A 60,948-nucleotide genomic window follows, 5' to 3' on the forward strand; every position below is an offset into this window, starting at 1 on the left:
AGGGGGGCCGGGCCCACGCAAGCGTTGCCTAGAAACGCTTATTGTCTTGGGATTCTTAGGCTCGCGCAGGCAGGGGTTCTGGGACACTTGGCGGGGTAGTCCGACTGCACTGGACGCTTTTTCACAGCGGACCAGGACAGTTTTATGACCCGCAGAGATGTTGCCTTGGGTTGGTGGCCTGGGCTCTGGCCTAGACCATTCCCCAGGGGAAGTGGATGGCAGAGAGCCTTGCTTCCCCAGCCACATTGATTTCACCGGGCACGTGGGAAAGGGAACTTCCACTGGCGAGGAGATGGACTTCGCCGACCTCATCACATCACAGGCACAAATCAACAGACTCCTGAAGGACATCGAAACACTGGAGGCTGAGGTTAGTCACTGGAGGCGTTTGTCTCAGTCGTCATCAAAGATACTAGACTCCAGTGAAATTTGGAAACTGAAGACCACCATCAGGGACCTAGAACAACAACGGATGAAGAAGCTAGACGAACACCAACTTGAAGTATCGGTATTACAGAGTCTCCACAAGAAGCAACTGGCCGACGTCATTGAGAGGCACCGCCAACAACTACGTGAGTATGAGCAAAGGGAAAGTGAGCTTGGACGGGTGGAGCAACAACTTGCAGAGATGGAGCGGCTGAACGACAATCTGAACAATGTTGCTTCTGATGTCAGAGCAGAAAACCAGAAGTTGGTTTTGGCACTCCAAGATGTAAGACACCAGCTGGAAGAATCGATTCTCCGTAACAACGAGGAGTGTCTGGAAAACAACATTGCTGTGAGGGCTTTAAAGATCGAAAAAGGGCGGTTAGTAGCGAAATTGTATCGGACTGAGAAGAAGGCGTTGGAAGAGAAGAGGAAGTACAAGCAAACCATCAAGAAATTGTTACCTTTAGAGCATGCACGTTTGATCCAACTCATGCAAGAGAAAGACCTGGAAATATTCCACCTCCAAAAGAAGATCGAGCAGATGGACGCCGACCACAGAGAAACCAAGGACATGCTGTCCTCTGCTTTGGAGGAGCAGAAGCAATTGACACAGGTCATTAAAGGAAAAGCCTCAAGAAGCAATGACCTTTTAGAGCAAACCGTGGAGGACAAAGACATGCGTCTCACCTCCGTGACCGCCGAAAATCATCATCTGAAAGAAGAACTGGAGCGCCTGAGACAACAGAGTCGCCCTGTACCTGACCCTAAAATCCTCGAACTGGAGTGTGAAGTCTTCCAACTGAACGAGTTAAAAGATGACCTCGAGGAGGAAGTAAAGGAACAACAGAAGATCATTCACAACCAGCAGCAGGGGAAGATAAGACTGCTTCAGTCTCTACAGGAGCAGAAGCAGAAAGTGGACCATCTTCAATCCCAGCAGGAGCAGCTGCATATTGAACGCGCTCAGCTCCTTGCAGCGAAAGACCAGGAGATTCAGAATTTGCAAGACACATTAGGCCAAATGAAAGCCCAGCTGCCTGACAAAAGCCAGCACATTGCAGCAGAGCACTGTGACGACGTTCAAGTCACAAGCAGTCAGCCTCTTCCTAGAGAGAACGGAAGTGAGAAGCTTGATCCATCTAAAGGCGAAACTCAAAGATCAGTCCAAGGAATAAAAGAGCAAGAAGTGGAGATGAAGCTTCTAACTGAACAGAACATCCGATTGACCGAACACATCGATCGGGTGTCCAAAGAGGAGATTGGTAAACTAACTCAGATTATCCAGCAGAAGGATTTGGAGATCGAGGGTCTTTCCAGCAGAATCTCTGCAGCTTCTCAGCGCCAGCGCGTGGACGTGGAGCGACTTCAGCAGCAATTGCAAGAGTGTGCTTCGAAAAGCGACCAAGTGTTGGCTGTCTTAAATGAGAAAACGAGGGAGAATAGCCATCTGACAAGGGAGTATCAGAAAATGACAGAGAGACTTGCTGCCAAAGAAGCAGAGCTCCAGAGGATGCAAGAGGAAAATCGGAAACTGTCCCCGAGAATTGAATGTAGTGGTCAGGAGATGTTTAGAGAAACGATTCAGAATTTATCACACATTATTCGAGAAAAAGACCTCGAAGTGGATGCCTTAAGTCAGAAATGTCAGACTTTATTGACCATCCTGCAGACCTCCAGCACTGGTGATGAGGTTCGCGGCGTTCACATCGATCAGTTCAAGGAGCTTCTGCGGGAACGGGACACGTTCAAACAGCGAGTGAAGATCATGGAAGAGTGGAAAGAGCAGGTGATGACCACGGTCCAAAACATGAAGCAGGAGTCACCCCAGCTTCAGAGCGATCTTCGCCAGCTCCAGGCGCAGGCTTGCACTGGCAGCGAGGAGGATTCCAAACTGCAGGCGACCTCTATGGACCTGATCCAGACTTACGGAGGCAAGGAAATAACCTTAGAACACTTAGAGAAGGACCTGGCACGAATTCAGCTCAGCATCGGGGAGAATTGCCACGCCAAGGATCTCCTTTTAGGGAAACTGGATGCGATTTTCCTGCAGCCCTCCCCCGACTCCTCAGAGCCAGCTGACTCTCTGAAGGCCGTGACATCTGACGTAGTGAGCCAGTCTTCTCAGTTGCGCCAAGAGGAGGTAGAAGAGCTAAGAAAATCAATGCAAGAAAAAGATACAATGATTCGAACCCTCCAGGAAGAGAAGCAGAGATGGATGGATTCCGTGTCGGCCGCGTCCCCAGGAGAAGGCAAACAACAGGAACACGGGGATTCCGACATGGAGCCGCTGAAGGAGAAACAGGCCGTTCTGCAAAACTTCATTCCGGATCAAGAGCTCCGACTGCAAGCGAAAAGTGAGGAATTGCTTTCTTTGCAGGAGAAGTTCAGTAGCCAAGTGAGTGAAAATGACCTTTTGAGGCAGGCAGTCACCGATTTGAAGGAGAGACTAGCAGATTTTGAAACGGATGTGTGTCAACTGAAAGAGGAAAATGCAAAGCTCGTGGAAACGTGTAGAGAAAAGGAAATGGAAAATCAGGCCTTGCAAGAGACCAACAGGCGGCTTTCCATGCTGCCGAGAGAGGAGGAATCCCAGTCCGCTGCGGTGGAAGAGAAGGCACTTGCTTTGGAGCAAGTATTGCGAGGGAAAGAAGAGGGCGAGACCGGGGAAGCGAAGCGGCTCGTCGATGCAGTTGCATCCGTGCAGGACCAGACAGTTGTGTGTCCACAGGAGAGAGAGGAAGTCCTGCTGGCACTGACACAGAAACAAATGGAAACCTGTGCCCTCCAGAAGGAGGTGCACCATTTACGGGAGAGAGAATCACGCCTCACCCAGGAGCTGGAGAGACGGCGTCACGTCGCTTCAGAAGCCGAAGATTCTCGTCGCCGCGAAGCTTTGGTCTCAGAAGGCAAAGTGGCTCAGCTCAGAGAGGAAGTGACGGTCTTGCAGGGAAAGCTCGTTTTGTCTTCCACGGCCTTGGAAAACGCGAGCCATCGAGCCAGTGTGCAGGTGCAGTCGCTGCGGGAGCAATTGCACATGGTCACCCAGCAGAAAGAGGAAGCCGCCTTCCAGCTTGCAGCCTCCCAGGAGGAAGGGAGGCAGTACGGTCACGTTCTAGCCGCCCTCAAGCTGGAACTCGCCGAGTGGATGGAAAAGGCAGACAGCCTAGAAGGGAAACTGAAGTCATTGCAGGGACGCTTCCAGAAAGCAAAGGCTGACTTGGGTCTGAAGGAAGACCAGCTCCAAGAAGTCAAGAAACAGAACGAGGTCCAGCAGGAAGTCCTGGAGGACACCCAGAAGAAACTGATGGACTTAGTAAGTAAGTCCGAAGGCATGGTGGACAAAACCCTCCTGAGGAGACTCTTCGTGGGCTCTTTGCAAGCACCTGATGCCGACCGGCAGGAAGCCTTAAGGTTGATGGCAGGCACGCTGGGGATCCAAGAAGACCAGATGCGCCAGCTGTTCAGTGAAAGGCCAGGTGGGGTTACCAGCTGGGTGACTGGGGGGCCTGGATCCAGAAGCGCCCCCAACACACCTGGGAAACCAAGTCACCGAGCTATGGCCAACAATTCTTTTTCAGGACTTTTCGTCCAGTTTCTAGAAGCGGAATCACATTCAGCTTCTCCACCACCTAAACCCTCTGCTCATGACGTGAAGCCCCCAGATTCAGGAGGAAGGGGAAAAGTGGCTAAGAAACAAGGCCCCCAACATCTGAACACTGCCCTAGGATCCACACCCCGAAAAAAAGATGTGAAGCCCCGCACCACAGCTGTGTCTCTCATTACCCCCCCAGGACCAGAAACGGATGGATCGGAGCACCTTCTTCTAAATGCTGTCACTGATGCTTTCCCCACATACACGCCCCAAATACTGTCACCTGCCACGAAGGTTGGAATGGCGGCCACAGGCCCCTCAAAGAAATAGACGATTCTCAAGCCGGAGAGGAGACGGCGCTTTGAAGAACGCAAGTCACTCTGTGTGTCTACCTTAGCCCAAAATGGCCTTTTGCAAAACGTAATGTATTTGCAGTTTTGCTTTCAGCTTAATAAAAATATTCTTTTATGACTTAACAAGAACAGAGGTCTTTTAATGACTGCAGAGGTATTCCCCAAACTGAAAACAGTGGTGACTTCTTATGAGAGTAGACATTGGTGGGGTTGGAGGCTGTGGTCCAAGGATACTTCCAATATTGTTTGTAATGCTGTAATGTTTTCACAAGGAGCAGGTATCTACATATACCCTGGGTAAGGAACACATCAACTGGTTTTAATGTTCCGAACTTACCAAATACACGAACACACACACCTTGTATGAGAAACAAGGTGAACAGCATGAAAGTACAAGATGCGTACGATTTAAAAAAAAATGTAAATTTGCTTGACCCCCGCTAAGTCCCATTTCTCTCTCTTTTTTTTTTCATTTTTAATTTTTGTTCCATTTGTTTTTCTGTTGCCTAGGAAATCACTCTATGGGTAACCTGATTTCTCTCCGGCCTTTTAGAAATATATGTGTATTTGCCTATTTGGGAGTATAGTATTTTCTGACTTTTTTTTTTTTTTTAAATCACTCTGCCTTAGAGATCTTCCAAAATGTGAATGAATTCCAATTTGTTCTTTAAAAGAAAACCCAGCATTTTATGGATATACCCTAAATTATTTAACTAGCTCCTATCATCAGGATTTAAGCGATTTTTATTCCAAATGTCCATGATGGACTGCCTAGTCCATTTTCTCAAAAGCCACTCCAAATCTTCATTTGCAGTTCAAGGCTAATTGCTCCATTGTATGCAGGAAACCATCCATTCAGACCTCTTTGCATTTTTACTTTAAGGTTTTACTTGTTTATTTGCCACAGAAAGTAGGGGAAGAGCACAGGCTGCAGGAGCTGCAGAGGGAGAGGGAGAAATAGGCCCGCAGCTGAGCAGGGAGCCCTATGTGGGGCTCAATCCTGGGACCCTAGGATCGTGACCCGAGCCAAAGGCAAACACGCAACCAACTGAGCCACCCAGGTGCCCCAATACTGAGTCTTAATCTGAGGTTTTCCGTCACAGTGGATTCTGCTGTCTCCATGTCAATTTCAACCCGCACTGAGACTTTTAAGGTGTAGGACAGGTGCTTCCCTAGGAAGTGAAGTTGGCACCCGAGCAAGAGTGAGAGGCGGTCGTCAAAACCAAATGTATCAATTCCATTGATGTTCACTCAGTTGATCCCATGGGAATCTCTAGGTGTCCAAGGGTAGAAGGAAGGGCTGACGTCCTCCAGCACCATGGAGTCTGGCAATGGACTGTGGACAGAGGCACCACCCCCAGCCTCAGGTAGGATAAGCAGACTTTGGCTTCAGCCTGTAGCAAGAAGGCCTTGCTAACTATATTGAGCTGGTGGGCGGTACCATGACCCACGGAATAACAGACAGCTGGATATGAAGGCTCAGAATCCGTGAGAGTCTCTATTTCCAGGAGAGCCCAGTGCCTGGCCAGCAATTGTTGCTTTCATGGTCTATAACCCAGGGCCAAGGAGGGCCGTTTCTTGCATTGGGAACCCATGGACAATTTACAGATACCATGGGTGGTCCAGGGACTCCAGAAAGTGGGAGAGGAGGTTGCTAAAGCCTTTTCACTAGGGCACTAGCAGGGGATTTTTTAAAAAGTTTATTTATGTGTTTGAGAGAGAACTTGAGCTGGCAGAGGAATCCAAAGGAGAGGGAGAAACAGGCTCCCCACTTAGTAGGGAGCCGAATGTGGGGTTCTATCTCAGGACCCCGAGATCATGACCTGAGTCAAAGGCAGACGCTTCACCAACTGAGCCACCCAGTCCCCCCTAACAGGGGATTTTAACTTGGACCGATCCTAGAGCCTTTTGTTGAGGGGAGCCCCACCCAACGTGGGCTCATTTACAAGTAACAGCATAAATGGGTTTCAGTAAAATTTATAAACAAGAAATAAGTTGTGTCCAGAACCCAAAAAATACTGAGCGATGTTTGACTCGTATGTCCTTTTTTCTTTTTAAAGATTTTACTTAGTTACCAGAGAGAAAGCGCAGAAGAGTGAGTGCACAAAGGGTGGGTGGGGCAGAGGGAGAGGGAGAAGCTGGCTTCCCAGTGAGCAGGGAGCCCTATGTGGGGCTTGTTCCCAGGATCCTGGGATCACGACCTGAACCAAGGCAGACACTTAACCCACAGAGCCACCCCAGCGCCCCTGCACTTGTATGTCCTTAACAAGTGTGTCAAACAAATGTCCTCACAGTAGGATGTCACAAAAGTGATGTCATACCTATGTTCCTGGAGAAAGATGGGTGCAGTAAGTTCCTGCCCTCAAGGATTGTGTGTGATAACAGTGTGGTTTGGGTGCCCTGTGCATAACAAGGTAAAACATGTCGCCTTCAAATTCAAGATGTTGAAATAGGCACTGAACAGAACATATTGGCCAAATATATAATAGCAAAATATTTACCACTTTTAAATTTGTTGGTCTCCCTTGTGAGTTTTATTTTTAAAAGATCTTATTTATTTTAGAGATTGAGAGAGAGAGAGAGAGAGAGAGAGAGAGTAAAACAGGGGGGAGGTGAGGGGCAGGGGGAGAGAGAATCCCAGGTTGATTCCACCCTGAGCACAGAGTCCAGCAAGAGGCTCAATCCTATGACTCTGATATCATGACCTGTGCCAAAAGTTTAACTGACTGTGCCACCCAGCTGCCCCTAGGCAGTCTCAGAGTTGTAATGGGACCAGGGTATATTCTAATCAGGTATGGTAAGAAAGGAAGATATAGAAATAACTGTCACAATGGAAGAAGCTCTTTAGAAACACAGATCCCAAGAAAGGAGGTCATGAGAGCCATGAAGGGCCATCCAGGGAAGCACCAGGGTCAGTCAGGAGAAAGAGGGAGTGAAGGGAAAATGTGGGCAAGAGCCTTCACTGTGGTTTCCACGGGAAGGGACAGGTGAGGCAGGGTGAGCACGTTTAAGACTGGTTAGTTGGAATAATTTCAGTGGGCCTGGGCCACAGTGGTGTCTGGAGTTGTCTGTCCCTGCCCTGGGGTGATCAGGGCAGGGGATGGTGGCCCAGAGTGTAAGAGCTTCTTAGAGGGAGTGGTTGGGGGCAAAGGCCCTGAATTGGTTGGTTTACATGTGAAAGGTGTGCTCAGAGGCAAGCTGTGGACCATCTCCAAAAATTAACTATGCCTGTCAGGGACAGTCCCTCCAAAGTCACCAAGGCCTGAGATGTCAAAGCATTAACTACAGAAGCTAGAGAATGCAGTTATTTTACTAGTATAACCATCGTTTGAACCCTCGTATTAAGTCCATGAAGGTTAGCCAACCCGCATGTCTTAGCAGACATTAAGTTAATTCAGATTGCATGGTGCACTGGGTGTTATATGCAAGTAATGAATCATGGAACTTTACATCAAAAACTGGGGATGTACTGTATGGTGACTAACATAATAAAAATATTATTATTAAAAAAATAAAGTTAATTCAGAATTATGTTGTAGGGACAATAGCCAATTGGCCTCCTTTTATCTTTTGCCATACAAATAATTTTAGTAAATTTGGATTTTTTTTTAAGATTTTATTTATTCATTTGAGAGAGAGCAAGAAGTGTGACAGAGCAGGAGCTAGGGGGCGTGGCAGGGAGAGGCAGAGGGAGAAGCAGACTGACTCCCTGTCCAGCAGGGAGCCTGACATGGGGCTCAATCCCAGAATCCGGGGATCAGGACCCTAGGAGAAGGCGGGCACCTAATCGTCTGAGCCACCCAGACGTCCCTGTAAATTTTGGATTTCCAATTGGGTCAAATTGTGACACTATGTTGAATTAATTTGGGGTGGGGGGGAGGGTTCCATTCCTCCTTATTGTCAGTTTATTTATTCCTGGATTTACGTGGGGGGCGGGGGAGTGTCTTTTTACGCTGCTCATCTTTCCTGTTTTTTCTTCCGGAGAGTCTCCAATCAGCATCATCAGGGTTGGAGCCTCTGTCATGGCAATAGCTGTATGGTTTCAAGTCTCTTGACTTAAGTCAGGGTGTGAATTGATACCTTCACTGTGCCACAGGGGTGCCGTGGATCTTTCCCCCATAACCCTGAGGATCCGGATCTTGTGCTAAACAGGTTTGGGCAGCGAGTGGTCAGTGAAAGAGCACAGGACCCACAGCCCAGACGCTGATGAAGCAAAACCATCTTCTGCTACAGCCTTTCTCTCCCGTGGACTGCTTCCCCTCCCCACTGTTCCTGCTCTGCAGATTGCCTCAGGATAGTTTTTCATTTCTAGCCACATAAAGTCATGAGTTTTGGGTTCTGTCTCCAATCACACATGGTGCACATGTTCTGGGTGTTTATGGGGAAAGGGAGCTGGGGGGTAGCGCCATGGCTGACTGTCCTCTTCCTGTGGGAATGCCAGTCCATCTCCCCAGTGTTGGAGTCCACAGCCAGGAAGACCATTTTGTCTGTGGCCGGAGTGGGAGCCTTAAGCCTCTCGATCACATCTAGAGTCCTTCGACAGGCTGGGAAGTAACAACACTAAGAGAAATGCAAGTGTGTGGCTGAGAGGGTTGCACTGGGAGAGAAGTGGAACACCAAACACCCCCCCCCCACTTTTGTGTTTCTCATCAGCTCCTGGGCCCTGGGCTGCCATGGATGTGCACCTCAAAATTCTGAGGGCTCAGGAGGACACAGGGTAACAGGGAAAGGAGTGGTAGCTTGGGAGACAGGCAAGGCCACTCCCTTTGCCTGAACCACAGTGCTCATGAGGCAGCCACGGAGCCATTCTTATGTCTCCCTGGGGTCGTGGTCTCCTTCCTTTCCACCAACACCAGAGAGGGTCATCCCCAGGACTGTGCTTGGGGTGCGCTTTCCCCAACAGGATCTGCATGTCTGCCCCAGCACTGGCCCAGCTCCCAGTCGGTGGAACTCAAGCACACCAGTCAGCATGTGTGGTTGCGGACCTCAGCAGGGAGTCTTGGAGACCCATACAGGCCAGATGCAGGTCACATTCATGGCACCTCACGCCTAGATACAGTCAGTTCACATTGGTTCTCACCTTGGTGGCAAAGATGGGACATTAGTTTGGAAACGGATGGTGACTTCCATTTGAAAAACAGAACAGGAGCTAACACACAAGCTGGCCAGCGATGGCCAGTTCCCTCCCAGATAGTGCTTGTCACCTCTGAGGCTAGTTAGCTAACAAAGGAACAGTTCACGCTGTCCCCATGTCCTCAGTTAAGGTGGGCCTCCTTGTTTGTGATGCCACTTGTTTTATTCACCTTCTCCTCAGTTCCCTGGTGAGAGAGAGCTTCCTGTTGCAAACCTGTGGGGATCACCTGACACCCGACAGCTGTGATTGACAGCAGTTCACTAGTCACATATGCTCACAGTTCAGGGGTAGGATCCCCCACACTGTGCAGGGCTGCACAGGGATTGCTCTTGGGAACACAGAGAATAAGCAGGGGCTTGGAAGGCAAGACTGTGTCCTAAAGGTGGAGGGGGGCTGCAAGTCCTGGTTCTGATGGGAGGGTATGAGTGGCTTGCTTGAAGAATTTAGTGGGCTTCTAGGGAACTGAATGCTGCTCCTCAAAAATCAACAGGCACCATGTCTGGTCCCTGTGGTGAGAAGGGTTTTTGTTTAGGAGACCTTACTTTGCATTTGGCCATGTGAGCCCCTCCTTGATTTTCCCAGGCATCAAGACAGCCCTTAGTATGGAATCTTAATTTCAGGCTTATGCCACAAGAGGGTATGAAAATCTAATTCTTCTTAGAACTAATAACGGAGTTTCACGGTGAAACAGTACACAGAATAAACACATACAGTAAGTTCTACTGCTATATACTAGATATGAACATGTGGGCACCACAATCAAACACACTCACAATTAGTAATAAAACTCTACTTGGGGATAAATCTAACAAGGCATGTCCAGGAGTCACATGCTGAAAGGTATTTAGCACTGATAAAGGAAATCAAAGATACAAATACATGGAGAGATACACAATACTCGTGAATTGTAAGATTAAGCGTAGTAAAGATGTTAACTCTCTCCAGATTTTTTTTTAAGATTTTATTTATTTATTTGACAGAGATAGAGACAGCCGGCGAGAGAGGGAACACAAGCAGGGGGAGTTGGAGAGGAAGAAGCAGGCTTGTAGCGGAGGAGCCTGATGTGGGGCTCGATCCCAGAACGCCGGGATCACGCCCTGAGCCGAAGGCAGACGCTTAACCGCTGTGCCACCCAGGCGCCCCTCTCTCCAGATTTATAGAGAGATTTAATGCAATTGCTGTAAAATCCAGTAAGGTTTTCTTTTTTTTTCCTTTTTTGTCGTGATAGATAAGATTATTCAAAAACGTAATGTGGAAAGACAAAGGGATTAGAGTAGTTTCAAAAACAATTTAATAAAAGAATCATAAAATGGGAACATACAGTGTACCAAGTTTCAAAACTTATTAGATACTTATAATTGGGAAGACAGCGTGTCATCTGCAGGGCACACACACAGATCAATAGAACAGAACAAAGAGCCCAGAAATCGTCCCCACAAATACATCCAACTGATTTTGAAAAAGGTGCTAAAGCAACTCAACTGAGGAAAGATAGCCTTTCAACGGACTGTAGGCATTTAAAGCTGTGATGAGCTCATAGGCCCCAGACTCAGAAAAGAGCACCAGCAGGGAAGGAAGATGGTAGTTTGAGGTCCTACCAGGTGCTGTTGGGAAAGGAGGGATCGTTTGTGCCCAGCTCAGGATGCAAGCTCCAAGCGCTGGGTGTCAGTTACTTTCATCATTCTGAGCCGAGATCCTCCTGATCCATCAATTCCACAGGCTCCTGGGATTGTCCCGTCAGCTCCCACACTGCAAACCGGGGTCACCCCTAACTGAGCATCCAGTGCTCCAGACTCCATTAGCCTTCCCATTAGCATCATTGTCAGCCTATATGAGGTGGCAAGATGGTTCTCAGTAACTCTGTAAGTACATCCTTCCAGTCCAGCAAAAAAGAGAGCTCTTCTAGCCTAGCCACTCCCTCCCGTTCGACCCTGGCATTCATTCTGATTGGACAAACCCACCACCACCCTCCCCAGCTCTAAAGTATGGTGAGGGTGTTTGTGTGTGTGACCGGCCAGGCCTTGGTAAGTTTCACCATGTTTCAGGCGAGGAGCCTCATCTAATCCACACGGATTGAAAGGAGGGTTTAGTTCTTCATCATTAACTCAGGCTGTTGTAGAAGAAAGAATGCTGGATAGACAGAACACCAAATGCCTACTTTAGCCTCTTGCGGAGAAGTTTCATGGTTAATGCCTGCTTTTTGCTCCAATATGAATGTCCACAGGGGTTTTACATTTCAGATTCTCTTTCCTTGACTTTGTCAGAGGATGCAGATGAGCTGGCAGTGAACGTTCTCTGACATTGTCTCAGGACATAGTTGAGGACTACCCCAGTATAGTCTCCTCTTTGGAGGCATCGCACAGCCTGAGTGAGACGCCTGAACTAGCCAGTAACAAACTCCACTCCCGTGTCATAAAGGTCTAGCTCCTTCATCAGCAACTTCTAAAGGAGTTGGGCCTGCCTGCAGGAAGCCTTTGGCGTGGCCCTCAGTGAAAAACGGACCAGTGTCCTCTGAATCAGATTTTTTTTCTGCAGAACAGAGGTGTCCTTTGCTTAGAAAACGACAAGAGGCACATCAATATATCTGCCTCCACCTTCTTCCAATTACTCTCAGCCTCACCATCCACACCTATGGGATTGACACTTTATACTACTTGCCCTTCACACTTACTACTTACTCACACCCATGGAATGTGTCCACTGCCAAGGTAGGAGACTGTGCTCATTCAGTGGTTTGCATTACCCTCTTGGCAGAGGACCACTCAACGAAAGTGGTGTATTTGATCTCACCACTCCCCCTGGCAAGCCTCCCTAAGCTCATCCTTCTCCACTGTCATTTCTACTTTGGGTATCAATGAGTTCTTGTCCCTCCATTAAATACTAAGTAAGCTTTTGATATCTGATCTTGCCCTAAGATATGTACCCTGACATTTTATTGTTAGTGTGTGTGTGTGTGTGTGTGTGTGTGTGTGTGTGAGTTCTTAAAGTTTGAGTAGCTCCATTCAGTGCTCCTGACAGAGAAATGGAACATACAAATGCACTTCTTTATTTTTCTAGGAAATGTTTTCTAAGAAGTCCAGTACAAAATATATATATAAGGAACGTCTTAAATATGCATGAAACACATGTGAACCACCCGAACGTGAGAAATGATTGAAGGGCCTATATAATCCTTCTCCTCCAGTGTTCTACCCTCCCCATTCCCTAAATGTCACAGATGTGGTGATTGTTTCCCCTCCCCTCATTCCTTTCTTCTTCTGTATAGTATTTTATCATTTATGTGCATTTACTCTAAACATTCGTTTTGCTTGGTTTGAACTTTTAAAAAATGTTCTATTCCCTTCTTTCACTGAATATTATGTTTCTTAACTTCAGCCATTGATGCTTGTAACTGGCAGCTCTAGTTCGCTTTCACTACTACATAGTTTCCTATTGTAGCAGTTTTCCGCACATTCCTTCCTCCACATTTGAAAGGCGATTATGTGCGCAAAGCCCTTACTTAGCACAACTCTTGGCGCAGAGTCAGCGCTCCATGAACATTTGTTCAGTGGTTGAGACTGAGCCCCGACTCAATGTAACACTAACACTTGTTTCCTCAGGCTGGATTCTCTGCGCCTCGCCCCAATGCTGAGGATCTTGCAGCTCTTCCCCCTCCTGTGAATGACAGAAAATGTTCTGGTGCTCTCCCCGTGCATCCATGACTACAATTCCCGGAATGCATTGCGGTGGCTCTTTACGTCCGTTTCCCTTTACGTCCCGCCCCCAGAGCGATTCTGCATTTAGTGGGCGGGGCTATATTTTTTTAATCCAATGAACCCTTCCTCAGGGGGCGGAGAAATTGTCCAATCAGCGTCTGGGCAGAGTCGCCAATGAGCGGGAAGGTTGTCAGGGCAGCCGACGTATGCGGCGTCCCTAAGCCGCCTCAGCGGAGCGCGGTGGAACCAACCCCTCCTACCTTCTCCCAGGCTGGCTGGTTCCCCTGGCGCCTGCGGAACCCTCTTCCGTGTTCCCGGTGGGCGCAGCATCCCGGAACCTCCACGGACATGGCCAGTAGCCTGAGGACGCCCTCTTTCACCTCCTGTTCTTCCTCCTCGACAGACACAGACGACGACGACGGTGTGCGCGGCACTTGCAAAGATGCTTCTATGTGCAGAGGTGCCTGCGGAGCGCGGGGTCCCCGGGGGCGTCCCCGGGGGACTGGGGTTTGTGGGGGGGGAGGCGGGCCTGTGTCTCAGGAACACGCTTGTGCACTAGAAGGTAGCCGTCAAGTCGTGCGCCCCGGGTTTCACACGTGTGAAGTGCCCAGAGCGGGGCTTCATTCGTAGAGGTGATAATTACCTCACCTGTGCTGTGCGCCGGGCCTGGGGATGGCGTGAGTGGGACTCCGGCGCTGAACCAGGCAGACGGGGGCTTGGCCTTCTTGGGGCTAAAGTCTGTCTGCAAGACCGAGGAGAAGCAAATAAGTGCGGTGTTGATGGGGGAGGAGGAGTTCAGGTTCTCCCTCTTGAATAGGTTACTTTCCATTGGGGGTTGTCAGGATCCCCACTGCACCTGAGGTCGGGCCAGTCAAGGGGTGTGTGTGTGTGTGTGTGTGTGTGTGTGTGTGTGTGTGTGTGTGTGTGTAGGGGGGGCATGGTCTGCCTAGGAGCACGTAATATTGGTGTGCAGAGCCAGTACTTTTCAGAGCTCTTGCATGTTTGCCGCAAGAGTCTACATTCTTAGGGGTCTAGTGGGGCAGCGTTGTGAGCACAGATATGTGTGAGAAGTCGGAAAGCACGAGGCTGGAGTGTACTTCATTCATTGGTTCACTCAACAGAAATTGTTGAGAGTGTACTTTGTGGTTGACCCTTTCTTTTGGGTGGGTGGTGGGTATTCAGTGACGGGGGAACACATGATAAATAGGACTGGCATGGTGCATGATGTAGTTACCACCTGGCTGGAAAAGACAGGAAGCAAATAATTACCCATGATATACATAATTACCGCTTTGCTTTGAGTGCTGAGAAATACAGTGTGCATTAGAGGTTGTAATTTAGGCGATATCATATAAGCTGAGAACAGAAGGCTAAGAATAAACAGGGATGTGGGGGGGGGGAGTGTTCCCTTAGAATAGGAGAGGAGTGTGAACTGTTAAAGGAATTGAGAGAATGTCCTTGAAGCTGGGGCCATGTAGGGACTGTAGGTTGGGGAAAGCCAATGTTTGGGGTTAAGACTTGCACTTTTTGTAGGTTCTTGGACACTAAGCGTAGTGATTGAAACATGGAGTCCAGAGCCAAGCTGATCCTAGCTCTGCCACTTATGAGCTGTGTTACTAAACCACTCTGCATCTCAGTTTCCTGATTTGAGAAATGGGGATGATGATAATCCCTCTTCACACATGACTGTGAAGATTAAATGATAGTTAACATTAATAAAACACTTAGAGCCATGTCTGGCATGTAGTAGGTGTTAGTGGTGGTTGATTCAAGAAATAGATGAATACATATCTAAGTATTGAAGACTTGGAGGCAGTGTGTGGTGAAATTTGTGAAGGCTAATGGCTTCCACCCAACTTCATTTCTTCTCCAGCATTCAGGTGCTGTTGACCACGTGTGTCACACTGTTGAATTAGAAATAATTTTTCTCATATTGACTGTTATTTGCTAAGAGAATCTGAAGTGCCATCGATGTGATCAGAGAGAGAGAATACTTTTCAGTACGATGTTACAATTAGGTTTATTTAAAATTTATTGGTACTATTGATTATTTAATATTTGTTGGTAACTGTTTTTGCAAAGTTGCTTACTTAAAAAAAAGTAAATTGACCGTAGAGTAATTCAGACACAGAATAAGTACAGAGAAGTAGTATAACTAGAGCTTGCCTTTTCTTGACTCTCCATGGGATAGTTTTGATAATTTCTCTGTTCTTCTCTTAGATTCCAGTGCCCCCCTGTGTCTGCAGACATCTCAACATTGTAAGGGAAGTTTGGGTTTGGAATTGCAGAGACTCTAGGCAGTTGTACCCAGCCCAGAGGGCAGATCAGCAGAGCCTGTGGGGCTTTTTAAAGAAAACACAAATGCTTAGGTCCTCCTCTAGACTGACTGAGTCAGAATCTTCTGGGATAGGCCTCAGGCTCTAAAGACCAGGCATGTGTGCCATCGGGATGCAATCCTTCAAGGTTTTTTTTTTTTTTGCACTGGGCTTTCCTTCATCGGAACAACATGCAACATGATTGGGAGATTACATAAATTAATGTTTGAGGACATTTTCCAGGGCTCTGTCCTTCAAGTTTTGTGATCTGCATCTTCACTGTAGTGTGTTAAACCCTTAAGCCTTGTCAGAAAGTCATGTTATTAATAACGTAGGGATTCCTTGCATTACCTGGGGAAATCACTTTCTGCCTCAGTCCATTCTTTGGAATGGGGATTAGAATGGTAACCCACCTTTGGGATGTAAGGATGAAATGAGAAATAGGTCCAAGGCAGTTAGTACAGGATCCGGCACAGAGTGAAGCCTTCCATAAATTATTATTACTACTTCTGATTTCCCTCCACTATTTATTTATTTTACAGATTTTATTTATTCATTTATTTTAGAGAGAGAGCGTGCATGGGCGGGGGCAGAAGAGGATGGAAGGGGGGGGGGAAGATCTTGAGCAGAATCCCCACTGAGTGTGGAACCCAACTTGGGGCTCAATCTCAGGACTTTCAGATGATGACCTGAGCCGAAATCAGAAGTTGGACACTGAACCGACTGGGCCACCTAGGCACCTCTTGATTTCCCTCTGTTCTGAATATTATTTGGTTGCAGTTATGGAGTCCTAGTTATGTCCTAGCTGTGGGTCAGGCTGGTGCCTGCCGCCCTAGGTTACAGTCATAAAACCCTTAAAAAATAACGTTAAGAAAGCCAGTTGGCCTCCCAGGACACCTAGGAGTCCCTCTAAAAAAGGGAACCATCCTTTCCTACTGTGACAGTGGTCAGCATCCTCCAGAAAGGCCACTGGAAGCACACCTGTCCTTAAACACAGTGGGTTCGTTACTCATCCTGAGGCAAAACCCACATCATGGGGAACTGTGGGGCTGGTGAATAAGAAAGAGGGTGTAAGAAAGAACTTACAGGATTTGGACTTTGGGTGGATGTTTTGGGGAGTGTTCAAAGAAGCAGGTGTGCTTCAAAGAAGCACACAAAGCTGTGCTCTAGACTGCGTGCCGACTGGAGGTGAGACAGTTCTGGGATTGGGTAGCTCCATCAGTCTTTTCTAGAAGGAGGTATGAGTAGTGTGACAACTGGTGTCGTTCAGAAGGAAGGCACTTGCTGGTATCAGCTGGGAGAGAGGAATGATTGGTATTTTCTACCTGGCATGACAACCTGGTTTTTGTCTGTTTGGACAAGAGGAAGTGGTCCTTTTTTGTCTCCCTTCATCACCTTGGCTATGTCACGTTGTGCTGCTATTCTGCGAGATGGTTTGTGTCCAACAGGAGAACCACATGGCCTCCCTGTGAGCCCCAGGCCCGCTTCTACCAGCAGTGCAGCCTGGCTCAAGGTGCCAGGCGACCTCCTCGATGTCACCGCTGCTTTTCCTTCCTTCACAGTAGAGGAGGGAAGTCTTCAAAAGGCAAATAGGTGTTTGCCAGGTAGAAGAAACTAGCCTGGACATTGAAGCACAGGGCTGTGTCAGGGGCACAAGACACTGGGTCGAGGAGTGAGTAGCAACAAGAATTCTGGAGAAGTTGTCAGATAACGAAATGCGGGAGGTAGAAGGGTTTCAAGTGGGGGAGCTGACATGCTCTGCGTTTGCTTTAGACGGATCCCCAGCAGCCTTGTGGGAGATGCATTGGTGACCAAGGGAAAGTCAAGGGAAAGTCTGTTCCCCTTTCCTTTTCTGGCTCAGGGCCCTTCTCCTACCTGCTCTGTTGCAACAAGTCCTTCACGTCCAGCTCCCTGTCCCATCCACGTGCTCCTGCTCTGGCCAGGGTGATTCTTTTGGAATCCCAGATCTTCTGTTACGTGTTCCTGGAAACCTTTTGATTCCCCATGAGCCGCAAGGTGAGAATCTGCACTGTGTGGCATGACTCACTTTGCTTTTCATGATCTTCTCACGGAACCCTGGGTCTCCCGCTGCCAACTGGAAATCTGCATTCCAATGTCTCATAATTATCTCAAACCCATTCTTTCCAAAAGTGTGCTTGAGATCCCCTTCCTGTATTTTCCTCATTGCCACTGCTACTCCCCAACTCCGTGAATGGGGCCACTGTGTCCTCCAGCTCCCACGTGCAAAAGGGAGGAGTCATCTTGGAACTCTGCTTTGACTTCCTCACCCCCTTATGCGATCATTCACCCAGACCTGTGACTTTATCTGCTAAAATATTTCTGGAATTTTGGGGCGCCTGGGTGGTGCAGTCGTTAAGCGTCTGCCTTCGGCTCAGGGTGTGATCCCAGAGTCCTGGGATCGAGCCCCACATCGGGCTCCCTGCTCTGCTGGGAGCCTTCTTCTTCCTCTCCCACTCCCCTGCTTGTGTTCCCTCTCTTCACTGGCTGTCTGTCTCTCTGTCAAATAAATAAAGTAAAATAAAATCTTTAAAAAAAATATTTCTGGAATCTACGTCCTTTTCTCCACCTCTGCTTCTTCCCTCTCAGTCCAAGTTACAGTCGTTTGTGGTCTGAGCCATGCTGCTAGTCTGCTCGCTGAGCTTCCAGGTGCTCCTGCCTCCCCCAAATCCCTGTCTCCCCCTGAAGCCAGAGGTTTGTGGAAGGCCCATTCGATCATGTCACTGCCTAGTTTCCTGGCTTCTTGTTGCTGTTTGAGATAGACCCAGATGTTCCTTCTGTGTCTGCAAGGCTGCTCCGTCCTCCTTCTCCCGTCTTGCTTCCCCCTCGCCTTCCCTGCCCTACCCGATCTGGTCAGTCCTTCCAGTGTGCCCGCCGGCCTTGGGGCGGCTCGGCTGCTCCCGCTGCCCAAGATGCTTTTACCCCCACCCCCCTTGCCTCATGAGCTCTCATCTTCCCTTAGATGAATGCAGTCACTCCACATTCTTTACTGAATGCCTGCTCAGTTGCCGGAGGCTCGGTTCTCATGTGGTTCCAGATGTGACCCAGACAGACCATGGTGGAGCTGTTAGCGAGCCTTTCTTCCAGAGAGAGAAGCGCCAGGGAACACAGAGGCAAGCAGTCCGGCGTGTCAGGGGTGCTGGATGCTGTAGGAGGGCTGGAAGGGTTTATCATCTGAGCTGGGATGGCCGGAGAAGCACCCTGAGGACAGCGTTGGGGAAAGCCTTGCAGGAGGTGAGGGAGTGAGCCCTGTGCATGTCTGTGGGAACAGTGTCCCAGGCAGAGAAGGGGGAGTAGGAAGGCCTCCGTGGAGAGAGCTGGGCTGACTCGTTCCAGGAACGACGAGGCCAGAGTGAGGGAGAAGGAGGAGATAGCAGATGGGGTCTTAGGGACCTGGGGTGGTGGCCACTGGGGGATTTTGAAGTGAAGAGTGAGGTGACCTGACTTGGGTTTTATGGGATCACTTCAGCTTCTCTGTTGAGAACAGTGAGGGTGGAAGCAGGGAGATCAATTAGTAGGCTACTGGAATATTCCAAGACATGATGCTGCCGGCTTGGATCAGGATGGTAGGGGTGGAAGTGATGAACACAGACCAGGTTCTGGGTACATGTTGAAGAAAAAGCTGATGGGATGTGCTGACAGATTGGATGTGGGTGAGGCCGATGAGTGAAAGAAGGTCCCCAGCCTTCTGGCTCATGTTGGATGCGGCTCCCTCCGGCGGCCCCTGACACCTGCAGACAAGGTCCAGCCCATTATCTGTTCTCTATGTATCTTCTTCGTGGCAGTCAGCCCCATCGCAATGGAGACATCTTGTTTAATGTTTGTCTCCCCCGTGAGAATCATGGTGCCAAGAGGGACCGTGTGTGTCTCAGGGCCACGTGCCTTGTAGACCCCTAGGAAGTATTCCTCAGCCAGCAGAGTGACGAGGAACTGAATGTAGATGCTCAAGGTTCTATTTCCTGATGAGGACTCAAAATTGCCATGTTCTGTTTCCCTGGTTTTGAGTGGTCTGTGTGTTTTAGAAAGCAGGCCAGGGGCTGGAAGACTGAGATTCTATTGTGAGAATTCCAGAAGTTAACCTGATTTCAACTGCATCACAAAAAGTGACTCTTGAGGTGCAAGTGGGTCAGAGGATCACCTCTTGGGAGAGGTAGCATTTTCTGGAAGGCTTAGCTAGGCCTTTCCAGCTCACTGATGGCATCTTCCTGGCTCTGCCCAGAGAGCAGGGCTGAACTTTTGATCTGAAATATTCTGATGGTGGGGATTGGTGCTTTCCCTCCCCAGAGACGACATGTCAGTTTAGAATGAAAATATTCTGGTGAGGACAAATTGGCAGCCAAACGTGCTCATCGGGAAAGTCAAATAAATCATGGATTTTCTGGGTTTTTTGTCCCCTCACCCCATTTTTCCCATAAGGAACAAATCAAATTTTGGCAAATATTTGTGAAAAACAGTGGTCTGAGATCTAGAATACTAATTTTTTTTCTTTTAATGGTTAAGTTTTTTTTTTAAGATTTAATGTTTAAGTAATCTCTACACACAGCATGGGGCTGGAAATCACAATTTTTTTTTAAAGATTTTATTTATTTATTTGACAGATAGCCAGTGAGAGAGGGAACACAAGCAGGGGGAGTGGGAGAGGAAGAAGCAGGCTTCCAGAGGAAGAGCCTGATGTGGGGCTCGATCCCACAAGGGAGGGATCAGGCCCTGAGCCGAAGGCAGACGCTTAAGGACTGAGCCACCCAGGCGCCCCTGGAAATCACAATCCTGTCAAGAGTCACATGCTCTCCTGACTGAGCCAACCTGGCCCTCCTTAAGGATTAACTTTTTAAATGACAAAAGTAAATACATTTCTCCCACTCAGCCTAATTTGAATATACTGTGCTTACAGTGTTTTTTGTGTTTTTTAATGGCTGAATTGTATTCCACAGTGTGGTTGTACTTTACGTGATGATTCTTCTGTTTGTCATTTGGGTGGCTATGATTTTGCTATTAAGATCGGGCTGTGATGAACATATTTTTGCATGTGTGTTTGAGTTTTCCAGTGAGATGGATTTCAGGGTAAGAGCTTCTGCAAAATGATCCTCAAGAGTGATTATGTCAGTTTCTGTTTTGACCTATGGTAAATAAGATGCTAATCACAGAGTATTTCTCAGTCTCTTAAATTTTTTGTCAACATGCGGGGGTGGGGGGGAAGATAATGCCTGTTTTAAATTTATATATATATATATATATATATATATATGTTTCTGTTTTATATTTAAATCTCAATATATATTTATTATATATACATATTTATTTTGTATATGTGTTTAAATTTATATATATAAATATATATTTATACATATACAAATATATATTTTAAAGAGTTACTTGTTCACGAGTGAACACAGGGGAGGGCCAGAGGGAGAGGGAGAGAGACAATCTCAAGCAGATTCCACACTGAGCACAGAACCTGACTGGGGCTGGATCCCACAATCCCGAGATCATGACCTGAGTCAAAATCAAGAGTCAGATGCTTAACCGATTGAGCCACCCAAGTGCCCCTTAAATTTATATTTTTATAATCAGTAGTAAGACTGAGCATTTTTAGTTGGTCACTGTCAGTGATACTTTTTTCACATGAGCCGTCTCTCCTTATCATTTTCCTACTGGGTTGTTGTCTTTTTGTTTGGGTATTTATATTTTTATTATTGATTTGTAAGAACTTTTTATATGTAGGATAGTAGTCCTTTGCCTCTGTATTTGTTGCAGTATTTTCTCTCAAACTGTTGCCTTTCAGTTTAGCTTGTACCATACATTTCATGATACATTTCATTCTGAATCTTTATGGTGCCAAATCTCACAGTCTAACTTTATGGCTTGTGGCTTTGGATAATGCTTTAAAAGACCATTTTCAATCACTACATTTTCTTTTAGCACTTTTATGGTTTGGGCTCCTACTGCTTAGACCATTCATCTATTTTTATTATTCTGTATGTTATAAGGTAGCAGTTTTGGTCCCTACAACATCTAGTGATGGTCTATATCCCCCATGGATTTGAAACATCACTTAGATACTGAATTGTTATATATATTTTAACACAGCCATGTGTCTGTCTTCTTCACTTCCAGTTGGAATTTGTTTTTTTCATTTTGATGCATGAACATTTTGACTTGCAAAGTTACTTAGTTGTGAATTGATTGAGAGCTCCCACAGCTTGCTTCTCAGAATAAGAATAGGTTTGTACTAGGGAATAACACCCTTTTCTTAGTTCATTTGAGCAGCTATACTGCAGGAAGGAAGAAAAGAAAGGGACACTGACCAAAATGTGTGTAAGTCTGTGAAAGCAATAGCTTTTCAGGAAGCCTGTGGTGTAGACTTCAACATACATGTCATTGGCCAGAACTAAGCATGTGGCCCTACCTCTAGGTGCAGGAACGTGTGAGAGGGGAGAATTTCTCACAGGGCAGATTGATACCTTGAACAAAATTGGGGTCCTCTTAGTAAGGAAGAAGGGGTAGGTGGATATTGAAAGGGGAATTTGGAGGGTCAGCTACATCTCTCTTGGCTCTTTTTTTTTTTTTTCCTTTATAATTTCCCTAGGTCGGGGTGCCTGGGTGGTTCAGTCGGATTGAATGGCTTAATCTCAGGGTTTGAGTTCAAGCCCCACGTTGGTCTCCATGCTGGGTGTGTAGCCTATTAAAAAAAAAGAGAGAAAAGAAAAAGAAAAAAATTACCTCAAGTATTCTTAAGAGACAGAGGTGAAAGGGAAGAAAGCAAATGGAGGTGGGAGGGCAGGGGAGAAAAGGAGATAATTTGTAAAATGAAATGCTCAGGTCTTATTATTCAGTTTGATGAGCATTTTAAGAAATGTATACAGTTGACTCTTGAACAACATGGGTTTGAATTGCATGGGTCCACTTCTATGCAGATTTTTTGATAAATATAGTACAGTACTGTAAACATATTTTCTTTATGGTTTTCACAATATTTTCTTTAGTGTAGTTTGTTGAAGGAATACAATATATAATACATCTAACATACAAAATATATGTGAATGGACTGTTTATGTTATCAGTAAGGCTTCTGGTCAACAGTAGGCAATTAGTAGTGAAGTTTTTGGGGAGTTGAAAGTTAAATGAAAATTTTTGACTGCACAGGTGTCAGCACCCTTAACCCCTGTGTTGTTCAAGTGTCAACTGTATATCTGTGCCCCACCACCAAAACCAAATATGAACTGTATATGAAACTCCAGAAGTTTCCTTTGTATCTCTTTCTAGTTAGGCTCTTTACCTCCACTGGTCATTTTCTGATTTCAGAATCTGTGGTAGATTAGATTTGCCTTATCTTGTAGGTCGTGTAAATGGAATTGAATGGTATGTATTCTTTTGTCTTCTTCCACTCAGTGTGTTCTTTGAGATTTATCCATGTTGTGTTCACTTATCAAAGATAAACAAAGCCAGATCCTAGTTTAAGTGGTGAGGACAGATTTTAATCAGCAATAACTCCTGCAATCAGGAAAAGAGTCCAGCATGAATTCAACTCAAACTCAGTTTGTACAGAGGGCATTTTAAAGAGAGAATGAGGGAGTAAGGCCAGGTATGAATAAAGTCAGAGAAGTAAAAGATTACAAAAAGTGAGAAAGGCGTTGTTCCATGTGAAACCACCTGCATTTACTCACTGGGAGACAGGAGCCAGACTTTTCAGTGTTGGCTGAGCAAACAGTAGATGCCTTGAGTTTTCTCAGTCATGGACTAAGGGGGACTGGCGTTGTCCTAGGGCTGGGGTCTTGAGCTGTTAGAAACTATGTTAGTGTTTGGCCCAGTCTGCATATGATAAGCCAAGGTTGAGGCCTTGTCGAGAAGGGGGTTCAGAGGAATCTGGCTAGAGTTTGGTCAAGGAGAGAGTCTTTGTCAGTGTAAAATAGTTTGTTCCTTTGTATGTAGTGTGCCTATACCACAATTTGTTCATCTGTTCAACTGATGATTAGACATTTTGTTGTTTCCAATAATTTGGTCATTATGAATAGGCTATAATAAACATTCTTATAGAAGTCTTAGATTTCTCTCAAAATTGCTTCATGGGATTGCTTAGTCACAGGGTGGGGATATATTGAACTGCTAGACTAATTTCCAGAGTGGTTTATCAGTTTACACTTCCCACCAGCAATATAGTAACACCCCAGTTGCTCAGCATCCTCGTTGACATTCTGTGCTGTCAGTGAGGGTGAGATAGCATCTCATTATGGTTTCACATTACATTTCCCTGGTGACAAATGATCTTAGGCACCTTTTTGTGTGTTTATTGGGCATTCGTACATCTTTTGTGAACTGTCAGTTCAAGTCTTTTGCCCATTTTTGCTGTTCCTGTTGTTTTTGGTTTTGACTTATTGGAATTTATGATATATTCTGAATAGGAATTCTTTGTCACGTAGATGTATTGTAAATATACATGTATAAGAAAATGAAAATTTAAAATATTTACAGTAGCATCAAAAAATGTAAAGTGGGGGTGCCTGGGTGGCACAGCGGTTAAGCGTCTGCCTTCGGCTCGGGGCGTGATCCCGGCGTCTGGGATCGAGCCCCACATCAGGCTCCTCCGCTATGAGCCTGCTTCTTCCTCTCCCACTCCCCCTGCTTGTGTTCCCTCTCTCGCTAGCTGTCTCTGTCTCTGTCGAATAAATAAATAAAATCTTTAAAAAAAAATGTAAAGTTTTTGGGGTGACTGGGTGGCTCAGTCGATGAATCATGTGACTTTTGATCTCAGCTCAGGTCTTGAACTCAGGGTTGTGAGTTCAAGGCCTGCATTGGTCTCCATGCTGGGTGTGGAACCTACTTAGAAAACGAAAACAACAGCAGAAAACCAAACTGGCTAGGAATAAGTCTCAAGAAAGACATGAAACACCTTTACACAGAAAAAATAAAACATTGTTGGGAAGAATTCAAGAAGACTGAAATAAATGGGAGATATGCTTTGTTTATGCATCGGAAGATTTGCTGTCATCAGGATTTCTGTTCTCCACCACTTGATTCATGCAAACAATGCAATCCCAGTCAAACTTGTAGCCATCTTTTTTAGAAGAAATGACCAGATTGATTCTAAAATGTATATGGAAAGGCAAAGGGTCTGGAATAGCCAAAATAGTCTTCAAAAGAACACAGTTGAAGAATGCTTATTCCTGCTGAATTTTAAGACTTATAGCAAAGCCACAGTAATCAAAGTCTTCGGCATAAAGATAGATCAATGAACAGAATAGAGAGTCCAAAAATAGACCAAACACAAGTACTGTTGATTGATTTTTGCCCAGAGTGTCAAGTCAGTTCAGTGAGGGAAAGGAAGTCTTTTTAATGAATTATTCTGTTTGAACTGGATATTCAGGTGGAAAGAAAATGGAGCTTGACCCGTACCTTGTTCTGACACACACACATTAATTTGGAATGGATCCTAAACCTAAATATAAAAGCTGAACCAGGGGGCGCCTGGGTGGCTCAGTCACTTGAGTCCAACTCTTGATTTTGGCTCAGGTCATGATCTCAGGGTCATGAGATCAAGCCCCGTGTCGAATCAAGCCCTGTGTCAGCCTCCACGCTCAGTGAGGAGTCTGCTTGAGATTCTTTACTTTTGGCCCTTCCCCTGTGCACACTCTCTCTATCAAATAAATCTTGGAAAACAGAAAAGCTAGAACCATAAAACTTTTGTATGAAAACATGGGAGAGTATCTTGATGACCTTGGGGTAGGCAAATGTTTTGTATACAGAACATAAAAAGCACTAATTACAAAGGAAAAATAGATACACTAAGAACATGAGCAGGCAAGACAGGCTGGGAGAAAATATTCAGAATACATGTTCTTAAGTGTTTTATTTTTTCCAGAAGTATGTTAGCATTATTCAGGTCCATGGTATCCTATTATTCTATTCTGTATTAACTGTTTTTTTTTTATTGTTTGTTTGTTTAAGTCAGGTATGAGACATTGTACCGCGGAACTTTCTGATTGACTTCTCCTTATTTCACCCTCTTGTGAATGTTGGTTCATTTTCCATTAACGTCTTGCCCACTATTCAGGGACTCCTTACAACAGAGAGAGTAGATTTTATATCCTGTTAATCCTTGTGAAGTAATTGGCTGTTAGATGAAGCCAGAAGGCAATCCCAGTAGCTTCCATTGGGAGGAAACGTTAGCCTATGAGTCTTAGTTAATTGAGGCACAGCGTTGTTTTTTCTTTTCAATATTTTATTTATTTATTTATTTATTTGAGAGAGACACAGAGACAGAAAGACAGAGTGGGCGGGAAGGAGAGAGGGAGAGGGACAAGCAGAGTCTGCACTGAGCTTGGAGCCTGAACACTGAGATCATGACCTGAGCTGAAATCAAGAGTCGGACACTCAATTGACTGAGCCATCCAGGCGCCCGTTTTGTTTTTTTTCTTAATTTTTTTTTATTATGTTATGTTAGTCACCATACAGTACATCCCTGGTTTCTGATGTAAAGTTCGATGATTCATTAGTTGCGTATAACACCCAGTGCACCATGCTATACGTGCCCTCCTTACTACCCATCACCAGTCTATCCCATTCCCCCACCCCCTCCCCTCTGAAGCCCTCAGTTTGTTTCTCATAGTCCATAGTCTCTCATGCTTGATTCCCCCTTCTGATTACCCCTCTTTTTTTATCCCTTTCTTCCCCTACCGATCTTCCTAGTTCTTCTATTCCATAGATGAGAGAAATCATGATAATTGTCTTTCTCTGCTTGACTTATTTCACTTAGCATTATCTCCTCCAGTGCCGTCCATGTTGCAGCAAATGTTGAGAACTCGTTCTTTCTGATAGCTGAGTAATATTCCATTGTATATATGGACCACAACTTCTTAATCCAGTCATCTGTTGAAGGACATCTCGGTTCCTTCCATGATTTAGCTATTGTGGACAATGTTGCTGTGAACATTGGGGTGCATATGGCCCTTCTCTTCACTACTTCTGTATCTTTGTGGTAAATACCCAGTAGTGCAATGGCTGGGTCATAGGGTAGCTCAATTTTTAACTTTCTAAGGGACCTCCACACTGTTTTCCAGAGTGGCTGTACCAACTTGCATTCCCACCAGCAATGTAGGAGGGATCCCCTTTCTCCACATCCTCTCCAGCAATTGTTGTTTCTTGCCTTGTCAATTTTTGCTATTCTAACTGGCATAAGGTGGTATCTTACTGTGGTTTTGATTTGAATTTCGCTGATGGCTAATGATTTTGAACATTTTTTCATGTGTCTGTTAGCCATTTGTATGTCATCATTGGAAAAGTGTCTGTTCATATCTTCTGCCCATTTTGTGATTTGTTTATTTGTTTCTCGCGTATTGAGTTTGAGAAGTTCTTTGTAGATCTTGGATACCAGTCTTTTATCTGTAGCGTCATTTGCAAATATATTCTCCCATTCCGTGGGCTGCCTCTTAGTTTTTTTGACTGTTTCCTTGACTGTGCAGAAGCTTTTTATCTTGATGAAGCCCCACAAGTTCATTTTATCTTTTGTTTCTCTTGTCTTCCGAGGTGTGTCATGAAAAAGGTTGCTTTGGCCGATGTCGTAGAGGTTGCTGCCTATGTTCTCCTCTAGGATTTTGATGGATTCCTGTCTCACATCGAGGTCTTTCATCCATTTGGAGTTTATCTTTGTGTATGGTGTGAGAGAGTGGTCAAGTTTCATTCTTTTGCATGTAGCTGTCCAATTTTCCCAGCACCATTTATTGAAGAGACTGTCTTTTTTCCACCGGATGTTTTAAACAGGCCAATTAATTATGAAGAGATTGAGTCAGTGATAAACTCTGACAAAACTCTTTGTTTTTGTTTTGTATTTTCCTTAGGTGATTAACACTTTAGGCCTTGCGGATCCGCTGAGGAAAGCAACGGCGCTCACAAGAAGGAAAACAGACTCAAAGTCTGTGTAGGTACAAAGTTTATTGCCCTTAAGACTTTGCTTCCTGCCTTCCATTTATAACCAAGAACGAAACCAACAAGAAATAGAAACCAAACACTGAGACTAGTCCATGCAAAAGAACAACGATAAAAATGAGAGGTAGAGCAATATCTTACAGGCCAGTATGCAGCCTGCAGTTAACATTCCAAACTTGAAAACCGATGCGAAGAGTATCGGATTGATTTTTGCAATTGCATAAATATACATCGTAGGTACGTATATATGTACGTACCCTGCGTATAAATACACACATCCACACAGACACCGTTTGCGCAACTGAAGTGTTGGGGGAGGGATGGAAGTCCAAGTGGGTAAGTAGGTTTGAAAAGCAATAGAATGAAGTTTCCTGCAAGGTTGCACAGCTTGAGGAAACAGCCTTGACCTCTGTCTGTAAAGCGGTGCCTTCCACATAGGCTGCTTCCGAGGGTTGTACGTGTTCCTGTTTGTCCAGCATGCGGAGTAATGCCTGGCACTGGAGTCAGCACTCAGCGGTGTTGATTAGAAGTGAAATGAAGCAGCCCCAGCCTCGACCCTCACTGGCTGGGAGAGCGGGGAGGGCCCCTTCCCATTCCCTCAGACGAAGAACTGCCCGCTGGAGGGCATGTCACACCTCTCCTGGCAAGTTCCCACTGTTGCAGGTGACACTCCTGCCGATAGGGCAAAGTCAGTCAGTGCTTCTTGAATGAACAGGTGGCTGGACCAGATCCGCGTTTCCCACGGGAGGAATGTGAGGTGACTTTAGGTGGCACCCCGGTAGATGTGTTACATTTTCAAAGGTATTGATTACAGGGTGTGTTAGAAGAAAATATTAGGTAGCACGTCACACCTGGGTGCTAAAAGAAGTGAGTTGATCTAAAGGACTGTTGAGGGGCCCCTGTGTGGCTCAGTGGGTTGAGCATCTGCCTTTGGCTTGGGTCATGATCTCGGGGTCCTGGGATTGAGCTGCATGTCGGGTTCCCCGCACGCTTCTCCCTTTTCCTCTCCCTCTGCCACTCCCCCTGCTTGTGCTGTCGTTCTTGCTTGTTCTCAGTCTCTCAAATAAATAAATAAAATATTTAAAAAATGTAAAATAAAGGAATATTAAATGGAGCAGGTGCATGGTGAATGTCATGAAAATTTCAGGACAATCGTGGATTGAATGAACACTGTTAAAAGGTCTTTCTAAATCTGATATTTTTCATTCTTGGCATTTTATTTCAATATCTATTTATTTATTTAACTTTTTGAGAGAGAGAGAGAGAGAGAGAACACGTGTGAGCAGTGGTGGGGAGGGCAGGGGAGAGAGAAAGATCCCAAGCAGGCTCCACGCCCATTGCAGAGCCAGACATGGGCCTCAATCTCAAGAGTCTGAGATCACAATCTGAGCCACAACCAGGGGTCGGCTGCCCAACAGACTGTGCCACCCAGGCACCCCTGATTTCTTCCTGGTGTGTCCTGCAGTCACTGGAGCATCGTGTTAGAGTTGTCATTACGTGTGCACATGGACGTGCTCAGTCTTCCTCGTGGAGTGGTTGGACCGCTGCACTCACAGCCCCTGGCTGCTTCAGTCCACGTACCATCTAGGGGCCATTTGAAGAAGGGGCACAAATTCTAATTGCTGTTCGAGAACCATCCATCGATACCTTCTGATCAGACCAAGAAAGACTCAGTAACACAGCCTACACCTGGAGGGTCAGGAGCTTGGAAAGAAATCTCAGAGCCGATGATGGCGATCTCTTCAGAAGCGCAGCCTCGCCAGTGTGCTTGGCTGCACGAAGGTCAATGCTGTGTGGAAACTCCCAGATATCCTGAAAGGGAAGACCTAACCAACCCATGTCACTCATCTTTTTCCTTTCATTCTGTTCAAATAAGTCTAAAAGGGCTTTTTCATAAACACAAAATTAGAATTCTAAGCAATAAGAAAAACACTGACTAACTGGCAGTGTTTCTTCTTTTTTCTGTCTTACAATTGATGGTGTCTTAGAATGAAATACGGCATATGGTTAGTGTAGAAACATTCTAAAACAAAGAGAAGTTAAAACACACACATACACATACACACCCATGCACCCCAGAAATCTCTGATGTTTCTCCTGTTTCTCTGCTGTTCTTCAGCCTCCCTGCCTGCCTTCTGCTACTGGAACATTCCAAGGCGCTTCCTGCCCCAGAGCATTTCTATCTGTTGTGTGTCCTGTCTGGAATGCCTTTTGCACAGCTCTCTCCGATTCTGTGGGGCTCCACGTGGCCTTCCCTTTTCAGGGAGGCCTCCCTTTTACCTTCTCTAGTGCAGGTCCTTCCATCCCCCATGCTGTTGTCCTTCATCTGGCATAAGCTCTTATGTCTCTTTGTGTCTGCTCTTCCCGGGCTCCCCACGGTATCCCCAATGCCTGGCACTTAGCAGACACTGGACAGGTATTGCTTGAACTGGATCCATAGTGTTAAACTGAGGGCGAATGCAGCAGCTGCTCCTTGTCATCCAGGAGAGGGCAGTAGGAAGTACAGGGAGGAGCTCCTAGAGGAAGGCAGCTTGGTCAGCTTTTCAGCAGGTAGAGCCGCTGAGTGGTGGAGCGAGTGCCTTCTTTGTGGGGCGTGCTCAGGGAGTGGCTTGGTGTTGTTGAACGGTTCTGGCACCGGATGTCAGGGTTGGCCAGTCATTTGGAATGTTCCTTCCAACCAGACATCCATGTTTGAGGACTGTTCTCATCACTGGTCTGTGGTTCTTGCTTCAACTGCAGATGTGGCTTTTACCACTAGATGGCACTAGATGATGCCTTTGAGGACAGTGCTCCTCAAAGCACCAACAGAGAGCAATTGGCTCTGTTTTAATTATTGAAGTAATCCATCTATACAATGTTATATCAGTTTCAGGTGTGCAGCATAGTGATTTGACAAGTCTGTATACATTACACAGCGCTCACCACGATTAAGTATAGTCACTATATGTCACACAGTAGGGCATTGTTACAATTTTATTTGACCATATTCCAGACATTGTACTTTTCATCTTTGTGAGTTATTTATATAAGTGGAAGATTGTAACTCTTAATCCCCTTCACCAATTTCGCCCCCCCCCCTTTACCTCTGGCAACCATCAGTTTGCTTTCTTTCTTGAAGAGTTTGTTTTGTTTTGTTTGTTTGGAGAACAGATTTTTCATGACACTTATACCCAGAACACATACTTCGACCAAAGCTTCCTGAAACAGTCTTTAACTCTTACAGTATGTAGTCCATACTGATTTTTTCTAGTTTACTCTAGTTGACTGTATTTTCTAAGACGGTGATTTGCAAACTATTACATTGATTTTATGACATGGATGGGTCACAATTCATTGTTTGAAAAGCACCATTTTAGACAACTGAGCCTGTTCACCCTTGTAAAACTCTATAGGTCAGCTTTCCTTGACAATCTGGGCTTGCAGGTAATTGTGTCCCTTAGTGCGTACTTTGTGTGTTTCTGTGTTGAGTTGCTGCCTTGAGTAGCCGAAGGTATGTGCTTCCTTATGGGTGTCTGTGGATGTGGGAACATGGACGTGGGAGACTGGGGGGGGACATGTTTGTACAGGATTTGCACCGACTGTAGTCAAGAGAGCAGTAAGCCTTGTCAGTGGATATAAAGAGAAAATAGAATATCTATCTGCTTCTGGGAGCTCAGAACCCAGCTGGGTGACATCATACACACACACACACCCACACCCACACCCTACCCCTTTCAGCTTACTCCTCAAGCAAGTGGAAATGAGCTGATGCGCTCAGGATATCATTTAGGATGTTTCAGGGTGTAAATAACAGAAAACCAACTCCATTTGGTTTATTTATTACTTTTTTTAAAATGTAAATTCAATTAGCCAACTTACAGTACATCCATAGATTCAGATGTAGTGTTCAGTAGTTTGTCAGTTTTGTGTAACACCCAGTGCTCATCATATCACGTGCCCTCCTTAATGCCCATCACCGAATTATGTCACCCCCACACCCACCTCCCCTCCGGCAACCCTCAGTTTGTTTGCTAGAGTTAAGAGTCTCCTATGGTTTTTCTCCATCTCTGATGACTTCCCAGTCTGTTTTCCCTCCCTTCCCCTAGGTCCTCTGGCCTGTTTCTTATATTCCACATATGAGTGAAACCATATGATAATTGACTTTGTCTTACTGACTGGTTAGTGTACTTCGCTCAGCATAATACCCTCCAGTTCTATCCACGTGGATGTAAATGGTAAATTTTCATCCTTTCTGTTGGCTGGGTAATATTCCACATGGTATAGATGTGGTATAGATGGTAATACCACATCTTTTTCCATTCATCTATCGATGGCCATCTTGGCTCTTTCCACAGTTTGGCTGTTGTGGACATTGCTGATGTGAACATTGGGGTGCACGTGCCCCTTCGAGTCACTACATTTGTATCTTTGGGGTAAATACCTAGTAGTACAATTGCTGGGTTGTAGGGTAGCTCTTTTTTTTTTTTTTTAAGATTTTATTTATTTGTCAGAGAGAGAGAGCACAAGCAGGGGGAATGGGAGGCAGAGGGAGAAGGTGGCTCCCCGCTGAGCAAGGAGCCCGACGCGGGACGTGATCCCAGGAGTCTGGGATCGTGACCCGAGCCAAAGGCAGATGCTCAACTGACTGAGCCACCCAGGCATCCCAAGGTAGCTCTATCTTTAACTTCTTGAGGAACCTCCATACTGTTTTCCAGAGTGGCTGCACCAGTTTGCCTTCCCACCAACAGTGTAAAAGTGTTCACCTTTATCCTCATCCTTGCCAACATTTGTTTCCTGTCTTGTGAATTTTAGCCATTCTTACTGGTATGAAGTTTTATCTCATTGTGGTTTTGATTTGTATTTCCCTGATGCCAAATGATATGGAGCAGGTTTTCATGTGTCTGTTGGTCATTTGTGTGTCTTCTTTGGAGAAATATCTGTACATGTCTTCTGCCCGTTTCTGGATCATTTTTTGAGTTTTGAGTTTGATAAGTTCTTTATAGATCTTGGATACTAGCCCTTTATCTGATAAGACATTTGCAAATATCTTTTCCCGTTCTGTGGGTTGCCTTTTAGTTTTGTTGACTGATTCCTTTGCTGTGTGGAAGCTTTTTATCTTGATGAAGTCCCAATAGTTCATTTTTGCTTTTGCTTGCCTTGCCTTTGGAGCTGTGTCTAGCAAGAAGTTGCTGCGGCTGAGGTGGAAGAGCTTGCTGCCTATGTTCTCTAGGATTTTGTGGGATTCCTGTCTCACATTAAGGTCTTTCATCCATTTTGAGTTTATCTTTGTGTATGGTGTGAGAGAGTGGTCAAGTTTCATTCTTTTTCATGTAGCTGTCCAATTTTCCCAGCACCATTTATTGAAGAGGCTCTCCTTTTTCCATTGGATTTCTTTCCTGCTTTGTCGAGGATCAGTTGACCATAGAGTTGAGGGTCCATGTCTGGGTTCTCTGTTCTGTTCCATTGATCCATGTGTCTGTTTTTGTGCCAGTACCATGCTGTCTTGATGGTTACAGCTTTGTAATGGAGCTTGAAGTCTGACATTGTGATGCCCCCAGCTTTGGTTTTCTTTTTCAACATTCCTTTGGCTCTTTGGGGTCTTTTCTGGTTCCATACAAATCTTAGGATTATTTGTTACAGCTTTGTGAAAAAGTTGATGGTTTTTTCATAGGGATTGCATTGAATGTATAGATTACTCTGTGTAGCATAGACATTTTAACAATATTCTTCCAATCCATGAGCATGGAACATTTTTCCGTTTCTTTGTGTCTTCCTCAATTTCTTTCATAAGTGTTCTGTAGATTTTGGAGTACAGATCCTTGACCTCTCTGGTTAGGTATATTCTTAGGTATCTTATGGGTTTTGGTGCAATTGTAAATGGGATCGATTCCTTCATTTCTCTTTCTTCTGTCTCATTGTCAGTGTATAGAAATGCAACTGATTTCTGTGCGGTGATTTTATATCCTGCCGTGTTGCTGAATTCTTGTATGAGTTCTAGCTATTTTGGGGTGGAGTCGTTTGGGTTTTCCACATAAAGTATTGTGTCATCTGCAAAGAGTGATTGTTTGACTTCTTTGCCCATTTGGAGGCCTTTTATTTCTTTTTGTTGTCTGATTGCTGAGGCTAGGACTTCTATTTGAACAGCTGTGGTGAGAGTGGGCATCCCTGTCGTGTTCCTGACCTTAGGGGAAAAGCTCTCAGTTTTTCCCCATGGAGAGTGATACTCGCTGTGGGCTTTTCGTAGATGTCTTTTATGTTACTGAGGTATGTTCCCTCTACCCCAACACTGTGGAGAATTTTAATCAAGAAAGGATGATGCATTTCGTCCAATGCTTTTTCTGCATCAATTGAGAGGACCGTATGCATCTTGTCCTTTCTTTTATTAATGTGATGTATCATGTTGATTTGATTTGCGAATGTTGAGCCACCCTTGCAGCACAGGAATAAATCCCACTTGGTCATGGTGAATACTTCTTTTAACGTACTGTTGTATCCTACGGGATAGTATGTTGGTGAGAATTTTTAAACCCATGGGGTCTTTGTCTGGTTTTGGGATCAAGGTAATGCTGGCCTTATAGAACAAGTTTGGAAGTTTCCCTTCCATTTCTATTTTTTGAAACAGCCTCAGAAGAATTGGTATGAGTTTTTCTTTAAATGTTTGGTAGAATTCCCTTGGGAAACCATCTGGCCCTGGACTCTTGTGTGTTGGGAGATTTCTATCACTGCTTCTATTTCCTTGCTGGTTATGGGTCTGTTCAGATTTTCTGTTTCTTCCTGATTTAGTTTTGGTAGTTTGTAAGTTTCCAGGAACGCATCCGTTTCTTCCAGATTGCCTCATTTGTTGTCATATAGCTGCTCATAATATGTTCTTAAGATTGTTTGTATTTCCTTGGTGTTGGTTGTGATCTCTCCTCTTTCATTCATGATATTATTATTTTGGGTCCTTTCCCCTTTCTTTTGGATAAGTCTGGCTAGAGGTTCATCAGTCTTATTAATAATTTCAAAGAACCAGCTCTAGGTTCATTGATCTGTTCTACTGTTCTTCTGGTTTCGATTTCATTGATTTCTGCTCTGCTTTTTATAATGTCCGTTCTCCTGCTTGGTCTAGGCTTTATTTGCTGTCCTTTCTCTAGCTTCTTTAGGTGTAAGGTTAGCTTGTGTATTTGATACTTTTCTAATTTTTTTTTGAGAAAGGCTTGTATTGCTATGTACTTTCCTCTTAGGACTGCTTTTGCTGTATCTCAAAGGTTTTGAGTAGCTGCGTTTTCATTTGCATTCAGTAAGAATTTTTTTAATTCTTTTTTTTTTTTTAAGATTTTATTTATTTATTTGACAGAGAGAGAGACAGCCAGCGAGAGAGGGAACACACGCAGGGGGAGTGGGAGAGGAAGAAGCAGGCTCTCAGAGAAGCAGGGAGCCCAATGTGGGGCTTGATCCCAGGACCCTGGAATCATGCCCTGATCCGAAGGCAGACAGTTAACGACTGAGTCACCCAGTTGCCTCGAATTTTTTAAAATTCTTCTTTAATTTCCTGGTTGACCCATTCATTCTTTAGTAGGATGCTCTTTAGCTTCTGAGTGTTGGTGTTCCTTCTAAATTTCCTCTTGTGCTTGAGTTCCAGTTTCAAAGCATTGTGGTCTGAAAATATGCAGGGAATAATCCCAGTCTTTTGGTATTGGTTGGGACCTGATTTGTGACCCAGTGTGATCTGTTTTCGAGAATGTTCCATGTGCACTGGAGAAGAATGTGTGTTCTTTTGCTTTAGGATGGAATGCTCTGTATATATCCATGAAGTCCATCTGGTACAGCGTGTCATTCAGAGTCCTTGTTTCCTTGTTGATCATCTGCTTAGATGATCTGTCCATTGCTGTGAGTGGGGTGTTGAAGTCCCCTATGATTATTGTATTATCATCAATGTGTTTCTTTAATTTGGTTTTCAATTGACTTATATAATTGGCTGCTCCCATGTTAGGAGCATAAATATTTATAATTGTTAGATCTTCTTATTGGGTGGACCCTTTAAGTATGATATAACATCCCTCTTCCTGCCTTACTATAGTCTTTGGTTTAAAATCTAATTTGTCTGATGTGAGGATTGGTACCCCAGCTTTCTTTTGAAGTCCATTAGCATCATAAATGGATCTGTACCCTCCTCACTTTCAATCTGGAGGTGTCGGAGTCTCTTGTAGATAGCATATGAATGGGTCTTGCTTTTTTATCCAATCTGATACCCTGTGTCTTTTGATTGGAGCATTTAGCCCATTTACATTCAGAGTAACTATTGAGAGATATGAATTTAGTGCCTTTGTAGTACCTGTAGAGTCCCAGTTTCTGTAGATCGTTTCTGTTTCTTTCTGGTTTACATTACTTTTGGGCTCAGTCTTCGCTTAGAGGATCCCTTTTAATATTTCTTGCAGGGCTGGTTTAGTGGTCATGTGTTCTTTCAGTTTCTGTTTGTCCAGGAAGCCCTTTATTCCTCCTTCCATTCTGAATGACAGCCTTGCTGGATAAAGTATTCTTGGCTGTATGTTTTTCTCATTTAGTACCCTGAATATATCATGCCAGCCCTTTCTGGCTTCCCAGGGCTCTGTGGATAGGTCTGCTGCCAGCCTAGTGTTGCTACCCTTTTAGGTTAGGAACCTCTTGTCTCGAGATGCTTTTAGGATTTTCTCTTTATGTCTGAAATCCGCAAGCTTCGCTCTTGTATGTTGGAGTGTTGATCTCTTTTTATTGATTTTGAGGGGGGTCCTCTCTATATCTTGGACTTGTATGCCTGTATCCATCCTGGGATAGGGAAATGCTCAGCTATGATTTGCTCAAATATACCTTCTGTCTCCCCTCTCTCTCTTTCTTTGTTCTCGGGGACCCCAGTAATCGTTTTGCATTATGGTATTGCTGATTTCTTGAAGCCTCCCTTCATGGTCCATTAATTGTTTTTCTCTCTTTCCCTCGGCTTCCTTCCTTTCCATCAACTTGTCTTCTATGTCACTTACTCTCTCTTCTGCCTCACTTACCCTAGGTGTTAGAGCATCCAATTTAGACTGCATCTCAGTTAAAGCATTTTAAATTTCAGCCCGATTAGATTTTATTTCTGCACTAAGATTCTCTAGTCTCTTTTATGCTTTTTTCAAGCCCAGCTAATAACTTTATAATAGTTATCCGGAATTCCAGCTCTGATATTTTACTTATATCCATATCAATTAGATCTGTGGCAGAGAGTATTGCCTCTGGTTCTTTCTTTTGTTGTGAATTCCTCCTTCTAGTTATTTTGCTCACAGAAGAATGGATGAACAGGAGAGCAAAATCAAAAATATTAACCACGACCCAAGCAAAATCCACACTAGACAAATCCAAAGAGGTCAGAAACCAAAAAAGAAAAAAAAAAAGGGTAGGGGAGAAGAGAGAATATAATCTCCCAGGTGTTCAAAACAGGTGATCCACTTGGTCTTGGGTATATTTTAGTCTGTTTGTTAAAAGACACTAAATCCCAATAATGTAAAATCACCAATGTGTGTGTGTATGTATATATACATATACAGAAACATAAAATTGAATAAAGTGAAAAGAAGCCAAAAAGGAAGAATATATCTAATGTAAATGTAAAAAAATGAAAGTTAAAAAAAGACTTAAAAGCAAAGAGTTGATAATATACGAAACTAGTTGAAAAGGAAAAAAGAAAAGGAAAATTTTAAACTGAAAGATCAACAAATCACGAGAAAACCTTTGAATTTTATTTACTGTTTTCCCCTAGTGCTTGCTTCTAAACTTGGTGTTCACCTGTTTTTCCACATGGTTTTCTGGGGGAGGGGCCCACTGTGCTGATTCTCAGGTGTCTTTGCCTGGGGGGAGTTGTACCCTCCATTTCCAGGGGGCCAGGCTCAGTGTAAACTGCCTCTAGTTGGTCTGTATGGCTTTTGTTCCCTGAAGGCTTTCTGGGCCTCTTTAGAGGATGAAAACAAAAGTGGTCATGCCCTGATCTCCAGTCCCTGTGCTGAAAGATCATGGTTCCCTCTCTTCAGTAAACCCTCAGGGATAAGGGGTCTTCACTTTTGTGTATACCAAACTCTGCAGTCTCCTGCAGTGCATGCCTGCACTGATCCTCCCAGGAGAAGGCGGAGGGTCGCGGCTTTTCTGTCCTTTGCAGGGCCCCCACATGATAGCTGTTGCCTGACCAAGCTGCGGTTTGAGGTTTATGGCAATCCCCCTCCTCTGCTCCCTGACCCTAACAGATTTCCCGGCTCCAGTGCCTGGGAACTCTGCTGGCTCAGGTACCCCTGTTTTTCCTGTGACCCTAGGGATCCTGAGACCACACTGCCCCACCTGGGATTCTGCCCCACCTCGCCACCTGAGCACCTTTCAGGCAGGGACGTCTCTCACTTGGAGCAGATTTCTAAAGGTCTGATTTTGCACTCTGGGGTTATGTCACTTTCCTGTGGACGGCTCACACAGGCTCCCTCTCCCCGCAGATGATCTTCCCATATGTCCCCACAGATTCATTTCTCCGCACCTTCTACTTTGCAAAAAGTGGTCACATTTCTCTTTGTAGAATTCCAGCAATTCTTTCTGTACATCTCAGATTGAATTCATACGTGTCCGGAAAGACGTAATAGTTATCTAGCTAAATTACAGGGACCAGATGAATTGAGGTCCCCTGCTGTTCCATCATCTTGCCTCCCTCCCTCTATGTATTACTTTTTAAAAAATATTTATTTATTTTAGAGAGTGAGCAGGGGGATGGGCAAAGGGAGGGAGAATCCTGAAGCAGACTCCCTGCTGAGCACAGAGTCCGACACGGGGCTCAATCCCAGGACCCTGAGATCATGATGTGAGCCTAAACCCAAGGTAGCCACTGAATTGACGGAGCCACCCAGGTACACCTCCATTTGGTTGAAATGTTAAACACAGGGGTGCATGGGTGGCTCAGTCAGTTAAGCGGCTACCTTGGGCTCAGGTCATGATCTCAGGGTCCTGAGATCGAGCCCCCCATCAGGGTCCCTGCTCAGTGGGAAGTCTGCTTCTCCCTCTCCCTCTGCTACTTCCCCTGTTTGTGTTCTCTCAGTTATTCTCTCTCTCTCTCAAATAAATAAATAAAACCTTAAAAAATAAATAAATGGTAAACATATATATTAATTCACAAGATAACTGATGAGGGGCAGAGCAGACTCCAGGCCCACAGTGACTTGGCATGGCCTTAGCGTTCCAGGCTCCTTCCCCTACGTCTTGTTGTCCTAAGGCTAGTTCCACTCAGGTTTGACAGAAGACCTTCAGGGATATTTGGACTTCAGCTCCCCGGCTTAGAACACCAAAACTTTGCTTCCTTGTAGCGTAGACCAGGGAGAGTTTAGGCTACCATAGCATTTTCCGGTTGTATAGACCAGAGAGTACAGGCTACTCTAGCATTTTCTAGGTTGTAGCAGTTGTGTTTATTTGTTCCTGGTTTTCCCACTATGACCTGCTTAAGGGATGTGGAAGGACTGGTACCTAATACAGAGCCGGGGGAAATACTTAGGTAGTCATTCGTAAGTTTCACAAAATAATCCTGGATCTCCTTTCCTATGGACACAGAACTTCTGGTTGAGCAGAGTTGTCTGATTGGCTCTGGCCAGTGAGTTTGCTGAGGGAATAGGTGGTGGCAGGTCTTCTAGGTGAGGTATGAGGTGAGGTTATGTGCTCTCTAGGGTCCTGGAAAAAGAGTTAGCCGCATGAGTAAAGAGAGGAAAGAAATGGCCACTGTGGGGAGGTTGAGGGGCCGTGTATGTGAGCACCAAGAGGGATGGCCGAGTCTGTTGACATTGGTAAGGGAGCACCAAACGTGCCTCTGTTGGCCTTTTGAGGTAGATGATTTTCCTCCTCGACCTGGGTCCTGAGAACTGGGCCAGAACCTAATGACCTCTATTTATCTGCCTCCTTTCCTCTGTTCCAGGTTTGCAGTAAGCCTTGGCTACTGGCATGACCCTTACATCCAGCATATTGTAAGAGTGTCTAAGGAGAGGAGGTCCTCCGAAATTAACAGAGGCAAGTGACCCCCTCCCTCCCAACGTCCCCTCATCAGCCCAGAGGCCTGACGTTTTAGGAATTCATGCTTAAAAAGAGAGAGTTCCAGTGTTCACTCTCTCCAGGCATATGAATGTGCTCCTATCCCAACATCCTCATGAACACAGTGTATTATGAACCTTTTCATTGTGGTTAATCTGATATGGGAACATGTTATCTTACAGTAATTTTGTTTTATAATCCTCTGATTTTGGGGGTGAAGTTGAAAATCATTTTTGTATGTTTAAGAGCCATTTATATGATCTTTCACTGTGAATTGTCTGTTCAAGGAAGGAATTACTTTTTTGGCTTTATTAAAGCAGTAATAACACTGTTAGGCTCTGCAAGTCCTTTCTATCAAGACACAGAAAGGATTTGAGGTGGGAGGGTGACTCAGTCTCAGCCAGACTGAGAAATTAACCAAGTGACCACAGTCCTTGTGTGTGCCAGGAATCCTGGCCCTAAAGATGGAGCCTATGGGTAGATTCTATAAGAAATGCAAAGAACGTTTAACGTGGTGGTCCCTGAGAAAAAGGACGTGGATCTTACTTGGAGCTCAGGATGAACCCAGGCATTAGGAAGATGGGGCCAGGCCTGGCTCAGAGGCCTGAAGCCTCCCTCCTGGGCTCCTGAGGAAGCTTTCTGTACCACTGCTGCAGAGGCAGGGACCCACCTCGGGGCCTTGGGAGCTGGGTGCCCGAGGCAGCATGTCAGCCAGCCTGCCTCTTCCTCTGCCTGGGCTGGCATCTCCAGACTGGGGCCCACTAGGAGAGTGCTTCCCAAACAGCGTGTGGTGAGCATTTTTAAAATTTTTTCCCAATAATCAGCCTGTTGTGGATGATACTCTATAACATACAATAAAAATGATTTCCTCGAAAAATAAGAAGCCAGAGACACGTAAAATACAAGCTCAAATTGTGTAGTAGCAGAATCAATAGGACTGCAGTAAGTTTCTAAATGCTACTCCAATTTTGTTCTTAAAATAGTTAAGCGCAAGGCTTTAGAACACAGATTTTATCTTCCTTTCCCCTCTTTTATTTCCCATCCCCTTTACTCCAGCTCCCCACTCCGGAGCTAAACAAGTCCGTTTATTGGGCAACGTTTACTCCTGGCTTCCCCTCCCACCGGTGCTCTGTGAGGCCTTTTTATAAACATAGAGGCTCTTACCCACACAGAATGGAGATGAAGGGAACACGGTAAGAAATACTTTTTTTTTTTTTTTGACATTTATCTGCCCCATTTCCTGACCCCAAAATATTATTTTTGTCATGATCTCGCAATTCTGAGTATTAGTCGAGTCCTAAGTAGCTTTACCTAGCTATGAAAAAGCGCGTTTCCAAAAGGAACATTTAGATCTGACATTTTGATGTAAAACACTTGTCTTTCCCATGTAAAATAATGGGACATTTTATTTTAATTTTTAAAGATTTTATTTCTTTATTGGAAAGAGAGACCATGAGCAGGAGGGGCAGAGGCAGAGGGAGAAGCAGGCTCCCAGCTGAGCAGGGAGCCCGATGCAGGGCTTGATCCCAGGACCCTGAGATCCTGACCTGAGCCAAAGGCAGACGCTTAACCAACAGCCACCCGGGTGCCCCAAGGGGCAATTTATTTGTAAGATCGTTAATTCCATTAAATCATTAAATAGATTGTACTTACTTTGATTGTAGCAGCTTTGAATTAAATTTAAAAAAGGAAGAGAATGTGAAAGTCACTCTTTCTCCCATGAAGTCCACAATAACCCGCTGACCCGGAGGAAGAGCAGAAGTGTCCTGATTTGCTTTTCTCCTGGCGTGTGCTCTGCAGGGATGATATCCCACCTCACTGAGCAATAGCTTGTCTCTGTCTCTCTCTCAGGACATTTCGCTCACGTCCATGGCGTGAGTCCGCTTATAAAGGCATTTCTACGGAAGACAGAATGTCATTGTCAAATTCTAAATCTTGGGACTGGGGTGGATACCACCTCTGGAGATTAAAGGTAAATGAAAATTCTGCCTCTTCTTTCCCAAATTGTTTCACCTGTGAAGGTGCCCGCCTGGTTCAGAAATGTTAAAATATATTCAGAGGGAATGCAGTGACGGTCTGTCTCGCGCCCCCGTCCCCAGATGCTTGCGCCTGCTGCCCCCGTCAGCCACATACTTAGTGTCCCCAGAGCCCTGGTGAAGGATGGGTGCCTTTCATCTCATCCTTTGCTGTTACAAACAGGGCTTAGGATAAAAATCCTAGTAGACATTTCCTCTGCATGGGTGGAAGAACCCTGCCCGTGGAATTATGAGAGCCAGAGCCCCTGCATCTGCCATATTGGCAATAACGAAGATTTTATTGTCATCCTGCTAGTGTCTTTGGTACAGGCTGGAGGTGCACACGGCTGGGTGATTGTGCGATGACACAAAGGCCTTTTGCAGCTATTCCCTGATTTGGTCCCTCACCTGCTCTGTTAGGGAGCAAGAACAGGTGTAACTGCGCTCACTCACAGGAAAGGAGACGAGTCTGGTTAGTGGCAGAAGTGGGACCAAATGGGCTGCAGCTCCTCCAAATCCAGGTTCCTTCCCTGTTCTCTACACAGAGCCTGTGCTTGTTCAGGGGGGTCTCTGCGGTCTGTCGGGCTGTGGTGCGTCTGTACCTCAGTGACCATGGTGTGGTGGAAGGAACGGGAGCAGAAGGCAGTGGCAGAACGTGTGCAGTGTGAGTGGAAGGCATTGGAGAAATGCCTCCTCTCGGCCCGACACCGTTTCGACTTGGTCCCGACATTTGGATTCTCCCCGCTGTCATGTAGGTGGGTTAATAATGAACAAATCTGACATTTTTATTCCTGGGAACAAGGTACATTGAGACTTAGGTACCCCTTCCAAGAAAAAGGTTCTCTCTCAGGAGTGAGGAAGGCGAACAGCACAGGGTCAGTAAGATATTGTGGAGGTGTTTTGTTTTGTTTGATAATTATATTGGTCCAAAGGGTTTTTTTAAATATATATGTTTCTTAAATAATAAAAAATAAACAATGCTTCTTTGCTTCTTGGAGCCTGGGCCTGTCGGGCCAAATTTAGCCCACTCAGCTATCGTCGTAAATAAAGTTTTATTGCAACACAGTCACTCCCATTTACCTGCATCTTCTCCATGGCTGCTTTACCAGCATGACAGCAGAGTTGAGTAGTTCCAAGAGAGGCTGTCTGGCCTGCAAAGACTAAAATACTTTCTGGCCATTTACAGTAAATTTGCTAATCCCTGTATTGAGAGGTATGTGCTTGTAGAACGGGGCAGGGAAAATTTTGGCTGCCAGTCTCGTTGTCTCATGCACCTTCCCCCGGGGATGTTCCCCCAGCTGCACCAGCAGAGGCAGCGAGTCACAGGCTTTTTGCTGCCACCATCGTGGGAGCTCGTTCTGTTTGATCTCAGGGGCCCAAGACTTTGGGCAGTTGAAGGCTCCCCACTTCGGGCACCGGGCACCAGGAGGGCCCAGGAAAGCCAGTACCATCACAGAAACAGAATAAAGGGGCAGTGAACCCCTTTAAGGGACCTCAGCTGATCGGTGTCTCCCGACTTCTGTTTTCACACAACCCAAGGATCAAGGACGCAGAGGGTGGGTCTCACCTCGGGCAGCCTGTGCTGCGGTTGGCCCTGCGGGATCCTCTTCCAGTCCAAGGGCTGTGCTTCCTCACGGCGGTCCCCAGCTGCCATCCAGGAGCCGGTCCTGTCTTCGGTGTCTTTCTTGCCTCCTGTGACTCGCCAGCTTTCATTGAGTGGCGTGTCAGACAGACTCAGGGAATCCCAGAGTCGAAAGTGGAAACATGTGCTGCAGCCATTTTGCTCCTTTTCGAAAGCCCAGAAAAAAGCTGTCTGTTCCTTAGAGGCTCGAGGTGTGCCTTTTGGTAGCTTTCCCTCCCCAGTGACCCCTTAGTCAGTTCTTCTGAGGGTCAAGTAGCTGATGCATGGGGAGCGCTTTTTTTTTTTTTTAAAGATTTGACTTTTATTGGGGGGGGAGGGGCAGAGGCAGAGGAAGAATCTTAAGCAGACTCCCCTCTAAGCACAGAGCCCAATACTGCGCTGGATCCCAGGACCCTGAGATCGTGGTCTGAACCGAAATCATCATTGGCCGCTCACCCGACTGAGCCAGCCAGGCGCCCCAAGGGGAAGCTCTTTATACTAAAGTCAGAAGTCCTACAGAAGATGTGGGAGTATATGCTGTCCTTCATCTGCTTTTAATTGTTCTCATTGTCTTTGGGAATTTTAGACTCTCCTTACCCTTTCCTGTCGTGGGAGTAATGTTCTGGAAGGGTGCTGTGGAGTTTCCTAGCAGAAGTTAGTTCTCGTCTGCCCTAAGCCTTTCCTCCCAGTAGCCTCAGCTAGCTCGTCCATCGCCGCGCTCTGCAGACGGGCAGGCATGTGTGGCAGCTCTGAGAGTGAACGGTTGAGGTGGGTGAGCCTGTCTCTTCTGATACATCATGAAGCGGTCCTTTACTCTCTCCTCCTGTGTCCCTCTGTCACCCTCCCTCTCCCCCAAACCAGACCCTCTGATTTTTCCACTAGGTTGGGGGGTAGCTGGACCTATGGTCCTAACACTTAACCCATAGGGATCACCTCCTACTAGAAAATGCTTGCTTGTGATTTCTGACCCCATCATGCCAACCCCTAAGACAGCGACCCTCCCCCATCCCTGCTTCCCATCGCTCCTGACTGTCTACATAGGTGAGTTAATATACATACTACATACTACCGTCTACATACACGGTGCTCTTCCCTGCGCAGTTGTTCACATCAGAAACAGGGGTATCATCCTGACCCCCGCTTTTCCTTTGGCCCAGCCTGCACCGGCGACACCACCACCTGATTCTGGACACCGGCATCTGTGTTTCTCTTTGTCTTTCCCCTTTGACCAACTGGTTCTGTATTTCTGGAATAGAAGTAAGGTGGACACGAGGGTGTTAAAAGCATGCATGGCGGGGGGGATGCCGAACAGTCAGCAGGTTGTGGAGCGCCTTGTTTCTTGCCAGGCCTCAGGGGTGTGAGGAGCTGTTGCAGGTTCATGCAGTGTGTGGTTGAAACAGGCCAGAAAGGGGTGTCCTTGCAGTTGGTGAGCTGAGGAGAGAATGCGTTCGAGAATCCTCCTCAGGGCTGAGTGAGTGAGTGCACATGACAGAGATGGAGAGAATGTGCTAGGAGCCCAGAGGGTGACCAGGCTGGGGAGGCAGGTAGTGGAGCAGGGCCGTTAGTGTGTCTCTCTATGTGTGTGTGTGTGTGTGTGTCGTTCTCTGTGAGTCTCTGCGTGTGTGTGTCTGTGTCTCTGTGTTTGTGTCTTTGTGTCTCTGCCTCTCTGTGTGTCTGTGTGTAGGGGTCTGTGTGTCTACATGTCTGTATTTTGTATCTCTGTTTCTCTGTGTCTGTCTCTTCTGTCTGTGTGCCGCTGTGTGTGGGTCTTTGCGTCTCTGTGCGTATGACTGTCTTTGTCTAACTCAGTGTGTATGTTTGTGTGTGTGTGTCTCTGTGTGTGGCTTTCACACTCTCTACTGCAGCCCACAGTAAAAATACATGTACAGCCCAGGCCAGGCCCCACATCTGTGTACCCGTGTCAGTAAATCAAAGGCACACCCTTGGCGCTTACTAGCGCAGGTCCTGCTGTGCGTGTGGCTTGTATATTTATTTCCTCATGAGTCCTCACAACCCCGTGAGGTGCAGTCAATTTCTCTACTGTGCACACGAGGAAAGCTTGGCCCAGGGAGTTTAGTGACTTGCAGCGCCTCACAGCAGACACGTGGTGGATGGGATCTGACCCCCATTCCCTGCCTGCAGACGCCTGCCCTTTCCCACCCACCGTAGGCGACTCTCACAGAAAAACGTAAATGTACCACAAGACAGTGCTCGCCCTCACTGACGGGGATGCTTTGTGATGTTTGCTGTTGTATCCTATTTGATCCCGCACATGCTGGCCCCGACCCCTCCCCCGCAAACACACAATTGTTTCCTGACCCTCTCTAATCTGTCTCAGTCTGCTTTTTGGAAAATCTGTTAGCTCCTACTTCCCCAGCGCCTCTCAGTGCCTCCCCACCTCCATGCCAGTGGCTGCTCCCCCAGTTCAGGCTCCCTGTGACTTCTTCCCTGGACCTTCTTCCTGGACGGCTCTGAGAATCTCCTAACATTTGTCCTCTATCCATTCTCCACACAGAGACCAAAGTCACCTGAAAAGTACCTTTCTGACCATATCATTCCTGATTTAAATCCCTGAAATAGCCCGTTGCTGTTTGGGGCTTAGTACTCGGTACATGAAGATGGTCAGTAAATGTATGCGGGAATACAGAATTAGCAAACTTGCTGTGTATTTTTCCTCAGGATGAAGATCTCCCATGAAAATATTTTTGAGATCGACTTTGCAGTGATTGTCACGAGAAAGCTGCCCAGCATCCAGTAAGTGTGGCTTGGACCAGAGGACAGAGCCGGGCAGAGTCAGAGGCAGCGGTCGGGAGGGGGCCGGATGCATGCTGGAGACCTCATTTTAGGGGGCCCTCCCCTTGGACCCCCTCCCCGCTTTCTTGCTGGCCCCGGGACCTCATTCCAACCTGTCGAGCAGTCTTCCACATGCAATACACTCTCCCTTGTGACTGTTCTGTCCATGAACGTCATTTCTCTGAACCTTGAAATGACCTACACTAGTTTCATGATCTGAAATGTTCTGTGTATTTTGTCTACTTCGTTATCTCCAGGGCATAGCGAGGTGCCCAGCCCAGAGCAGATGCGTCGTCAATATTGTTTGAGCGAATGAATGGGAGGCTGAACTTAGTCATTTACAGTCTGTGAGATATTCCGGGGGCCACGCTGACCAGGTTTTAAGGAGTTTGCAGAGTTGTAGAGGGCGAGTTTGTGAATCCTGCTGGGAGCTTTTGTAGCACCGTGTGCAATGCTTCCCATGCATCATCTCACTCAGTGCTCAGAGCAGCCTCGTGAATTCTGGTGGGGAAACCGAGGCACAAAGCAGTGAAGCGAATTTCCATCTCGGCACCTGTGAAGGAAGGGGCGGAGCTGAGATTTAAGCCCTGGCCTCAAGCCCGAGGGTTTGGAAGGGAACTCCCTTCCTTCTTTTTAAATGAGTGATTTCAATAAAATGCCAAGAATTGCCTTTAAAAAAAATTTTGGTGAGCATAAAAGTTTCAGCTTGTCCTTCAAGGATGTCTAATTCTCATCATCTGGAAATAGTTTTCAAGTATGAGGTTGATCTAGTTTACCCTATGAAAACAAGGTTTTCACCCTTTCCAAATACAGGATTCCGTTACAGAAAATATGCTGATCGGTTGCCGTCTGGCATCTGAGGCTGTGCCTCTGCAGACGACGTCCTAGCCTGTTGGGACCCCGAGTGAACTAAGAGGAAGCGGGCTCTCACTCAAGCCCAGAGGTGCTTCTGGGCTGAAAAACGCATTGGCCTTTGTGTATGGTTGTTGTGATGGAGGATTCAGCTCTCTGAGGTCTGATTTTTTGCATATCGTGGAGGAGGGAGTCATCGCATCAACGTTACTGACTTCAAGTCTGAATAGGAGTCCTTTTTTCAGTGAACTGTGAGCGGTGAGCACTGTGTTAAAGATTTTGTTTGAGAAGAGGCAGAAAACTGGAGACGACTTGGAAAACCTGGAACATCGGGAAAATCCTTGCTGACGTATCCTGAGCGATTTCTGAGTGTTCAGTATTTCATGATGAGATTGTGAGTGGGCATCCGATTCGGAGTGTCCTGCTTAGTGACCTCGCCGGAGCCCCGATCCACTGAAGTGTGAGTGCGTGTGCCGAGGGCCAGACGTCAGGAAGCAGAAGGCCCTGTGGAGTGAGTGGCCCTTGCTTTGAACAGGAGCAGGATGTATTTGCCGTTCCTGGAGTGGGTGTTTGCGGTTCTGCTGAAACTGAGCTCCTTGACTCATTTCTCTCTTTCCCATCTTCCCACAGAGTCAAGCCTTTCTTATCACAACCCATTACAGAACTACATTCGGAGGACCCACTTCAAATCGGCAAGTACCCTTAACCTACGTGGTACGATGTGCACTACAGAACGCTCTTTGCTTTTTTCCCCTTTTCCTTTTAAAAGGGGTGTGTGTTTGTGTCTGTGTGTGTGTGTCTGTCTGTCTGTCTGTCTGCACCTGCGAGTGAGCACTTGCGATGTCACGCAGAGTGTACTTCTGCTGATACGTTTACACTGCATCGCATTTACCGTGAAGGAATTTAAAACAGATGTCCATAGGTCCCCGTTCTTCAATCTTTACAAAATGGGTTTCAGTGATTTACAACCAGTGCAAAATAGATTTTTTCCTGAAAATCTCTGTTTCCAGCTTTCCTTGGGAACATCCAATCTGGCAGCATCAGACCCTAAGTCCTAGGTGGCTGCTTCATGGAGGGGGGCTGTCATCCTCCAGTCCCCCCGCACTGCTCCCCGCTGTCTTGTACCTGACCTGCTCCACCTGTTATATCACCTCCTCGGCCCCTGTGCTCCGGGTTTCCCCTCACGTTTTAAGTATGAGTGTTTCCAGCAACTCCCTGCTCACCTCTAAGCCTTTCAGTCCAAGGTAAACCTCTTCCAGAATGTTCCATCGTTTTCAGTCTGTGTCTGGCAGAGTATTCAGGGGGCTTACTAATAATTCAGGTCAGAGGACATGCCCAGAGAGGATGGCCTTCTGGGATGGTGGACACAGATAACACAGGAAACATGAGACAGCGAGACAGGCCTCTGTGCAACCACAGTGCCACAGTCATGCTCCTGGTGAAGAGACTCCCAGAAAGAACATCTCCCCCATCCTTCGTTTCCCTCCTACAGATTATAAGTAGAACCTGTGCAGGCTTTGCCATGTGCTGGCCTGGCTGTTTTCTCCACACTGTCGCTATCATAACTTTCTGTATATTTGGTGAATACTTGTGTCGGAATGATGAAGGAGCTAACGCTTTGCATTACCTTTGATCCATCGATGCAGAAATGTATGAAGTAGAAAGTAAAGACCCTGCATAATCTCTCCCCCCACCAAGATAACCAGTGTTCAGAGTGTTTTCTCCTATGGATGAACAGTACACCTAGAGACGGATAAATATCACACATGAAAACACAAATACAGTCCAGTGCCTGGCACCTAGAAGGGTCAGTAAGTTTTTGCTGAAAGACTGTACATACACATTGAATAAATACATAGGTTGTAGTTCAATATATATCTGTTGAATGAGTGAATCTACATTTCTCAAAATAAATAGATTTATGTATAATTTTAATAAAGCGAATAATTGACACGTCCTGTTTTGTAACTATTCTGGATCCTAGTAACTCATGGCTGTGCTTCTATTGTCATTTATAGCTCTGCCTCATTATTTCTGATGGCTTTCTAGTTCTCCTTTGCATGGAAATTCCTTTTTACTTAATGTATTCAATACTGATGGTCCTTTAGATAGCTGCATTTTATATGGTTTTCTATTAAATAGTGTTGTAGAAAGCACAGGTACACGTGCGTATGTGCAGGAATTGCTGGCTCAAGGAATTGCCCCTTATGAATTCTAATAGCCACTGCCAAACTGTTCTTCAAGATCCTCTTTACTAATTTGTATTTTCACAAGAGTAGATGACGGTTCTCTTTCCCTACAAAAGACACGATGTAATACTTAGTGTATTCTGACCAGCACTCCTTCTCCCCTGCTGGTAACAGCACCCAGTGTTCTCTGGGGGACCAGTACTCCCCCATTGCCATTCCCTGTGGTTTGGGTGGGGCTGACTCCATTTGCATTTCCAGGGCATGGCATGGGACCCAGCCAGACATCTTCAGAGTCTGTCCTGGGGCTCTAGCCACAGTGAAAAGTAGTCTATGTCCCTCTGGGACTTGAACTGAGGAGGGAGGAAACCTGGGTGGGGCAGGGGTGTCTCCTTGTGGACACAGCCTGTCTAGAGAGTGGATCCCCTGGATCCAGCCCTGGCTGCAGCCATAGTCCTTTTGGACTCTGGGTCACATATGAGCCAGTAAAGTTCCCATCTTGGCTTAGGGCAATTCGAGTTGGGTTCTCTTACAAGGAAAAGAGACCTAATCAATAGGAGAGAACATTGAAAGTCGTGCTTACAGATGGGAGGAAAGGCTCTGCTCCAATTTCCTTCTGGTCTGTTTGTTTGGTTTTGGTACCTCTGTCCATTCACTCAGAGTGGAGTGTTGCTCACTGTATTAGCTGTCCCTCTCTAAACACTTGTCTCATGGTCTATAATTATTTCTTGCTTGTCTGTCTCTTCCACAGATCTATTGAGCCCCTTCAGGGCAGAAACTGGGTTGTGTTCACTTGTGATTCTTTAATACCTTGAACAGTACACAGTGTGGCCTCCATAAGTGCCCCTTGATGAATCAGCCATCCTAATTCTCTTCTTTGGGACCCCCCTGTCATGAGACCACCACATAGCCTCATGTCTGTGATACACAAACCATCTTCTGAAACACACTCATCCTCCCATTGTAAACACATCACATCATGAGAACTCCCTCCTTGCAGCCATTCCTCATTCTCCCCCATGTTCGTCCCATGGAACCTTAGTGTGCGGTTGCTGACAAGGTCCTTGTTCTTGGGAAGACAACATGGCCTTTTATGAATGGATAGCACACACGATGGGCATGCCATTCACACACACGACTTCACTCATGGGCGAAGGGGACCTACGCTTTCTAGCCTTCCTCTTGAGTGCAATGCACCCAGAATCCCACTTCTGATGTCTGTCAGTAACACGATAACACAGAATCACAATTCTAGGCTCTCTCCTGCCTCCGTGTTTCCTCCCGAGGCCTTGACAATGACCGGAGTGGAAGGAATACAGATATGTCGAGGAAATCGACAGCAGTGAAGCAAAAGCTTCCCCAGAAAAACAGTTTTGACTTTGGGAGCATAACTGCCACACCCTTCATAGCTCTGTAATAGCCTCGGCTTCCACTGGCATCGAGCAATAAAGATTTTCAAACAGAGTCAAAGGTCAGGGCCAGAATTACAGTCCCAGTGTGAATCACCACTGACTCTATCCAGTTTTCATTTTCCCATACTTGGGCTCACACCGCCAGGGCGGTCTGGTAGGAACTAGATTTACACTGGATTTGATAGTCTTTGTGGAGTTTCTACCCTGTGCTAGGCACCACAGCAGACCCTGGGAGATGAAAGAGAAAGACAGCAAGGGCTCTCAAGGCATTTTGTTTACTGGGGAACAATAACAAGTAAAGAGGCCACTGCATCATAGAAAACCAGGTGCTGTGTGGACTTAGGAACGTTCCCCGGGATGGGGCCATCCATTCTCTGTCGGAGCATCAGGGAAGGCCTTTTAGAGGCAGACACCTTGGCCTGGAGAGCTGAAGAATGAGTAGGAGGCAGCTGCAGGGCTGGTGTGGTGAAAGGAACTCTGGAGAATCTCAGGTAGAGGCTAAGAGGTAAGAATGCTCGGCCTTCTCCATAAACTAGAAGTGGGGCACGTATGGCCAGAATCCAGGTGTGAAGAGAGAAGCTGCTACAGAGGAAGCTGGGGCCAAAGAGGGGCCGACTGGCTTGGTAGCTTGAAAAGGCCCAGAACTGGGGCCCCTGGGTGGCTGAGTTGGTGAAGGCTCTGCCTTCGGCTCAGGTCATGATCCCAGGGTCCTGGGATAGGGCCCCAGGTCAGGCTGCGTGCTCAGTGGGGAGCCTGCTTCCTCCTCTCCCCCTGCAGCTCCCCCTGCTTGTGCTCTTTCTCTGTTAAATTAAATAAATAAATAAATAAATAAATAAATACCTCAGAACTTTGCACAAAAAAAGCAAACACCCCTTTCCTGATACAGTATATAAAGAGGCCAGAATGACAACATGACAAATCAGTCTTGACAGTCATTGAATATTGATTTTACAAGGCATGTTACTAAGAATGCAAAGGGAGGCAGGGGTAAGAAAGCTCACAAGGAATTATCTTAGGATTCATTTACAGATTCTCTGTTGAATCATTGGCCCCCACTCCTGAAGAGGGAGCAGAAGGACAAAGCACAGGCTGATACCCTGTGACATTCCTCCAGGAAACTTCCAACTATCTTAATGTTAATACCTTGCTAGAAGGGAAAACAACCTTAACCTGACAATGGCAAGGTCTCCAGTATCCTCTTTAGCGTAGGAAAGTTCTTTTGAAGCCCTCCCTTTTCTTTCCCTCTCCCAGCTCCCAAGTATGTAATCAGTTGCCCCCACAACCCCATTACAGCAGCTCTTTCTGCCCAGGGATCCTGTCCCAGTGCTTTAAGAAAACCAGCATTTTGCCCTAAAGACGTCTCAAGAATTCTTTCTCGGGCGTTGGCTCGAGATCTCAGCCCACCAAACCTCACCTGCCTTCCAAAACTACATCACTACTATCCTGTCTACCTCCCGCTGGGCATTATTTCTATCATTTCCTACAAATGACAGAAAAGTAGGCAGCACTAGGCTTAGGGCACAGGCATCAACTCTGGTAACAGGATAAATGCACACTAAGGTAATAGGGTGGGGTAGCAACAAAGTTAAACAACAAAACTAAGCCACTAAGCAAAAAGTTATGGTGGGGTGGGGGGGACCCAAACCTTAAACAAGGAAATTGAAGAAATGGGAGGGGAAGTCAAAGTATTTTGGTACAGACACACACACACGGAACTATCCGCACGTGTTCTGGCCAAGTCAAACTCCCCCTTTGACCCAACTTTTGGAAAAAAAAGAAGCAAGAGCTGTGGAAGACTCACACCTTCATGTCTCTGCCCAGCAAAAACAGTCACTAGGTCCAGTACAGCTAACTGCCCTAAAAGACCTTGAAAGATGTGTCCCAGATACCTGGGCACATGACAGTCACCTCCAGGACCTCTCAAAACCACCAGTGGTTCCTGTTCCAACAGCCTGGTGGTCTGCAAACCCTGGTGTCTTCTGTCATTTCATAATGGAGAATGTTTCCTGTCAAGCATGAAAACAGTCCCCAAGAAACCTGGAGAAGGATCTGCTTCCAAATCCAAAGGGAGAAAGGCTTTTTAAAAAGCTATTAAAGAGCTAAACTAAAAGTCGGCCCAAGGCGTTTCCACAATTCTTTCCACCCAGTTCCCAATTTGTCAATATCAAAAACTTGGGCAGTCGGGTCCACAGGGGCCCGGGTTTGGGAACAGCAACACCTGTACAGCCCCTGCATGGACCACCGAAACTCCCTGGGCGCATCCGATGGGCTCTGATCATCCCTTCCTTATTTACTGCCATCAGGCACTTGGACGTGGAGGGTCCGCAGCAGCAGGGCGAACCTGAAAGGCTGAGGACGCCACCCCCAGAGCACAGCGTCCGCCTGGCCTCAGGCACAAGGGTTACCTGAGTTTTCACCCGGGGCCAACCCCGGGGGAGGTCAGGGGAAGGCCGGGGGAGGTCAGGGGAAGGCTCGGGTCCACTCCCTCCTGGGCGATGCTCTGCGGGCCTGGACAATGGGCGGCGGGATGACGACCCACCCCGCTGCTCCCCGGGGGCTCTGGCGCTGGCCCAGAGCTGGGCTCCAGGTCGCGACGTGGCGCAGCCCGGTCCCAGATCCCGCGTGCTGCAAGGCATCGAGCGCGCGGCCCAGAGAACAGCCGGCCCTGCCGAGGCGGCCAGGCCAGCGTCCCCAATCGGCTCATCCCGTGCCAACCCAGATCGGCGCACTCGCCTACCCGCGGTCTAGCTGGCCCCTGCTTCATGCAGTTGGATTGCTTCTTCCTGGTGGAGGCGGCTGACCAAGGGGCTTGGGCAGGGCAGCTTGGGAACCGCTCAGAGGGCTGCATCACCTCAGGGCCCAGGCGGCTGTGGAGCTGTTCCTGGACGGGAGCCCCGCCCTCTCTGCCTCTCATCCAGTGGCACCGCCCACCGGGGGGGCCTTGTGGGACCAGGCAAGGGGTGTGGTTCCCAGCCCCTCCTCCACCCAAGGCCTGAACCCCAGGCCTCTCTGTGAGATGCCAGGAGCCCCCTATCCAGCACGGTCTTCGCCACCGCCCGCGACCCCCTCCCCGGTCTAGGCCGCACACCTGCGGGAGGCAGTTGATGGGTCACAGCGCTCCCGGCCGCCAGTGAACCAGCAAACCCAGGAGTGGGACTCACTGTCCCCGCAGGCTAACGAGGCAGGGAGGGACAGGTCACTCTGGAGCCTCTGGAGGTTGGAAATGCCCAAAGTCTCTTGAGGGCCATGCCTTACACGTGTGTAGACATTTGTCAAATGCACCTAGGACCTTCACTCCTAGGTGGATGGGTGCGTGGGACTGTGTACCTTTCACCTCCATTAAAAAGATTCGGTTGCGTGGAAAGCACACGCCAAAGGAGTTTGTGTACTGTGATACCACTTAGGGGGAAAGTCGAGGGCCAAGTGCATTTTGTGTGGGCAGGCACCTGGGGGCGGTGAGGCAGGAGCATGCACTTGAGACCCGCCCAGGACCGCCATGAAAGCGGGGGAAGAAGCGGAAGGGGCCCAGCCCTGGCGTGAGAAGTCGTGGGGATGAGCGGCTGGGACCGGGACCAGTGGCCAAAGACGGCCTTGGGAAAGACCAAGGCCTTGGCCTTTCCTAAGGACCTGGTCTGCAGAGGGGAGGGGGGCCGGGCCCACGCAAGCGTTGCCTAGAAACGCTTATTGTCTTGGGATTCTTAGGCTCGCGCAGGCAGGGGTTCTGGGACACTTGGCGGGGTAGTCCGACTGCACTGGACGCTTTTTCACAGCGGACCAGGACAGTTTTATGACCCGCAGAGATGTTGCCTTGGGTTGGTGGCCTGGGCTCTGGCCTAGACCATTCCCCAGGGGAAGTGGATGGCAGAGAGCCTTGCTTCACCAGCCACGTTGATTTCACCGGGCACGTGGGAAAGGGAACTTCCACTGGCGAGGAGATGGACTTCGCCGACCTCATCACATCACAGGCACAAATCAACAGACTCCTGAAGGACATCGAAACACTGGAGGCTGAGGTTAGTCACTGGAGGCGTTTGTCTCAGTCGTCATCAAAGATACTAGACTCCAGTGAAATTTGGAAACTGAAGACCACCATCAGGGACCTAGAACAACAACAGATGAAGAAGCTAGACGAACACCAACTTGAAGTATCGGTATTACAGAGTCTCCACAAGAAGCAACTGGCCGACGTCATTGAGAGGCACCGCCAACAACTACGTGAGTATGAGCAAAGGGAAAGTGAGCTTGGACGGGTGGAGCAACAACTTGCAGAGATGGAGCGGCTGAACGACAATCTGAACAACGTTGCTTCTGATGTCAGAGCAGAAAACCAGAAGTTGGTTTTGGCACTCCAAGATGTAAGACACCAGCTGGAAGAATCGATTCTCCGTAACAACGAGGAGTGTCTGGAAAACAACATTGCTGTGAGGGCTTTAAAGATCGAAAAAGGGCGGTTAGTAGCGAAATTGTATCGGACTGAGAAGAAGGCGTTGGAAGAGAAGAGGAAGTACAAGCAAACCATCAAGAAATTGTTACCTTTAGAGCATGCACGTTTGATCCAACTCATGCAAGAGAAAGACCTGGAACTATTCCACCTCCAAAAGAAGATCGAGCAGATGGACGCCGACCACAGAGAAACCAAGGACATGCTGTCCTCTGCTTTGGAGGAGCAGAAGCAATTGACACAGGTCATTAAAGAAAAAGCCTCAAGAAGCAATGACCTTTTAGAGCAAACCGTGGAGGACAAAGACATGCGTCTCACCTCCGTGACCGCCAAAAATCATCATCTGAAAGAAGAACTGGAGCGCCTGAGACAACAGAGTCGCCCTGTACCTGACCCTAAAATCCTCGAACTGGAGTGTGAAGTCTTCCAACTGAACGAGTTAAAAGATGACCTCGAGGAGGAAGTAAAGGAACAACAGAAGATCATTCACAACCAGCAGCAGGGGAAGATAAGACTGCTTCAGTCTCTACAGGAGCAGAAGCAGAAAGTGGACCATCTTCAATCCCAGCAGGAGCAGCTGCATATTGAACGCGCTCAGCTCCTTGCAGCGAAAGACCAGGAGATTCAGAATTTGCAAGACACATTAGGCCAAATGAAAGCCCAGCTGCCTGACAAAAGCCAGCACATTGCAGCAGAGCACTGTGACGACGTTCAAGTCACAAGCAGTCAGCCTCTTCCTAGAGAGAACGGAAGTGAGAAGCTTGATCCATCTAAAGGCGAAACTCAAAGATCAGTCCAAGGAATAAAAGAGCAAGAAGTGGAGATGAAGCTTCTAACTGAACAGAACATCCGATTGACCGAACACATCGATCGGGTGTCCAAAGAGGAGATTGGTAAACTAACTCAGATTATCCAGCAGAAGGATTTGGAGATCGAGGGTCTTTCCAGCAGAATCTCTGCAGCTTCTCAGCGCCAGCGTGTGGACGTGGAGCGACTTCAGCAGCAATTGCAAGAGTGTGCTTCGAAAAGCGACCAAGTGTTGGCTGTCTTAAATGAGAAAACGAGGGAGAATAGCCATCTGACAAGGGAGTATCAGAAAATGACAGAGAGACTTGCTGCCAAAGAAGCAGAGCTCCAGAGGATGCAAGAGGAAAATCGGAAACTGTCCCCGAGAATTGAATGTAGTGGTCAGGAGATGTTTAGAGAAACGATTCAGAATTTATCACACATTATTCGAGAAAAAGACCTCGAAGTGGATGCCTTAAGTCAGAAATGTCAGACTTTATTGACCATCCTGCAGACCTCCAGCACTGGTGATGAGGTTCGCGGCGTTCACATCGATCAGTTCAAGGAGCTTCTGCGGGAACGGGACACGTTCAAACAGCGAGTGAAGATCATGGAAGAGTGGAAAGAGCAGGTGATGACCACGGTCCAAAACATGAAGCAGGAGTCACCCCAGCTTCAGAGCGATCTTCGCCAGCTCCAGGCGCAGGCTTGCCCTGGCAGCGAGGAGGATTCCAAACTGCAGGCGACCTCTATGGACCTGATCCAGACTTACAGAGGCAAGGAAATAACCTTAGAACACTTAGAGAAGGACCTGGCACGAATTCAGCTCAGCATCGGGGAGAATTGCCACGCCAAGGATCTCCTTTTAGGGAAACTGGATGCGATTTTCCTGCAGCCCTCCCCCGACTCCTCAGAGCCAGCTGACTCTCTGAAGGCCGTGACATCTGACGTAGTGAGCCAGTCTTCTCAGTTGCGCCAAGAGGAGGTAGAAGAGCTAAGAAAATCAATGCAAGAAAAAGATACAATGATTCGAACCCTCCAGGAAGAGAAGCAGAGATGGATGGATTCCGTGTCGGCCGCGTCCCCAGGAGAAGGCAAACAACAGGAACACGGGGATTCCGACATGGAGCCGCTGAAGGAGAAACAGGCCGTTCTGCAAAACTTCATTCCGGATCAAGAGCTCCGACTGCAAGCGAAAAGTGAGGAATTGCTTTCTTTGCAGGAGAAGTTCAGTAGCCAAGTGAGTGAAAATGACCTTTTGAGGCAGGCAGTCACCGATTTGAAGGAGAGACTAGCAGATTTTGAAACGGATGTGTGTCAACTGAAAGAGGAAAATGCAAAGCTCGTGGAAACGTGTAGAGAAAAGGAAATGGAAAATCAGGCCTTGCAAGAGACCAACAGGCGGCTTTCCATGCTGCCGAGAGAGGAGGAATCCCAGTCCGCTGCGGTGGAAGAGAAGGCACTTGCTTTGGAGCAAGTATTGCGAGGGAAAGAAGAGGGCGAGACCGGGGAAGCGAAGCGGCTCGTCGATGCAGTTGCATCCGTGCAGGACCAGACAGTTGTGTGTCCACAGGAGAGAGAGGAAGTCCTGCTGGCACTGACACAGAAACAAATGGAAACCTGTGCCCTCCAGAAGGAGGTGCACCATTTACGGGAGAGAGAATCACGCCTCACCCAGGAGCTGGAGAGACGGCGTCACGTCGCTTCAGAAGCCGAAGATTCTCGTCGCCGCGAAGCTTTGGTCTCAGAAGGCAAAGTGGCTCAGCTCAGAGAGGAAGTGACGGTCTTGCAGGGAAAGCTCGTTTTGTCTTCCACGGCCTTGGAAAACGCGAGCCATCGAGCCAGTGTGCAGGTGCAGTCGCTGCGGGAGCAATTGCACATGGTCACCCAGCAGAAAGAGGAAGCCGCCTTCCAGCTTGCAGCCTCCCAGGAGGAAGGGAGGCAGTACGGTCACGTTCTAGCCGCCCTCAAGCTGGAACTCGCCGAGTGGATGGAAAAGGCAGACAGCCTAGAAGGGAAACTGAAGTCATTGCAGGGACGCTTCCAGAAAGCAAAGGCTGACTTGGGTCTGAAGGAAGACCAGCTCCAAGAAGTCAAGAAACAGAACGAGGTCCAGCAGGAAGTCCTGGAGGACACCCAGAAGAAACTGATGGACTTAGTAAGTAAGTCCGAAGGCATGGTGGACAAAACCCTCCTGAGGAGACTCTTCGTGGGCTCTTTGCAAGCACCTGATGCCGACCGGCAGGAAGCCTTAAGGTTGATGGCAGGCACGCTGGGGATCCAAGAAGACCAGATGCGCCAGCTGTTCAGTGAAAGGCCAGGTGGGGTTACCAGCTGGGTGACTGGGGGGCCTGGATCCAGAAGCGCCCCCAACACACCTGGGAAACCAAGTCACCGAGCTATGGCCAACAATTCTTTTTCAGGACTTTTCGTCCAGTTTCTAGAAGCGGAATCACATTCAGCTTCTCCACCACCTAAACCCTCTGCTCATGACGTGAAGCCCCCAGATTCAGGAGGAAGGGGAAAAGTGGCTAAGAAACAAGGCCCCCAACATCTGAACACTGCCCTAGGATCCACACCCCGAAAAAAAGATGTGAAGCCCCGCACCACAGCTGTGTCTCTCATTACCCCCCCCAGGACCAGAAACGGATGGATCGGAGCACCTTCTTCTAAATGCTGTCACTGATGCTTTCCCCACATACACGCCCCAAATACTGTCACCTGCCACGAAGGTTGGAATGGCGGCCACAGGCCCCTCAAAGAAATAGACGATTCTCAAGCCGGAGAGGAGACGGCGCTTTGAAGAACGCAAGTCACTCTGTGTGTCTACCTTAGCCCAAAATGGCCTTTTGCAAAACGTAATGTATTTGCAGTTTTGCTTTCAGCTTAATAAAAATATTCTTTTATGACTTAACAAGAACAGAGGTCTTTTAATGACTGCAGAGGTATTCCCCAAACTGAAAACAGTGGTGACTTCTTATGAGAGTAGACATTGGTGGGGTTGGAGGCTGTGGTCCAAGGATACTTCCAATATTGTTTGTAATGCTGTAATGTTTTCACAAGGAGCAGGTATCTACATATACCCTGGGTAAGGAACACATCAACTGGTTTTAATGTTCCGAACTTACCAAATACACGAACACACACACCTTGTACGAGAAACAAGGTGAACAGCATGAAAGTACAAGATGCGTACGATTTAAAAAAAAATGTAAATTTGCTTGACCCCCGCTAAGTCCCATTTCTCTCTCTTTTTTTTTTCATTTTTAATTTTTGTTCCATTTGTTTTTCTGTTGCCTAGGAAATCACTCTATGGGTAACCTGATTTCTCTCCGGCCTTTTAGAAATATATGTGTATTTGCCTATTTGGGAGTATAGTATTTTCTGACTTTTTTTTTTTTTAAATCACTCTGCCTTAGAGATCTTCCAAAATGTGAATGAATTCCAATTTGTTCTTTAAAAGAAAACCCAGCATTTTATGGATATACCCTAAATTATTTAACTAGCTCCTATCATCAGGATTTAAGCGATTTTTATTCCAAATGTCCATGATGGACTGCCTAGTCCATTTTCTCAAAAGCCACTCCAAATCTTCATTTGCAGTTCAAGGCTAATTGCTCCATTGTATGCAGGAAACCATCCATTCAGACCTCTTTGCATTTTTACTTTAAGGTTTTACTTGTTTATTTGCCACAGAAAGTAGGGGAAGAGCACAGGCTGCAGGAGCTGTAGAGGGAGAGGGAGAAATAGGCCCGCAGCTGAGCAGGGAGCCCTATGTGGGGCTCAATCCTGGGACCCTAGGATCGTGACCCGAGCCAAAGGCAAACACGCAACCAACTGAGCCACCCAGGTGCCCCAATACTGAGTCTTAATCTGAGGTTTTCCGTCACAGTGGATTCTGCTGTCTCCATGTCAATTTCAACCCGCACTGAGACTTTTAAGGTGTAGGACAGGTGCTTCCCTAGGAAGTGAAGTTGGCACCCGAGCAAGAGTGAGAGGCGGTCGTCAAAACCAAATGTATCAATTCCATTGATGTTCACTCAGTTGATCCCATGGGAATCTCTAGGTGTCCAAGGGTAGAAGGAAGGGCTGACGTCCTCCAGCACCATGGAGTCTGGCAATGGACTGTGGACAGAGGCACCACCCCCAGCCTCAGGTAGGATAAGCAGACTTTGGCTTCAGCCTGTAGCAAGAAGGCCTTGCTAACTATATTGAGCTGGTGGGCGGTACCATGACCCACGGAATAACAGACAGCTGGATATGAAGGCTCAGAATCCGTGAGAGTCTCTATTTCCAGGAGAGCCCAGTGCCTGGCCAGCAATTGTTGCTTTCATAGTCTATAACCCAGGGCCAAGGAGGGCCGTTTCTTGCATTGGGAACCCATGGACAATTTACAGATACCATGGGTGGTCCAGGGACTCCAGAAAGTGGGAGAGGAGGTTGCTAAGGCCTTTTCACTAGGGCACTAGCAGGGGATTTTTTAAAAAGTTTATTTATGTGTTTGAGAGAGAACTTGAGCTGGCAGAGGAATCCAAAGGAGAGGGAGAAACAGGCTCCCCACTTAGTAGGGAGCCGAATGTGGGGTTCTATCTCAGGACCCCGAGATCATGACCTGAGTCAAAGGCAGACGCTTCACCAACTGAGCCACCCAGTCCCCCCTAACAGGGGATTTTAACTTGGACCGATCCTAGAGCCTTTTGTTGAGGGGAGCCCCACCCAACGTGGGCTCATTTACAAGTAACAGCATAAATGGGTTTCAGTAAAATTTATAAACAAGAAATAAGTTGTGTCCAGAACCCAAAAAATACTGAGCGATGTTTGACTCGTATGTCCTTTTTTCTTTTTAAAGATTTTACTTAGTTACCAGAGAGAAAGCGCAGAAGAGTGAGTGCACAAAGGGTGGGTGGGGCAGAGGGAGAGGGAGAAGCTGGCTTCCCAGTGAGCAGGGAGCCCTATGTGGGGCTTGTTCCCAGGATCCTGGGATCACGACCTGAACCAAGGCAGACACTTAACCCACAGAGCCACCCCAGCGCCCCTGCACTTGTATGTCCTTAACAAGTGTGTCAAACAAATGTCCTCACAGTAGGATGTCACAAAAGTGATGTCATACCTATGTTCCTGGAGAAAGATGGGTGCAGTAAGTTCCTGCCCTCAAGGATTGTGTGTGATAACAGTGTGGTTTGGGTGCCCTGTGCATAACAAGGTAAAACATGTCGCCTTCAAATTCAAGATGTTGAAATAGGCACTGAACAGAACATATTGGCCAAATATATAATAGCAAAATATTTACCACTTTTAAATTTGTTGGTCTCCCTTGTGAGTTTTATTTTTAAAAGATCTTATTTATTTTAGAGATTGAGAGAGAGAGAGAG

At 46.8% G+C, this 60,948-nt stretch overlaps 1 protein-coding gene across 13 annotated transcripts; it reads left to right on the forward strand.

The window, feature by feature from the left end:
- The first annotated feature begins 8,294 nt into the window (after nt 1-8,294).
- On the forward strand, nt 8,295-60,480 carry LOC125282343 (thyroid receptor-interacting protein 11-like). 13 transcript variants are annotated; one of them, XM_057307573.1, is made up of 4 exons: nt 40,527-40,663; nt 41,322-42,240; nt 45,786-45,860; nt 46,713-60,480. In XM_057307573.1, exon 4 carries the CDS (start codon nt 54,150-54,152, stop codon nt 58,260-58,262), a length of 4,113 nt encoding a protein of 1,370 aa, XP_057163556.1. In that variant the 5' UTR covers nt 40,527-40,663; nt 41,322-42,240; nt 45,786-45,860; nt 46,713-54,149; the 3' UTR covers nt 58,263-60,480. The 13 variants fall into 13 exon arrangements, 12 of the variants coding, with proteins under 12 accessions (XP_057163561.1, XP_057163567.1, XP_048072908.1 ...); XM_057307580.1 differs by lacking the exon at nt 40,527-40,663 and having other exon boundaries at nt 40,692-42,240; nt 46,713-47,295; nt 47,382-60,480; XM_057307579.1 differs by lacking the exon at nt 40,527-40,663 and having other exon boundaries at nt 40,692-42,240; nt 46,713-47,262; nt 47,382-60,480.
- Nucleotides 60,481-60,948: the final 468 nt, after the last annotated feature.

The sequence above is a fragment of the Ursus arctos genome, unplaced genomic scaffold (assembly GCF_023065955.2).
Source record: "Ursus arctos isolate Adak ecotype North America unplaced genomic scaffold, UrsArc2.0 scaffold_50, whole genome shotgun sequence".
Lineage (NCBI taxonomy): Eukaryota > Metazoa > Chordata > Mammalia > Carnivora > Ursidae > Ursus > Ursus arctos.

What these genes read in the sequence shown, in the direction of transcription:
- LOC125282343 (XM_057307578.1), top strand. Translation starts at nt 54,150, where the DNA reads ATGTTGCCTTGGGTTGGTGGCCTGGGCTCTGGCCTAGACCATTCCCCA.